This window comes from Ranitomeya variabilis, chromosome 1 (assembly GCF_051348905.1).
Source record: "Ranitomeya variabilis isolate aRanVar5 chromosome 1, aRanVar5.hap1, whole genome shotgun sequence".
Classification (NCBI taxonomy): Eukaryota; Metazoa; Chordata; class Amphibia; order Anura; family Dendrobatidae; genus Ranitomeya; species Ranitomeya variabilis.
In genome coordinates this window covers 204048985-204121073 of record NC_135232.1, presented here as the reverse complement: position 1 = coordinate 204121073, position 72089 = coordinate 204048985, and positions in this window count along the sequence as shown.

Below are 72089 nucleotides of genomic sequence, written 5' to 3'. Positions count from 1 at the left end.
ATTTATCCCTTCAATTAAAGCATGCCTAATTTTAGGATCACTTGAAATAGTCAGTACGCTTTCTGCCAACTTTACTTGTCTGTTGTGATATGTTTAATCCTTGTCAAAATACTACACAAAGCTGAGGTATGATAATATTATAATGAAAAATAAATACATCTTTGCTCATTAAGATGTTTATGTGTGAAAAATATTATTTCCTCACAGTCATTAGGGAGGAAATACATTGGACATAATTATACAGTAAAAATGTATGTAAATTTGTCATAAGTTTTAATCTTCTTATTCCACAGATAGTGAGCTCATGGCTCATGTGCTGAAATTCGCATTTGTAATTATATTCCTTGCACTTCTGGAGACTGGGAGATTTTGAGTGTTATACTCTCCACATCATGGAATAGTGGCTGCACAGCTGAGTAAAATGTAGTTAATTTTTTTTTTTATTTCTCATCTCCGTAGTGGAGATGTTAGCTTGTAAAATTTAGTTTATAATTTGTAGTAAGCCCAACTGGGCTTTAACAGACATTTTACTCTGGGGGGGGGGGGGGAGAGGGGTCTACCTTTTCTTCTTTATTATGTTGACCCATTATAAGCAGTGAGGAACATACAGAGGAAGACAATAGTAGGACAAGTTTTACAGTGACAGACAGACTGCTCTCAGTGTGACTGCTAATACTTTTTCAGCTTTCATCTCACAGCAGCCAGTGTGGTGGGATCAGTAGTATAGCAGAGTTGATGACTACACTGTGAGGAGAGTTGCTAGAATTTTTGGTAAGTAAATAAATCTCAGCTCTGCTGTACTGCCCCTGCACCCCTAAGTGACTACAATGAAAGGTGTATGTAATCACACTCATCACTGGTCTCTTCCCCCCACTTGTATTCACATAAAGCTCTGCAGTGGTACCACTAAGGAGATCAGACTGTCTTACATGTTCTAACCTATTGGGGTGGGAATGTTCTTTTTTCCTCTGTGTGTTGCTTCCTGCTTACGAATTGTCAATCTCATGCAGGGGAAGAAGTACATGCCCTCAGAGTCAAATCACTGGTAACACCCAGTTGAAGTTATCATAAATTATAACCTAAACTTCTACAAGCTAATATCCAACCGCTGCGCTCTGCAAATGACTTTCGACTAACCTCTGCACTAATCCATACCTCCCACTCCCGACTCCAAGACTTCTCACGTGCTGCGCCAATCCTCTGGAATGCTCTACCCCAAGATATTAGGTCCATCCACAACTTGCATAGTTTTAGGCGTTTGCTCAAAACACATTTGTTCAGAGCGGCCTACCACATTAACTAATCAAACTAATCAAAGTCATTTTATGTTTTTGTTTGTAGCCCATTCACTATCTCCATCTACCCCCCACCCCCTGAAGATGGCTGGACCATCATTGTAAATACACACCTGTACTTTGTATCTCCCCCACCTCATTGTAGATTGTAAGCTCTCACAAGCAGGGTCGACTAGTCTAATTTTGCTTTATTATTGTATTGTTAACATTGTTACTTCTGACTGTTGTGTTTGAAGCTGTTAAACTGTAAAGTGCTGCGGAATATGTTGGCGCAATACAAATAAAGATTATTATTATTATCTCTTCAATGGACAGGAGAAATTTAAAAATAAAAGGAACATTTTTTTCAGCTCTGGAGTCACATGATTTAGCCAGTTTACCAGCTCAAACTGGTGAAAGGTCCTCTTCAAGGCTAGGTTCACATTAGCGTTTGTGTCCGCAGCTTATCATGCGCATGTGCAAACGCATGCAAAAACGCATGCAAATGCATTCATATGCAGCATTTTTTATCCACATCATCTTATGCGTTTTTGCATGCATATGCGTTCGATATTTCCAATGTTTTCCAGTAGCTTTTCCCTGACATCAGACACCCAATGGGGGTGCCTCATGGGATTTCTGTATATATAGACACACTGTACTGAGGAAATCCTCATTCTTGGCTGCTGTATCAAGCTGCAAGATGGATCTTGACATGGAGAGCTTCTATGTTAATCTGGATTTACAATTCAAATTGGCTGTTGCCTTTGATTTTGCTTGTCAAGAAGAAAGAAGAAGACAAAGACTGAGAAGACGTCATCGTCGCTACTGGCAACACCCCATCCTTGAACACCGGAGAGCCGTGGAGCCTACCACTCATTAAACACCGAGCAGCGTGCAAGCCCTCAGAAGTTTTTTTACTACAAAATGATGTCTGAATGGAGGTTCGATGACTTGCTGCAACATGTCCGCGGATCCATCACCAGGCATGACATACAACTCCGTAGAGCAATTCCTGCCGAGGGACGTCTGTTGGTGACCCTGAGGTAATTGTGAAAAACAAACACATGTTCATAGTATTATTATTAGAAAACCCATGTATTAATTTTTTTTCCTCTTTCTGTTCGGTACATTCCTGGCTCTTGGAGAGACCTTATCATCTCTCCATTTCCAGTTCCGGATTGGAGTGTCCACCCTTTCTGGGATTGTTGGAGACACTTGCAGGACTTTATGTGACGTTCTGCATCAAGAATTCCTCCCCCAACCCACAACTGAAGTCTGGCTTGAAAATGCTGAAAAATTCAATGAAATTTGTAATTTTCGTAACTGTGTGGGGGCTGTGGACAGCAAACACATTCAGATTATGAAACCTGCTGGAAGTGGAACAGAGTATTTTAATTACAAAAAATACCTTTCTATTGTTCTCATGGCGATTGCAGATTCTGAATGTCGATTTGTCGCTATGGACATTTGGATGAGGAAATGACTTTCAGACTTTGAAAAACTCTGACATGTGCCAACGTTTGTATCATAATAATTATAATATTCCACAGCCACAACCTCTTCCAGGTCGGAACACTGAAAGCCCGCCAATGCTGTTTGTTGTGGTTGGGGATGAGGCCTCTCAAATGTGTGCCAACCTCCTAAAACCTTACTCACGTAGGGACTTGAATCACACCAAATGGATTTTCAACTACCGACTGACAAGGGCACAAAGAACTGTGGCGTGTGCCTTTGGCTTGCTGGTATCTAAATGGCGCATTTTGGGAACAGCCATAAATCTAAAAATTGAGACAATTGATGAGGTTGCAAAAGCATGTGTTGTTATGCACAATTACATTCTGGCAAAAGTGCGACCCAACTTAGAACCTGAGGAACCTGGTACATTGCATGATTACCAAGATCACCCTCTGAGGACTACAGTGGAAGCTATTGCCCGGATGAGGGCTAAGTTTGCTGCATTATTTGTTTCTGATAATGGACGTGTGACATGGGAAAGCTGAATGGTTTAAGCCGCTTAGTTTGTATCTGTATTGTAAAAATGTACCTGTAATGTAAAATGTACCTGTAATGTTTGCTGAATTAAATAATAAAATACCTGTAGTAAAACACCCGTTAGGGTACCGTTACACTAAACGATTTACCAACGATCACGACCAGCGATACGACCTGGCCGTGATCGTTGGTAAGTCGTTGTGTGGTCGCTGGGGAGGTGTCTGTTGTGAAATTGGATTTTGGGCTCCCCCGGTGGCCACTGGTGGAATTGAACTTGTGTGCATCATCCCCTCTGTTCACCTGTTCCCATCAGGATGTGGGTGTCGCTATTTAACCTTGCTCCTCTGTCACTTCCATGCCGGTCAGCATTGTAATCAGAAGCCTTTCTGTGCATGTTCCTGCTACCAGACAACTTCCAGCTAAGTCGGACTTTTGTCCTTGTTTGTTTTTTGCATTTTGTTCCAGTTCACAGCTGCAGTTTCGTTTCTGTGTCTGGAAAGCTCTTGTGATCTGAAATTGCCACTCTGATGTTATGAGTTAATACTAGAGTCTTAAAGTAATTTCAGGATGGTGTATTGATAGGGTTTTCAGCTGACCATGAAAGTACCCTTTCTGTCTTCCTGCTATCTAGTAAGCGGACCTCGATTTTGCTAAACCTATTTTCATACTACGTTTGTCATTTTCATCTTAAATCACCGCCAATATATGTGGGGGCCTCTGTCTGCCTTTCGGGGAAATTTCTCTAGAGGTGAGCCAGGACTATATTTTCCTCTGCCAGGATTAGTTAGTCCTCCGGCCGGCGCTGGGCGTCTAGGGATAAAACGCAGGCTACGCTACCCGGCTACTGTTAGTTGTGCGGCAGGTTTAGTTCATGGTCAGTTTAAGTTTCCATCCTTCCAAGAGCTAGTTCCTATGTATGCTGGGCTATGTTCTCTTGCCATTGAGAACCATAACAGTTTGACCGGCCCACAAAGGGTTAAATTAATTGGCATCCTTCAGTTCTGAGTGTGCTTTCAATTGAATCTCTTGCAAGTCTGCCTATATTGCAGCCTTCCTCTCTCTCTCTCCTTCTAATCCTGGAATGGCTCTGTGTTCACCTGTTTAAAATGGATATTCAGAGTTTAGCTGCAGGTTTGAATAATCTCACCACGAAAGTTCAAAATTTACAAGATTTTGTTGTTCATGTTCCTATATCTGAACCTAGAATTCCTTTGCCTGAATTTTTCTCGGGGAATAGATCTTGCTTTCAAAATTTCAAAAATAATTGCAAGTTGTTTTTGTCCCTGAAATCTCGCTCTGCTGGAGATCCTGCTCAGCAGGTCAGGATTGTGATTTCCTTGCTCCGGGGCGACCCTCAAGATTGGGCTTTTGCATTGGCTCCAGGGGATCCTGCGTTGCTCAATGTGGATGCGTTTTTTCTGGCCTTGGGGTTGCTTTATGAGGAACCTCATTTAGAGCTTCAGGCGGAAAAAGCCTTGATGTCCCTATCTCAGGGGCAAGATGAAGTTGAAATATACTGCCAAAAATTCCGTAAATGGTCTGTGCTTACTCAGTGGAATGAGTGCGCCCTGGCGGCGAATTTCAGAGAGGGTCTCTCTGATGCCGTTAAGGATGTTATGGTGGGGTTCCCTGTGCCTGCGGGTCTGAATGAGTCCATGACAATGGCTATCCAGATCGATAGACGTCTGCGGGAGCGCAAACCTGTGCACCATTTGGCGGTGTCTACTGAGAAGACGCCAGAGAATATGCAATGTGATAGAATTCTGTCCAGAAGCGAACGGCAGAATTTTAGACGAAAAAATGGGTTGTGCTTTTATTGTGGTGATTCAACTCATGTTATATCAGCATGCTCTAAGCGTACTAAGAAGCTTGATAAGTCAGTTTCAATTGGCACTTTTCAGTCTAAGTTTATTCTATCTGTGACCCTGATTTGTACTTTATCATCTATTACCGCGGATGCCTATGTCGACTCTGGCGCCGCTTTGAGTCTTATGGATTGGTCCTTTGCCAAACGCTGTGGGTATGATTTAGAGCCTCTTGAAACTCCTATACCTCTGAAGGGGATTGACTCCACCCCATTGGCTAGTAATAAACCACAATACTGGACACAAGTAACTATGCGAATTAATCCGGATCATCAGGAGATTATTCGCTTTCTTGTGCTGTATAATCTACATGATGTGTTGGTGCTTGGATTGCCATGGCTGCAATCTCATAACCCAGTCCTCGACTGGAACGCTATGTCTGTGTTAAGCTGGGGATGTAAGGGGATGCATGGGGACGTACCTTTGGTTTCCATTTCGTCATCTATTCCCTCTGAGATTCCTGAATTCTTGTCTGACTATCGTGACGTTTTTGAAGAACCTAAGCTTGGTTCATTACCTCTGCACCGGGAGTGCGATTGTGCCATAGATTTGATTCCGGGTAGTAAATACCCTAAGGGTCGTTTATTTAATCTGTCTGTGCCTGAACATGCTGCTATGCGAGAATATATAAAGGAGTCCTTGGAAAAGGGACATATTCGTCCTTCGTCATCTCCCTTAGGAGCCGGTTTTTTCTTTGTGTCTAAGAAAGATGGCTCTTTGAGGCCGTGTATTGATTATCGGCTTTTGAATAAAATCACGGTTAAATATCAATATCCGTTGCCACTGCTGACTGATTTGTTTGCTCGCATAAAGGGGGCCAAGTGGTTCTCTAAGATAGATCTCCGTGGGGCGTATAATTTGGTGCGAATTAAGCAGGGGGATGAGTGGAAAACCGCATTTAATACGCCCGAGGGCCACTTTGAGTATTTGGTGATGCCTTTTGGCCTTTCAAATGCCCCTTCAGTCTTTCAGTCCTTTATGCATGACATTTTCCGTGATTATTTGGATAAATTTATGATCGTGTATCTGGATGATATTCTGATTTTTTCGGATGACTGGGACTCTCATGTCCAGCAGGTCAGGAGGGTTTTTCAGGTTTTGCGGTCTAATTCCTTGTGTGTGAAGGGTTCTAAGTGTGTTTTTGGGGTTCAAAAGATTTCCTTCTTGGGATACATTTTTTCCCCCTCTTCCATCGAGATGGATCCTGTCAAGGTTCGGGCTATTTGTGATTGGACGCAACCCTCTTCTCTTAAGAGTCTTCAGAAATTTTTGGGCTTTGCTAACTTTTATCGTCGATTTATTGCTGGTTTTTCTGATGTTGTTAAACCATTGACTGATTTGACTAAGAAGGGTGCTGATGTTGCTGATTGGTCCCCTGCTGCTGTGGAGGCCTTTCGGGAGCTTAAGCGCCGCTTTTCTTCCGCCCCTGTGTTGCGTCAGCCTGATGTTGCTCTTCCTTTTCAGGTTGAGGTCGACGCTTCTGAAATCGGAGCTGGGGCGGTTTTGTCGCAAAGAAGTTCCGACTGCTCCGTGATGAAACCTTGTGCTTTTTTTTCTCGTAAATTTTCGCCCGCCGAGCGGAATTATGATATTGGGAATCGGGAGCTTTTGGCCATGAAGTGGGCTTTTGAGGAGTGGCGTCATTGGCTTGAGGGGGCTAGACATCAGGTGGTGGTATTGACCGACCACAAAAATTTAATTTATCTTGAGTCCGCCAGACGCCTGAATCCTAGACAGGCGCGCTGGTCGTTGTTTTTCTCTCGGTTTAATTTTGTGGTGTCATACCTACCGGGTTCTAAGAATGTTAAGGCGGATGCCCTTTCTAGGAGTTTTGAGCCTGACTCCCCTGGTAATTCTGAACCTACAGGTATCCTTAAGGATGGAGTGATATTGTCTGCCGTTTCTCCAGACCTGCGGCGGGCCTTGCAGGATTTTCAGGCGGATAGACCTGATCGTTGCCCACCTGGTAGACTGTTTGTTCCTGATGATTGGACCAGTAAAGTCATTTCTGAGGTTCATTCTTCTGCGTTGGCAGGTCATCCTGGAATCTTTGGTACCAGGGATTTGGTGGCAAGGTCCTTCTGGTGGCCTTCCCTGTCACGAGATGTACGAGGCTTTGTGCAGTCTTGTGACGTTTGTGCTCGGGCCAAGCCTTGTTGTTCTCGGGCTAGTGGATTGTTGTTGCCCTTGCCTATCCCGAAGAGGCCTTGGACGCACATCTCGATGGATTTTATTTCGGATCTTCCTGTTTCTCAGAAGATGTCTGTCATCTGGGTGGTGTGTGACCGTTTCTCTAAGATGGTCCATTTGGTTCCCCTGCCTAAGTTGCCTTCTTCTTCCGAGTTGGTTCCTCTGTTTTTTCAAAATGTGGTTCGTTTGCATGGTATTCCGGAGAATATCGTTTCTGACAGAGGAACCCAATTCGTGTCTAGATTTTGGCGGGCATTCTGTGCTAGGATGGGCATAGATTTGTCTTTCTCGTCTGCTTTCCATCCTCAGACTAATGGCCAGACCGAGCGGACGAATCAGACTTTGGAGACATATTTGAGGTGTTTTGTGTCTGCAGATCAGGATGATTGGGTTGCTTTTTTGCCTTTAGCGGAGTTTGCCCTCAATAATCGGGCCAGCTCTGCCACCTTGGTGTCTCCTTTTTTCTGTAATTCGGGGTTTCATCCTCGATTTTCCTCCGGTCAGGTGGAATCTTCGGATTGTCCTGGAGTGGATGCTGTGGTGGAGAGGTTGCATCAGATTTGGGGGCAGGTGGTGGACAATTTGAAGTTGTCCCAGGAGAAGACTCAGCTTTTTGCCAACCGCCGGCGTCGGGTTGGTCCTCGGCTTTGTGTCGGGGACTTGGTGTGGTTGTCTTCTCGTTTTGTCCCTATGAGGGTTTCTTCTCCTAAGTTTAAGCCTCGGTTCATCGGCCCGTACAAGATATTGGAGATTCTTAACCCTGTGTCCTTCCGTTTGGACCTCCCTGCATCTTTTTCTATTCATAATGTTTTTCATCGGTCATTGTTGCGCAGGTATGAGGTACCGGTTGTGCCTTCCGTTGAGCCTCCTGCTCCGGTGTTGGTTGAGGGCGAGTTGGAGTACGTTGTGGAAAAAATCTTGGACTCCCGTGTTTCCAGACGGAAACTCCAGTATCTGGTCAAATGGAAGGGATACGGTCAGGAGGATAATTCTTGGGTGACTGCCTCTGATGTTCATGCCTCCGATCTGGTCCGTGCCTTTCATAGGGCTCATCCTGATCGCCCTGGTGGTTCTGGTGAGGGTTCGGTGCCCCCTCCTTGAGGGGGGGGTACTGTTGTGAAATTGGATTTTGGGCTCCCCCGGTGGCCACTGGTGGAATTGAACTTGTGTGCATCATCCCCTCTGTTCACCTGTTCCCATCAGGATGTGGGTGTCGCTATTTAACCTTGCTCCTCTGTCACTTCCATGCCGGTCAGCATTGTAATCAGAAGCCTTTCTGTGCATGTTCCTGCTACCAGACAACTTCCAGCTAAGTCGGACTTTTGTCCTTGTTTGTTTTTTGCATTTTGTTCCAGTTCACAGCTGCAGTTTCGTTTCTGTGTCTGGAAAGCTCTTGTGATCTGAAATTGCCACTCTGATGTTATGAGTTAATACTAGAGTCTTAAAGTAATTTCAGGATGGTGTATTGATAGGGTTTTCAGCTGACCATGAAAGTACCCTTTCTGTCTTCCTGCTATCTAGTAAGCGGACCTCGATTTTGCTAAACCTATTTTCATACTACGTTTGTCATTTTCATCTTAAATCACCGCCAATATATGTGGGGGCCTCTGTCTGCCTTTCGGGGAAATTTCTCTAGAGGTGAGCCAGGACTATATTTTCCTCTGCCAGGATTAGTTAGTCCTCCGGCCGGCGCTGGGCGTCTAGGGATAAAACGCAGGCTACGCTACCCGGCTACTGTTAGTTGTGCGGCAGGTTTAGTTCATGGTCAGTTTAAGTTTCCATCCTTCCAAGAGCTAGTTCCTATGTATGCTGGGCTATGTTCTCTTGCCATTGAGAACCATAACAGGTGTCACACAGACAGCTCTCCAGCGACCAACGATGCCGAAGTCCCCGGGTAACCAGGGTAAACATCGGGTTACTAAGCGCAGGGCCGCGCTTAGTAACCCGATGTTTACCCTGGTTACCATCGTAAATGTAAAAAAAAAAAACAGTACATACTCACATTCCGGTGTCCGTCAGGTCCCTCGCCGTCTGCTTCCCGCACTGACTGTGAGTGCCAGCCGTAAAGTAAAAGCAGAGCATAGCGGTGACGTCACCGCTGTGCCCTGCTTTCCGGCCGGCACTCACGGTCAGTGCGGGAAGCAGACGGCGAGGGACGTGACACCGGAATGTGAGTATGTACTGGTTTTTTTTTTTTACATTTACGATGGTAACCAGGGTAAACATCGGGTTACTAAGCGCGGCCCTGCGCTTAGTAACCCGATGTTTACCCTGGTTACAAGCGAACGCGTCGCTGGATCGGTGTCACACACACCGATCCAGCGATGACAGCGGGAGATCCAGCAACGAAATAAAGTTCCAAACGATCTGCTACGACGTACGATTCTCAGCGGGGTCCCTGATCGCTGCTGCGTGTCAGACACAGCGATATCGTATGGATATCACTGGAACGTCACGGATCGTACCGTCATAGCGACCAAAGTGCCACTGTGAGACGGTACCCTTACAAGCTCCCTCAACAATACAATACACATGTGTGCATTTGCAGTGGCGCTTAAAGAGACAAAGAAATTGTGCAAAGAAAATAAACATTTATTTAACAAAAAAATAATTGGGTTTAGGATCGGGGTCTATCTGAGGGTGAGATGTGGTGGACCTTGGGGGTGTAGAGCTGTGAGGAGTGGGTGGTAGTTGATGAGGAAGAGGTTACAGGGGAAGGGGCAACAAATTGAAGGATTGGATCATGGATGGGACTGGACACATTGGGACACATTGGGAGTAGACAACACAGTGGAATCATGGGAATGGATAGACAATCTGGAAGGGACAGACACAAGGGAAGGTAGTGACACATTTGACAACAGAGACACATTGGTAGGTGAGGGTGGAGGTGGTGGGTCCAATTTTGGCAGGGTTTTTTGCCTCCTGATCTTCGTTCTGGTGGGAATGTGTTTAGTTTTGGACCTTTGTTTCCTTGGCCAAGTGGGAGTGGTGGCCCCTGTAGCAGTCTTCTGGCATGGTGCTGGACTGGGCAGCGTGATGGATGCTGCTGGCTGCAGGGGTTCTGAACTTGGGAAAGTAGTGGTGGATGCTGCTGGCTGCAGGGGTGCTGAACATGGGAGCGTGGTGGATGCTGCCGGCTGCAGAGGTGCTGAACTTGGGAGCGTGGTGGATGCTGCTGGCTTGCAGGGATGATGAAGTCGACAGCATGGTGGATCTGTGAACTGGAGGCGGTGGTGGTGGAGGATAGTTCGGTGCTGTGGGAGTTTGAAAGTAGATGTTCGGCTGCTGTTAATATCCTCCGGCCTGTGGATTGCTGCAATGCGTGAGTATTCTCTTCACTGTGAAGGGGAAAAAAAGGAAAATATTAATTGTAAAACAATGCACCTACATTTACTGTTTCACTGGTGGGTTACACCACATTATAGTACTTACCAAAATCATTTCTGGTACATGGTGTGGCACGGTCCCAGTCATGCAGCAGCGATCACTGATGTCCCACAACGGTACTCGCTCTTGCACAAGTTTAAATAGTTGCTCGTTTTCAATGTCCTGCTTGGCTTTTCCCATTGTGGGAACATATAGATCCAATAAAACAAAATCATTTTAAGTTAAAATGAAAACAAAATCAATTACAACTCTGATGAAAAGAATACTCACACCACGTCTTTTCTCCTGAGACACATGAGCCCGATGACCCTGGGAAGAATCATTTCCACTCGACTGCTCCTGCTCTTCATTAGTGAAAGGTACCTGTAAAGAAATTACATGATTTGACACAGGTATAGTATTGCCAGTCAATACATATCAATCAGTATAGCAAATGTGATTACATAATCGGTGTCATGTCCACCCTGGGAGGCAGTCAGTTCTTCACTTGAGGACATAGTTGAAGAGCAAGCAGCAGTCAAGTGAAACACTACAGATAAAAAAGCAAAACAAGATTTAAACTTCTTAAGAGCCAAACACAATGTAGCCCCCCCCCCCCCCAGAAAAAAAAATGGACACCAATTTTTACATTACAGGCAGTAGTCCAACAGCAGTAGTCAGCACAGAACAGGGACAGACAGCAGTAACAGGACAGATGTCAGCACCAGGACAGATGCCAGCACCAGGAGAGACGGCAGCATCAGGACAGACGCCAGCACCAGGAGAGACGCCAGGACCAGGAGAGATGACAGCACCAGGAGACAGCCATTCTAAAGGAACTGAAAAAAAAATTAAGGGAGACAGACATTTTCAAAGGTTCTATACTTACATAGCCAGTGTTGTACTCACCAGGAAAGACGCCAGCACCAGGAGAGACAAATAGAATAAATTGGTGTGCACTCAGTCATAGACTAGTGGGGTGCTGGTGTAGTGGACTAGTAAGTCCTTAGCATCAAACATATTGAAATACACCACACTCTCCAAGGGTTAATATGCAAAATAATGTAATTTATTTACAAGAAATTGTGATGGCAGCATAATAAACAAGAAGAGAGCGACCAGAAATAAATATTTGAGGTTTCGACTCTCCCGATTCTTATTGATAAAGTCACTGAAAACCAAATTAAAGAAAATAAACAAATATACGTATGTACAATTTAGTAAGCGAAAAACAAAAATAATTCCATATTATAGTTATAGAATGCATTGCAACAAACAACCAATAAAGTAGGTGTCAATAATTCACCAAGGAGATTGGAGAGAATATATAACTCTGAGTGCATAGAGTATAATGGGCACCAACTGATTCCCCCAAGGGGAAGGGAATAAAATAGAGGTGCAAAGGAGACAAGTGATGCTGGAGTATAATCAGTGAGGAGAACTTGAAGGTACCTTGTTTACAGAGATAATATGCACATTGAGGGATCTCAAAAAAGCAGTATAATTGCTGTTCAAAATAGTAGAGCGTTAATGTCATATAGAAAAAGTAAAAGGAGAAAGGACATCAATATTGGATCAGAATAATACCTGTTCTGTATAGTTTTCTGTATAGAATGAAAAAGTCCAAAAGAATTGATGACCTGTGGTGGATTAGAATCACATATTCATCTACAGGTTAGATGGCTTGTAACAGTCTGTAGAGGTAGGGAGAAATAAATAATTCTGAATAGTGATGACCGAATACAGGGTAGCGCTTTATATAAGGTACTATGTGTTGAGTTCCCACCACTGCACAGTGGGAATCTCGAACCATGTCCTCTGGTTACTGCTGCTATCTAGCATAGGCTCAGCTATTGTAACCAGCATTAATCAGCAGTGAGCAGACGCTCCAGGGACTGAGTCCTGCTTTTTGTCAACTGAGCATGCCCATGGGATGACCTCTCATTGAAGGTCAGGGGACACATGCTCAGGTACTGAAGCAGCCCTGATTGGACCACTGGGAAGGTCCCAGAAGGACACAGCTATAAAAGGCTTGCATGGCCGCTCAGCCATGTGCTAGCATAAATCTAAATTGTGTATGTGTGGATGTAATCAGATGAAAGCTCCTACTTGATCTCCTTCCCTAGCGTTGTTGTCTGAGTGTGGGTGATTGGAGCTAACTAGCACCCGATTGTACCATCTACCACTAGGCACGACAGTACTGCATCTAAAGCAGTGTCTGTAGTTACATAGTGCGGTAACTCTCTTGTTTAGTTTCTCTTTGGCACCGCAGTTGCGGCGCCAAACGCTAGTGAGTCTAGAGGGACTCTAACCTTGTGTCTTTGGGGCAGGGTCCTGTGACCAAAACACTAACGTTCACTCTGTGGTATTGCGGCTCTGTGATGCAACAGGGTTCACCTCCTACATACCGGGTGTTCACGTTATACCACCATATACTGTCCATCATTACTAAGCAGGTTTCATCTCTGCGTGGTGGACTCCAGGCTGCAAACGCACCTTATATCCTCTTTAATATTATTTGGTGCATTCTTCCAGCCCTAACACTATTTAGTATCATCGGTGTATAGTGGCGATAGAATCCAGGGGTAGCATTTTATGTGAGGTACTATGTAGTATCACCGGTGGCCATGGAGATAGAGGGTATTACCTGTAATATGGTTTGTATAGGCGGCGATCCCGCGCCTGCTTTCTGGAGGTGTGCTGTGAGGGTAATGGCATCATCCTTACATCCGGTGACTGCCGGACAGGAAGTACGTCATCCGGCCCAGAAGTCTCATCGCTGGATAGAATGAGTATGACTGTGCATGTGCGGTCATTACTAGAGAAGCTAGCTGATGGTAACCATGCTAGGATACCAGTCTGTGCAGGAGCTGTGCCCAGATGTAAGCTGTGATTGTATAGAGAATGATGTATAGATTAAAGTAAAGTAATGTGGATCTTGTAGTTATAATCCTGGATTCATAGACCCCTTAATAAGATCATAACGACATGATAATGGATGTAAATGGGAAAAAAAGGGAAAAATAAAATTAAAAATAGTAAAGTAATCTGATTATAGTACAAAGAAAAAATAATAATAATAAAAGGAAAAGAAAAGAAAAAAATGAAAAATGTAATAATGATGATAAAAAATAAGAAATAAAAATATATATAGATATGGCAATATGACGAGCCAATGGAGTCAATGGGAATCACCATATACGAGAAGGCTCAGCGAGTCTGGAAGAAAAAATATCAAGTTAATGAAGTAAACAATTATGTATGCCAATCTATCTCTCTATTCAGACCTTTTGGTGAGAGGGTATCTAATGTAAATATCCAGTAAGGTTCTCTTGATTTTAGTAATTTTATATCATTGCCCCCTCTTCTGGGGCGTGTAACCTGCTCGATTACCTGAAATTTGAGTTGTGCCACAGAGTGTTTAAAAGTGGCAAAATGGTCAGGAAGTGGGATCCACATCTTATTGTGGATTTGTGACTTGCTTTATGATCCTTGACATGTTGTGTGGTCACTCCTACATATGGGAGACCACAGGGACACTTGATTATGTAAATGACAAAGTTAGAATCATACGTGTAATAGCCCCGTATGGGGTACGATTTTCCTGTTCTCGGAAGAGTCACGCTATAATAATAATAATAATCTTTATTTTTATATAGCGCTAACATATTCTGCAGCGCTTTACAATTTTGCACACATTATCATCACTGTCCCCGATGGGGCTCACAATCTAAATTCCCTATCAGTATGTCTTTGGAATGTGGGAGGAAACCGGAGTACCCGGAGGAAACCCACGCAAACACGGAGAGAACATACAAACTCTTTGCAGATGTTGTCCTGGGTGGGATTAGAACCCAGGACTCCAGCGCTGCAAGGCTGCTGTGCTAACCACTGCGCCACCGTGCTGCCCGTATCAGATTTGGTGACATTAGAGCATGCAGCGCAGTTTAGACATGGGAAAGTACCATGACATTGGGTGGTGAGAAATCTTTGAGAGAGACCAGGGTGTTGACTGCCAATATCCGCCCGTACCAATTTGTCTTTTATATTTGTGGGCCTCCTTGTACTCATGAGTGCTGGTGCCTGGAAAGACGTGATGTTAGGGTATGCTCTGTCTAAAAGGGGCCAGTGTTTTTTTATTACTGAGTATATCTTGGGCATAAATGGGTGGTGCGTATAAACAAAAGGTATTCTTTCCCCTGAATGTTGCAACAGTGGTGGAAACTGTGGTTTTAAGGATCTTGTCATTTCCTTGTCCAGAAGTTTGGGGGGTACTGTCTGTCTTTAAATTTCTGTGCTGTAGAGTCCAATCTTGTTTGTTGTTTATTGGGATCAGTCACTATCCTGGAGACCCTCTTAAATTGGGATCGGGGCAAAATATCCCTAGTTGTTTTGGGGTGACAGCTAGAATAGTGTAATAAGCTGTTGCAATCAGTTGGTTTTGAGAACAGGTCAGTTGAAAGATGCCCAACACTGTCTTTTAATATCAATGTGTCAAGAAATGGAATTTGGGTAGTGTCATAGTGGATCTTAAATTGGAGTCCAGGATAAATAGAATTGAGGTATGAATGGAATGATTCTAATGAATCTGATGTGCCCGTCCAGAGAAGAAAGATGTCATCTATATAAAGATAGTAATCAATGACATATTGTGAGTAGGGCTCATTGGTATAAATGTATTCGTTTTCAAATAAGTTCATGAAGGCATTTGTGTAGGCCGGAGCTACGTTTGAGCACATTGCTGTCCTATGCGTTTGAACATAGTAGGTGTCCCCATAGAGAATTTTTCTTAATAAAGAATCAGTTTGAGAAGGTCAAGAAACAAGTTGATGGACTTGGATGACTTATTGGATTTTTCAAAGGGAATTTGGTAGCGAGGATACCTTGCTCATGTGTTATGGAGGTATATAAACTGTTTACATCCAATGTAACAAGTAAACTATGTGCAGGTATAGTCTGAAGGTGCTTGATGATTTCAAGGAAATGTCCAGTATCAAGTATAAGGGATCTGGTTCCTTTGATGAGAGGTGTCAAGATTTTTTTCTAGAAAAATGGAAGGGGATGAAAGAATAGAATCTGTGGAGGCCACAATGGGCCTCCCTGGAGGAATATTGAGGGATTTGTGTATTTTGGGCAAAATATAGAAAACAGGTGTCACATTATGAGAATTAAGAGGGAAAGTAGCTGTTTTTTGATCTATGGTATGGTCACTAAGATATAGTTTGATGAGGTCCTGGATCTTTTTACTGATCATAGGGATGAGGTCCCTTGGGATTTCTTTGTAGGTCAGATAACTGTCGATTAATCTCATTGTAGTATAGGCTGCGATCCATAATCACAATGGCACCTCCTTTGTCCGCTAGCTTAATTATGATACTGTCATTTAGTTGGAGCGATTTGAGAGCAAGTTTTTCTTCCAAAGGAAGATTTGTACGTGTTGGGAAAAAAAACCAATCGTTGTTCATGTGACAGTGATTTTATTTCCCGATCGACCAAAGAGATAAAGGTTTCAGTAGCATGATGAGTGTGGGGAGGAGGGAAGAAGCTAGGATTATGGAGACCAAGTGATAGATTAAAGAGTTCCGAAGTAGCCCCATCCCCCATCCGAGAACCCCTATTAGTCGGGGTCTCAGGTAAGGTTCCAAAATGTGTTTTCAGTCTGACAGCTCTATAAAAGTGCTGTAGATCCTTCTCCAACTGGTGGGCATCCCAGTTGGGAGTTGGGCAAAAGGACAGTCCTTTTTGAAGTACAGCAAATTCCGCAAGGGAGAGACAATGGCTTGAAATGTTGAGCGTGTTGTCATTCTTTCTCCGCGATCTTCTGAATAGTCTGTGTTCAAAACTCCCCTGCTGCCCTTAAGTAAAAAACATGATCTGTTTGAGCCCACTGAAGAGTCTCTACCAGAGCTGAATGATCCGAATTTGCATTGGTATGTCCGTCTTTGCCAAGGACCAGGACCAGATGAGTCGCTCCATCGGTTGGAATTTTAGTCTTTTATGCTCTTGGAGGACTTTTTGATGATCTGCGATAATTTTGTCCATTTTAGTTTTAAAGGGTAGTCCAATCAGTAGATGAGAGGGTACTGATCAATTGGGTCTCAATTGCTTGGATATTTTCTTTAATGTTCGTGATCTCCTTCTGAAGATGATATCATCATGAATAATGATATCAAGTGAACATTTGTTCAAGATTCCTTTATCTTTATCGCAAAATTCTTGGTTATCTGAGAATAAGGTGGGTCTTAAATTACTTCTCAGACCTCTTGGAATTTTATATTGACGGTGATATCCGGCTAACGTGGTACAGTGTAGGTCATAGGCACCAATTTTCGTTTAGCCTTTTTGTAATCACGAGTCCTTAAGTCCAATGTTGGTGTCTGAAGGAACTTGGTTGAACTAGTTACTTAGGAAAGGATATTGGTACTAGAATAAAAAAAGATAAAACACACTGGCGCTTCACCTAAATGCGGACAAGTACCTGAGTCAGGAGAGGATAATGGACATACAATACCCCTAGCTGCTGGGATCAAAAACAGGATCTGTGCCTATCCTGTATATAAATCTAGGTAATGTTATACACAAAAAAAGTGATACCGCGCTTGGGGGTAGGATGCTGGATGGTGCTGGACTGAGTGTGATCAGCGACCTAGCACCGCAAGGATGGAATTCCATCCTTGCGGTGCTGGGTCTCTGATCACACTCAGTCCAGCACCATCCAGCATCCTACCCCCAAGCGCGGTATCATTTTTTTTGTGTATAACATTACCTGGATATTGGTACTAGTTGTTGTGTCATAAGCAAAAGTGCCTGTCGACACTAGGGAGACTGGTGCAAACACCAAGAAGTAAGATCAATAAATAGAATAAATTGGTGTGCACTCAGTCATAGACTAGTAGGGTGCTGGTGTAGTGGACTAGTAAGTTCTTAGCATCAAAGATATTGAAATGCACCACACTCTCCAACAGTAAATATGCAAAATAACGTAATTTATTTACAAGAAACTGTGTCAGTATTCCGGGTTTTCTAAGTCACCTTGTGAATGATTTTGCCCTTTGTTAAGATGGAGTTTGCTGTTTTTGTCTGCCCTACTTCCTGTTCGTTTGTTTAAAACCTGGGTCAGGTGTCAGCCTCTTTGCTGGAGTATTCTGATTCTGTTCTTCTTCAGCTCAGCTGCTGGTTCTGAGTGTGTCTCTACCTCTGGCTCTGGACATTCCCTGCATATGTAAGCTACACTCTCTATGTTATCATTAGTCTGCTGACTTGGAACTTAACCCTTGGTTCATTCCTCCTGGTAAGAACTGTGTTTTTGGAACTTTGTTTATGGACTTGTTTCTGGACTGTGAGTTGCTACATAATCCTTCATTTACTCCCCCCGGTGGGAGCTGTTGGAAACAACACCAGTATAATACTTATGTGAACCTGTTTCTGAACTTACCTGTGTTTATGCCAAATTTATAGCCCTGATGAAGAGGGGAGTTACCTCTCGAAACTAGTTGGCAGCTTGTCTCTCTCGCGCACCCGTCCCTGCTTTCTGTGATGTCACACTAGCTCTGCCCCATCTCGGCACCACATCCTCAGCATTGCTTCCGGCCGGGGCACGCAAGGCGCTGGTACCTCCTCACCACTCGCCGGTACGTTCTCGTCCAGGAACCGCGGCCTCTGGCACGCACACCGGACTCTAACCCTCCCAGCTCAGCAGGTTACTTTATCGGCACCGTATCCAGTGGACTACCTTGCCTACCTCACCGCGGGTACCTTCATAAGCAAACATGTGGTGAGTGCCAACTAATTCCTATTTATACCACTGCAATTATTGTGGCCAGTAACTTCCTACTATTCTAGTGTATTGCTTGCAAATCACTTTATTCTCTACTTTGTTTACTCACCAGCATCAGTTTACCACACTGTGGAAAGACAAATACCAAAACCTCACATAAGAACATCCCAAGTGTAAACTGTACAACCTTATATAAGGAGTAAGTGCACCCAGCTAATACCCTTGATACTTTGTGTGTACAATATAAACAATATACCGAGGTTTTACACACTTTGCCTTCAAGTATCGGTTCACTACACTGTGGAAAGAGAAACTATTAACCCCACATTGAAACACCACAGGTGCAACCTATACAGCCTCATAAAAAGGGTAAGTGTTTGTAACCAACACCTTTTTTTTTTTTTTTTTTTGTAAGGTCCAAATCAAATAATATATCACTCTGCTGCACACTTTACCTTTCAGCAAACCACTGTAACCAGGTGTAACCCTTCACTCACAAGGGACCCCAGACAACATAGTAATAGCCATATCAAAAGTAAGTACATTGATATTCCAGTTTCGGTTTAGCGCGGTGGTTAATAGTATTATTAATCAACTGTTTCTGAACTTACCTGTGTTTATGACAAATCTGGGATCAACTTGTGAACTAGTTTCTGGACTTACCCGTGTTTATGCCTCACTAGGGATGAACTTATGGACTTGTTCTGGACTTCCCTGTGTTTACTTCATACCTGGATTTGACTCTTTCTGCACCGACAGTGTTTGGATCTGCACCACGTCACCTGTCACACTCACCTTTTGCTCGCTGAGGACTCTGCCTTAAGAACTCTGCCGATTTACTGTATATACAGTTAGGTCCAGAAATATTTGGACAGAGACAACATTTTTCTCATTTTGGTTATAGACATTACCACAATTTAATTTTAAACAAAACAATTCAGATGCAGTTGAAGTTCAGACTTTCAGCTTTCATTTGAGGGTATCCATATTAAAATTGGATGAAGAGTTTAGGAGTTTCAGCTCCTTAACCTGTGCCACCCTGTTTTTTCAAGGGACCAAAAGTAATTGGACAATTGACTCCAAGGCTATTTCATGGACAGGTGTGGGCAATCCCTTCATTATGTCATTCTCAACTAAGCAGATAAAAGGCCTGGAGTTGATTTGAGGTGTGGTGCTTGCATTTGGAAGGGTTTCCTATGAAGTAAACATGCGGTCAAAAGTGCTCTCCATGAAGGTGAAACAAGCCATTCTTAAGCTGTGAAAACAGAGAAAAAACCCATCCGAGAAATTGCTACAATATTCGGAGTGGCAAAATGTACAGTTTGGTACATCCTGAGAAGGAAAGAAAGCACTGGTGAACTCATGAATGCCAAAAGACCTGGGCGCCCACGGAAGACAACAGTGGTGGGTGATCGCAGAATAACCTCCATGGTGAAGAGAAACCCCTTCACAACAGCCAACCAAGTGAAGAACACTCTCCAGGAGGTAGGCGCATCAATATCCAAATCTACTATAAAGAGAAGACGGCATGAAAGTAAATACAGAGGGTTCACTGCACGGTGCAAGCCACTCATAAGTGTCAAGAATAAAAAGGCTAGACTGGACTTGGCTAAAAAACATCTAAAAAAGCCGGCACAGTTCAGGAAGAACATTCTTTGGACAGATGAAACCAAGATCAACCTCTACCAGAATGATGGAAAGAGAAAAGTATGGCGAAGGCTTGGTACAGCTCATGATCCAAAGCATACCACATCATCTGTAAAACACGGTGGAGGCAGTGTGATGGCTTGGGCGTGCATGGCTGCCAGTAGCACTGGGTGACTAGTGTTTATTGATGATGTGACACAGGACAGAAGCAGCCAAATGAATTCTGAGGTATTCAGAGCCATACTGTGTGCTCAGATCCAGCCAAAAGCAGCCAAACTGATTGGTCATCGTCTCATACTACAGATGGACAATGACCAAAACATGAAGCCAAAGCAACCCAGGAGTCTATTAAAGCAAAGAAGTGGAATATTCTTGAATGGCCAAGTCAGTCACCTGATCTCAACCCAATTGAGCATGCATTTCACTTGTTAAAGACTAAACTTCAGACAGAAAGGCCCACAAACAAACAGCAACTGAAAACCACCGCAGTGAAGGCCTGGCAGAGCATCAAAAAGGAGGAAACACAGCGTCTGGTGATGTCCATGAGTTCAAGACTTCAGGCAGTCATTGCCAACAAAGGGTTTTCAAACAAGTACTAGAAATGAACATTTTATTTAAAATTATTGAATCTGTCCAATTACTTTTGGTCCCTTAAAAAACAGGGTGGCACATGTTAAGGAGCTGAAACTCCTAAACCCTTCATCCAATTTTAATGTGGATACCCTCAAATGAAAGCTGAAAGTCTGAACTTCAACTGCATCTGAATTGTTTTGTTTAAAATTAAATTGTGGTAATGTCTATAACCAAAATGAGAAAAATGTTGTCTCTGTCCAAATATTTCTGGACCTAACTGTATTTCAAGGACTCGTTTCATTCCAGGACACTGTGGGTTATCAGTATATTGTTTTGGATGTTATTGCTGTTGTACAAATACACTATTTGCACTAAAGAAACGTGTCTCTGTCTGTTCATTGCCCCATGCTATCAGAATCCTTGAGTACCTACAATAGTATTACAGGATACTCCAGCCTAAAAAAGGATTCTGCTGGGGCAATGACAGAGACACAGGTAGACAAGATGTTTGCTATGATTAACTCCTTGCAACAGGAGGTGGCAGCTGTACAAAATAAGATTAGAGACATGGACTCCCGGGCTAACCACAATGCGCATGTGTTTGGTCAGGCCCTCCAAGATTTACGTACCTTGGTAGAAGCTCATGTTACACCACCTGCTCAGCATACACCACCTGTTCAGCATACACCACCCACCAGTATGTCTAAATTGCCTCCTTTCCGGTTTAATGGTGACCAAAGTCAATTCCGCGGGTTTGTTTATCAATGCATATTATTTTTTTATGTACATGCCTCCTACAATCAGTCTGATAGATCTAAGGTACTATGTATTATTATGTTGTTGACATCACGGGCACTGGCTTGGGCAAATCCTATGGTTGAAAGTTGTGATGTCCATCTAAATAATTTGGATGATTTTCTGGCAGCTATGGCGCATATGTTTGATGATCCCAACCGCTGTGCCTCCGCTGAAAAATCCTTGCTTTCCTTACGCCAGGGGAAACGTTCAGTCATAGAATATATTACTGAATTTAAGAGGTTAGTAGTGGATACCAACTGGGATAACAATGCTTTATTGCCAATTGCCGGTTATTTTTACAACACTGTGTGTATTGATATCCGCCTAACTGAACGCAGACAAGAGAAATGGGCGGCTTTAAATCGCATCACTAATTTTACTCTTCCGTCTAGGGAAACTACCAGCAAGAACCCGCGGGAAGCTGAGGAGGTGCCTATGCAAGTGGACTCACTACAAAAACGTGAGAGTAACGAACGCCATGAATATCGGTTTCGTGAGCGCTTCTGTTTTTACTGCGGTCAATCAGATCATTTCCTCATTAATTGTCCTAAATGTCCCAGGCGACCTAACAAAGTATTGGCGGCAGTAGGGGATTATGACAATACGGACACTGAGTCAGAAGTTTCGGAGACCAGTTTACATATAGATGCTGTGGTTCCCCTAACAGTGATGCCGACTTCCCCTAAAGATCAAGGGGAGAAATACTCACATTGTTCTCTTCCTATTCAGATTCTGTGGGAGGGACAGTGGATACGAAGTTCTGCTATGATAGACTCTGGAGCAGGTGGAAATTTCATGGATTCTTCTTTTGCCAGGGAACATGGTATTAAGACACAACTAAGAGCCTCACCAGTCACCATGGAAATGGTGGATGGTTCTCCATTAGTTTCCGGACCAGTAGACCAGGAAACAGTGCTTCTGAAGTGTAAGATGGAACTAGACCATCACGAAACACTTTCCTTTATGTTAATATCTTCTCATTTTCCTGTAATTCTAGGAATTCCCTGGTTACGGTCACAGAATCCAAGCATCAATTGGGAAACCAAGGAGATATCCTTCCTTCCGAAGTGTAGCCCTACCATCAGTCCACCGATAATGGCTCCAGTTAAGGCCCCGTCTCACATAGCGAGATCGCTAGCGAGATCGCTGCTGAGTCACAAGTTTTGTGACGCAACAGCGACCTCCATAGCGATCTCGCTATGTGTGACACGTACCAGCGATCAGGCCCCTGCTGCGAGATCGCTGGTCGTGTCGGAATGGCCTGGACCTTTTTTTGGTCGTTGAGGCCCCGCTGACATTGCTGAATCGGTGTGTGTGACACCGATCCAGCGATGTCTTCACTGGTAACCAGGGTAAACATCGGGTTACTAAGCGCAGGGCCGCGCTTAGTAACCCGATGTTTACCCTGGTTACCAAAAAAAACAAACAGTACATACTCGCCTTTCGGTGTCCAGGTCCCTTGCCGTCTGCTTCCTGCTCTCACTGACTCCCGGCCGTACAGTGAGAAGTGAGAGCACAGCAGTGACGTCACCGCTGCGCTCTGCTCTCAGTGTACGGCGGCTCAGTCAGAGCAGGAAGCAGACGGCAAGGGACCTGGACACCGAAAGGCGAGTATGTAGTGTTTGTTTTTTTTGGTAACCAGGGTAAACATCGGGTTACTAAGCGCGGCCCTGCGCTTAGTAACCCGATGTTTACCCTGGTTACCCGGGTGCTGCAGGGGGACTTCGGCATCGTTGAAGACAGTTTCAACGATGCCGAAGTCGTTCCCCTGATCGTTGGTCGCTGGGGAGAGCTGTCTGTGTGACAGCTCCCCAGCGACCACACAGCGACTTACCAACGATCACGGCCAGGTCGTATCGCTGGTCGTGATCGTTGGTAAATCGCTATGTGAGACGGGGCCTTTACCCAGAATTTGGAGGAAACGAAAAAGTATCTACTCTCCCTCTGGTTTACCAGGAATTCTCAGACATTTGTGACAAAAGGAAGGCAGACCAACTCCCTCCACATAGACCTCATGACTGCCCCATAGAGCTGATTCCTTTTGGCCATGTTTACCCGTTGTCAGCTCCAGAATTAAAGACATTGCGAGAATACATAGATGTGAATTTAGCCAAGGGGTTTATCCGACCATCCTCTTCACCAGCGGGAGCCCCCATATTCTTTGTAAAGAAGAAAGATGGCACTCTAAGACCTTGTATTGACTACCGGAACTAAACAAGTTAACCATTCGTAACAGGTACCCGTTGCCGTTAATTCCTGAATTGTTGGAGAGAGTTCACCAAGCTAAAATATTTACCAAATTAGATCTTCGTGGGGCATATAATTTACTCTGCATACGTCCCGGAGACGAATGGAAGACAGCTTTCAGATGTCGGTATGGACATTTTGAATATTTAGTGATGCCATTCGGACTCTTATATAAAGAAGGTAGCGGGCACCACAAAGCATAAGTGAGTCAGGGATCAACCATATGCATATGAGAAAGACTATCAAGAAAAACTAAGAAAAAGGATATGCATAACACTGGGATCGACCATTAAAAGATAACAACTTTATTCAAAAAGGCACATCAAAACGAGACATACATTTAAAAGCATTTAAAAACGGAAAAAACAGCACATAGCTAGTAAGCTACATGCAACCCCCCAGACAGTTGGAGACAAATGTCATTTTAGCACTGAACAATGTGAAAAATATTTAGAGAAGGTGCGTGCATATGAATTAAAACACGTACACTAATATATACTCTTATACCACCAACGTGTACCCTACAGACATCAAGCAGTATTAAGGACAAAGGTATAATATACACACAAATTTAGGCTCAGAGTATGCCCCCTCATGCACCCTAAGAATTCCAATGAAAGCAAAACAATATATAAGATGTTAACCAGAGAACTGGGGGTAAGATAACCACATATTAGATAAAGATATACCACCCAGAGACAATAGCCAAGTTGTAAAGGAATATATCACCTAAAGACCAGGAGCGAGGCAAATAGTAAACTCCAAAGGAGCCTGGAGTGCAAAGATGCCGAGTAGAGATGAGGTAGTTCAAATATAAAGTGCTAATACTGGGGAGAGCTTGAGCCCCACGCGTATCGATGCTACAAGGGCATCTTCCTCAGGGGAAATGTGAGGTAAACAGCCTAGACTCGTTCTAATATAGCCAAATAATGAAGCGAAATAAATATCACCTGTGAGCATTGCTATGACGTGCAGAGATCTGGAGGCATATACTTCCGGGTTACCAGGTTAATCCCACTGCACTTGTGCAGTGGGCAGCTCCTGCTGTGTTGCCGAGGCTGCAGAGTAATACACACAATCCCGGCTAAGAGGTTGCTATGGGGGCAGTGACACCCAGGCACCTGCGCAGTGGAAGCAGGCAGGGAGAGGAGACCATAGAATGACTCACGCGATCCCAGCTAAGTGGTTGCCATAGAAACATTGACGCTGAAGTACCTGCATTATTGAAGCAGGCTAGAAAAGGAGACCGCAGAGTAATACAACAGTCCAGGCTAGATGATTGCCGAAATGACATTAACACTCCATTCGGACTCTGTAACGCTCCTGCTGCTTACCATCACTTAGCCAACGATATCTTCAAGGATTTACTGGATCATTATGTAGTAAATTACCTGGATGACATCTTGATTTTCTCTGATTCATTACAGGAACATCAGGAACATGTCAAGACCATGCTCAGACGTTTGAGAGATAATCATTTGTACATCAAACTCGAAAAGTGTGAATTTCATTGCTCCAAGATTCAATTTTTAGGCTATGTTATTTCTCCCTAGGGATTGAATATGGAGTCCAGCAAGATCCAGGCGATCATAGATTGGCCGGTACCAGGAAACATCAAAGAGGTACAACGATTCATTGGTTTTGCTAACTTTTATAGACGTTTTATCCAGAATTTTTCAGAAATTGTCCGTTCCATCACCCTCCTCACTAAGAAGGGGAAGAAGTTTGTATGGTCTTCGCAAGCCCAGGAAGCCTTTGATCGCCTCAAGGTTTGTTTTACCACGGCTCCGATATTGACGCACCCGGATCCTGCACTGCCTTTTGTCGTGGAGGTGGATGCTTCTGACTGTGCACTGGGAGCAATCCTCTCACAACGAACCAGAGACAAAGGTTTGCTGCACCCATGTGCCTTCTTTTCTCGCAGGTTATCATCTGCTGAACTGAACTATGATATTGCAGATAAGGAACTTTTGGCAATCATTTCCGCCTTTAAGGAATGGAGAAACCATTTGCAGGGAGCAACTCAACAGGTAGTAGTGATCACAGATCACCATAATTTGGAATTCCTTAAGTCCACCAGATGTCTTTATCCTCGACAAGCTAGGTGGAGTTTGTTCTTGAACCAGTTTGATTTTATCATCTCGTACCACCCAGGTTCACGTAATGGGAAAGCCGATGCACTTTCCTGAATCCACACGATGGACTCCATGCCTGGGACCCCGTCTAAGACCATCTTGTCCGATGCCAATTTCATAGGAGTGCTCCAGGACCGGGACTTGTGGGAGGAGATAAAGCTGGCCTATGATGGCGACGTATTTCTTGCTGCCCCACCTGACAATGTGAATCTTGTCTTTCAGAATGGTGTATGGCTTAGAGATCACTGTATTTATGTCCCTGAGGCTGTGAGACTTCGAATTCTCAAATTGGTCCATGACTCCATATTGGCTGGTAATCGGGGGGTAAAGAAGACGCAGGAATTTTTTAAGTAATTTTTTCTGGTGGCCTACCTGCTTGAAGGATGTGAATGACTATGTCCACTCTTGTGAGGTTTGTGCCTGGTACAAAGTTCCTCGTGTTTCACCTACTGGCCTTCTTAAGCCACTACCCATACCATCTCACCCTTGGGGGTCTATTTCGATGGACTTTATTGTGGAGTTACCCACCTCTGGTGGTAAAAATACTATTTTGGTGTTAGTGGATCGTTTAACAAAGGCTGCTCATTCCTTGTATCGGTCTTCCCTCAGCTACAGAGACAGTGGATCTGGTTATCCAGAACGTTTTCCAGCTGCATGGGGTACCAGATGAGATCATCTCTGACCGGAAAATACAATTTACCTCTAGGTTTTGGAAAGGATTTTGTTCTGCGCTCCACATTAATTTTTGCTTGTCTTCTGCATACCACCCTCAGACCAACGGGCAGACTGAACAGACCAATCAAACCTTGGAGCAATATCTACACTGTTACGTCAGTCATTTGCAGGATGATTGGCTGAAGCTACTTCCACTAGCGGAATTTTTGTATAACAACTCACAGAGCAGTTCCACTAAGGTAATGCCTTTTTTCACCAATCTAGGATATCATCCAAATATTTTGTCTAGGTCTCCAGTTGCTACTTCGGTACCGGCAGTTCAAGACAGAGTGGCGGTGTTGCAACATAATCTTGAAGTTTTGAAAGACTCCCTGACCGCAGCACAGGAGCTTTACAAGAAGTCGGTCGATAGATTCCGGAAACCGGCACCCATGTATAAGGTAGGAGACTCGGTTTGGTTGTCCACCAAGAATCTAAGATTGGGTGTTCCTTCGCAGAAACTGGGGCAGAAGTTCATCAGTCCATTCAAGATCACCGGGATTGTGAGCTCTGTTGCTTGTCGGCTGAAGCTGCCACGAACTCTAAAGGTACACCCAGTATTTCATGTTTCTTTATTAAAACCAGTCTCTCTTAACACATTTCAGGGCCATATCGTACCTCCTCCTCCACCAGTGTTGGTTGATGGCGAAGAACAATTTGTGGTATCGATTCATAGGAACCGGCTTCAGTATCTAGTTAGATGGCAGGGTTACTCTCCTGAAAACGATTCTTGGGAACCAGTAAGTAACATCAATGCTCCCCTGAAGGTTGCTCAATTTCATCGTAGATACCCAGACAAGCCTGGTCCAGGTTCATTCTGAGGCCGTTTCTGGGGGGGGAGTAATGTCAGTATTCCGGGTTTTCTAAGTCACCTTGTGAATGATTTTGCCCTTTGTTAAGATGGAGTTTGCTGTTTTTGTCTGCCCTACTTCCTGTTCATTTGTTTAAAACCCGGGTCAGGTGTCAGCCTCTTTGCTGGAGTATTCTGATTCTGTTCTCCTTCAGCTCAGCTGCTGGTTCTGAGTGTGTCTCTACCTCTGGCTCTGGACATTCCCTGCATATGTAAGCTACACTCTATGTTATCATTAGTCTGCTGACTTGGAACTTAACCCTTGGTTCATTCCTCCTGGTAAGAACTGTGTTTTTGGAACTTTGTTTATGGACTTGTTTCTGGACTGTGAGTTGCTACGTAATCCTTCATTTACTCCCCCCGGTGGGAGCTGTTGGAAACAACACCAGTATAATACTTATGTGAACCTGTTTCTGAACTTACCTGTGTTTATGCCAAATCTGGGATCAACTTGTGAACTAGTTTCTGGACTTACCCGTGTTTATGCCACACCGGGGATGAACTTGTGGACTTGTTCTGGACTTCCCTGTGTTTACTTCATACCTGGATTTGACTCTATCTGCACCGACAGTGTTTGGATCTGCACCACATCACCTGTCACACTCACCCTTTGCTCACCTTGCTGAGGACTCTGCCTTAAGAACTCTGCCGATTTACTGTATACTCGTATATTTCAAGGACTCGTTTCATTCCAGGACACTGTGGGTTATCAGTATATTGTTTTGGGTGTTATTGCTGTTGTACAAATACACTATTTGCACTAAAGAAACCTGTCTCTGTCTGTTCATTGCCCCATGCTATCAGAATCCTTGAGTTCCTACAATAGTATTACACTGTGATCATGTGGGAGCATGATAAACAAGAAGAGAGCAACCAGAAATAAATATTTGATGTTTCATCTTTTAAATTCATAAAGTCGCTAAAAACAAAATAAAGAAAATAAACAAATATATATATGTACAATTCAGTAAGCGAAAAACAAAAATAATTCCATATTATAGTTATAGAATGCATTACAACAAACAACCAATAAAGTAGGTGTCAGTAATTCACCAAGGAGATTGGAGATCTATAATATAACGCTGGGAGCGTCACTCTGTCCGAAGCCTCTATAGACTGCGCAAGCGCAAGCGCCGGCGCAGTCTGGACCGCACAGAGCGACGCTCCCAGGAGATCGCGGTATGCGTAAGCGCTGAACGCACACCGCGATCTCCACCGGACAAGCAGGGACGAGCCAGGAGGCGGAGGGTGAGTATACTTACCTGACCCGTTCCACCGACGCGCTTCCGGGCCGTGACTGTCCCCCTGCTCCCGGAATCGGCGCCTGCGCAGTCCGCGCTTTCCGGCGCCATTTTCTTGAAGACACATTGCAGTGTCTTCAAGAAAATGGCGCCGGAAAGCGCGGACTGCGCAGGCGCCGACTCCGGGAGCAGGACCAAGAAAATGGCCGCACCCAGCACAGCCACGCACAGCCGCCCACAGCAACGCACAGCCGCCGCACCCAGCACAGCTGCCCACAGCCACGCACAGCCACCCATAGCCACGCACAGCCGCCGCACCCAGCACAGCTGCCCACAGCCACGCACAGCCGCCGCACCCAGCACAGCCGACCACAGCCACGCACAGCCGCCGCACCCAGCACAGCCGCCCACAGCCACGCACAGCCGCCGCACCCAGCACAGCCGACCACAGCCGCCGCACCCAGCACAGCCGCCCACAGCCACGCACAGCCGCCCACAGCCGCACCCAGCACAGCAGACCACAGCCACGCACAGCCGCCGCACCCAGCACAGCCGCCCACAGCCACGTACAGCCACCCATAGCCACGCACAGCCGCCGCACCCAGCACAGCCGACCACAGCCGCCGCACCCAGCACAGCCGCCCACAGCCACGCACAGCCCACAGCCACGCACAGCCGCCGCACCCAGCACAGCCACCCACAGCCGCCGCACCCAGCACAGCCGCCGCACCCGGCACATCCGCCGCACCCAGCACAGCCATGCACAGCCACGCACAGCCGCCTACAGCCACGCACAGCCTCCCACAGCCACGCACAGCCGCCCACAGCCACGGACAGCCGCCGCACCCAGCACAGCCGCCGCACCCAGCACAGCCGCCCACAGCCACGCACAGCCGCCCACAGCCACGCACAGCCGCCGCACCCAGCACAGCCACGCACAGCCGCCCACAGCCGCCGCACCCAGCACAGCCGCCCACAGCCGCCGCACCCAGCACAGCCGCCCACAGCCACGCACAACCGCTGCACCCAGCACAGCCACCCACAGCCGCCGCACCCAGCACAGCCACCGCACCCAGCACAGCCGCCGCACCCAGCACAGCCACGCACAGCCGCCTACAGCCACGGACAGCCGCCGCACCCAGCACAGCCACGCACAGCCGCCACAGCCATGCACAGCCTCCGCACCCAGCACAGCCACGCACAGCCGCCTACAGCCACGGACAGCCGCCGCACCCAGCACAGCCACCGCACCCAGCACAGCCGCCGCACCCAGCACAGCTGCCCACAGCCACGCACAGCCGCCGCACCCAGCACAGCCTCCCACAGCCGCCTACAGCCACGCACAGCCGCTGCACCCAGCACAGCCACCGCACCCAGCACAGCCGTCCACAGCTGCCGCACCCAGCACAGCCGCCCGCACCCAGCACAGCCACGTCACATACAGCCGCCCGCACTCAGCACAGCCACATACAGCCGCCCGCACTCAGCACAGCCGCCCGCACTCAGCACAGCCGCCCGCACTGATGGGGGCGCAGGATGGAGCAGCACGTGATAGGATGGGGGCGCAGGATGGGAGCACATGACAGGATGGGGATGAGGATGGAGCAGCACATGACACGGTGGAGCAGCACATGACAGGATGGGGATGCAGGATGGAGCAGCACATGACACGGTGGAGCAGCACATGACAGGATGGGGGCACAGGATGGAGCAGCACATGACACGATGGAGCAGCACATGACAGGATGGGGGCGCAGGATAGAGCAGCATATGACAGGATAGGAGCAGCACATACCAGGATGGAGACCATATTCCAATATAAATGCTCGCCACCCGGGCGTAGAACGGGTTCAATAGCTAGTAATATATAACTGTGAGTGCATAGAATATAATGGGCACCAACTGATTCCACCAAGGGGAAGGGAATAAGAGGTGCAAAGAAGAGAAGTGATGCTGGAGTATAATCAGTGAGGAGAACTTGAAGTTACCTTGTTTATAGAGATAATATACGCTTTGAGGAATCTCAAAAAAACTGTATATTTGCTGTTAAAAATAGTAGAGGGTTAATGTCATATAGAAAAAGTAAAAGGAGAAAGGATATCAATATTGAATCAGAATGGTACCTGTTCCATATAGTTTTCAGTATAGAATTAGAAAAGTCCAAAAGAATTGAGGACCTGTGGTGGATTAGAATCACATATTAGTCTATAGGTTAGATGGCTTGCAACAGACCTTTTCAAAGGTTCTATAATTACATAGCCAGTGTTGTTGTCAGATCCAGAGTCTTGAGAGTAATGGACTACCTGTCTGCAGACCTCCTTTTATACATCAGTGATTTTGCAGGTGGTAACATAGTTTCCTGTACATGATTAGTGTGAAGTGCGTATGCGTATCCAACCCATCCGTATGCATGTCCTTGCGTACCAATGCGATCCCATAGCCAGCAATGCGTTTTTTTTACGCAATCATCTGCATGCGGTTGATTGCGCAATATTTGACGCCTCCAAAAATGCAGCATGTTGCGTTCGCCGCGTCCCGCCACGAAACGATGCATGTTTACGCAAAAGCATGCGAACGCATGTCCATGCATACATCATGTTAAATATATGTACGCATGACACATGCGGATCTATGCTGCTCAAACACTGCACACAAAGACACAAATGTGAAACCAGCCTAACCCCTTCCTGCATTAAGCTGTGACATATTATCATGGGATGGGCTCTGCATGTGTGGCGGGGACTGAGCTGAGCTTCACCACATGCAGCTGATGCTGGTTACCTATATATAAAAAAGGCATCGTGATTACTCGCTAATCCCGCCCCCTGCACAGTAGCTCCGCCCCCCCACATCACCACACATAATCCCGCCCCCCAACCCATTACCACACACAATCCCGCCCCCACCACATTACCACACACAATCCAGCCTCCCCACCACATTACCACACACAATCCTGCCCCCCCACCACATTACCACACACAATCCCGCCCCCCCACCACATCACCACACACAACCCCGCCCCCCACATCACCACACATAATCCTGCCCCACCACATCACCACACATAATCCCGCCCCCCCACCACATCACCACACATAATCCCACCCACCCACATCACCACACATAATCCTACCCACCAACACATCACCACACATAATCCCTCCTCCCCAACACATCACCACACATAATCCCGCAACCACCCCATTACCACACATATTCCCGCCCCCCGACACATCATCACACATAATCCCCCCCACCCCATTACCACACACAATCCCGCCCCCACCACATTACCACACACAATCACGCCCCCCACCACATTAACACACACAATCCCGCCCCCCCCACCTCACATAACCTTCCACCCCACCACATTACCACACATAATCCCGCCCCCACCACATCACCACACATAATCCCTCCCCCCCACCACATCACCACACATAATCCCGCCCCCCACCACATCACCACACACAACCCCGCCCCACACCACATCACCACACATAATCCCGCCCCCCACCACATCACCACACACAATCCCGCCCCTCACCACATCACAACACATAATCCCCCCACATCACCACACATAATTCTGCCCCCCAACACATCACCACACATAATCCTGCCTCCCTAACACATCACCACACATAATCCTGCCCCCCACCCATTACCACACATAATCCCGCCCCCCACCACATATAATCCCACCCCCACCACATTACCACACATAATTCCACCCCACCACATTACCACACATAATCCCACCCCCTTGATATTACCACACATAATCCTGCCTGCCACCACATCACCACACATAATACCGCCCCCCCACCACATCACCACACATAATCCTGCCCCCGCCACATCACCACACATAATCCCGCCCCCCACCACATTACCACAGATAATCCCGCCCCCCACCACATTACCACACATAATCCCTCCCCCCCACCACATCACCACACATAATCCCGCCCCCCATCACATCACCACACATAATCCCACCCCCACCACATTACCACACATAATCCCGCTCTCCCACCACATTACCACACATAATCCCACCCCCCACAACATTACCACACATAATCCCGCCCCCCACCACACCCCACCACATCACCACACATAATCCCGCTCCCCCACCACATCACCACACATAATCCCGCCCCCCACCACATCACCACACATAATCCCGCCCCCCCATGACATTACCACACATAATCCCGCCCCCCACCACATCACCACACATAATCACGCCCCCCACCACATCACCACACATAATCCCTCCCCCCACCTCATCACTACACATAATCCCTCCCCCACCACATCACCATACATAATCTCGCCCCCCCACCACATCACCACACATAATCCCACCCCCCATGACATTACCACACATAATCCCGCCCCCCACCACATCACCACACATAATCCCGCCCCCCACCACATCACCACACATAATCCCTCCCCCACCACATCACCACACATAATCCTGCCCTCCACCACATCACACATAATCCTGCCCCCACCACATCACCACACATAATCCTGCCCCCAACACATCACCACACATAATCCTGCCTCCCCAACACATCACCACACATAATCCTGCCCCCACCACATTACCACAGATAATCCCGCCCCACACTACATTACCACACATAATCCCGCCCCCACCACATCACCACACATAATCCTGCCCCCCCATCACATCACCACACATAATCCCACCACATTACCACACATAATCCCGCCCTCCCACCACATTACCACACATAATCCCACCCCCCCGACATTACCACACATAATCCCGCCCCCCACCACATCACCACACATAATCCCGCCCCCCCACCACATCACCACACATAATCCCGCCCCACACCACATCACCACACATAATCCCACCCCCCACCTCATCACTACACATAATCCCTCCCCCCAACACATCACCACACATAATCCCGCAACCACCCCATTACCACACATATTCCCGCCCCCCCGACACATCATCACACATAATCACGCCCCCCCACCCCATTACCACACACAATCCCGCCCCCACCACATTACCACACACAATCCCGCTCTCCCACCACATTACCACACATAATCCCGCCCCCCACCACATCACTACACATAATCCCGCCCCCATCACATCACCACACATAATCCCGCCCTCCCACCACATTACCACACATAATCCCACCCCCCCACAACATTACCACACATAATCCCGCCCACACCACATCACCACACATAATCCCACCCCCACCACATCACCACACATAATCCCAACCCCACCACATCACCACACATAATCCCACCCTCCACATCACCACACATAATCCCACCCTCCCACTGCATCACCACACATAATCCCGCCCTCCCATCGCATCACCACACATAATCCCACCCCCCACCACATCACCACACAGAATCCTGCCCCCATCACATCACCACACACAATCCCGCCCCCACCACATTACCACACATAATCCCGCCCCCCACCACATTACCACACATAATCCCGCCCCCCACCACATTACCACACATAATCCCACCCCCACGACATTACCACGCATAATCCTGCCCCCACCACATCACCACACATAATCCCGCCCTCCCACCCCATCACCACACATAATCCCACCCTCCCACCCCATCACCACACATAATCCCGCCCTCCCACCCCATCACCACACATAATCCCACCCCCCACCACATCACCACACAGAATCCTGCCCCCATCACATCACCACACACAATCCCGCCCTCACCATATTACCACACATAATCCCGCCCCCCACCACATCACCACACATAATCCCGCCCCCTCACCTCCTCCCCACCACATCACCACACATAATTCCGCCCCCCACCACACCACCACACATAATTCCGCCCCCCACCACATTACCACACATAATCCCACCCCCCCACATTACCACATGAGGCTCCATCCCCACACATTACCACACGAGGCTCTGTCCCCACACATTGCCACACAAGGCTCTGCCCCCCATATTACCACATGCAGCACTTCCTTTCTATGTAATTCAACCACTTTAGCCAAGGTAAACGTACATTTAATTGCATCCACATTCTCCCAAACAAAATGAGCCAAGAAGAGTTGCCAGGTCCATCTCACAGGCCACAGGAAAATCCGGACAACGATGCAGTAGCTGATCGACAACAACAATATCGACTAAATCGTAGGATTGGTAATCAACAACGAACACCTGAGCAGATTAATAAGGACAGAGAGAGATATTATTGTTATTAACTTCATTTTAAGTTAATTTACCACCTGCGTAAGCGCTATTGAATGTTGTCATTATTTACTTTAGTTTAATCACCAGCAGCGTTAATTAGATAGCAATGAGCATGACAAGCGTTAGCTGGCTGGAAACAGTTAGCATTACATAGCTGGCATCTGTTTCTAACTGTTCCTAACAGTTTCTAACACAGCTGTCAAAAGCACCGATTGGACCCCTCCAATGTCATTGCTGGGTACTGATGAATCACTATTCTTAGTACTCCTGTGAAGTTCAGCTACTGGCTGAGCTCCATGGCAAACCAAGATTTTTACGATATACTGCAATACTATGGTATGGTAAACAAATTGACAATCACCCAAATGAATGAGCAAACTGTTTGATGACTGCAATGCTTTTTAGCCAGCTTTAAAATCATCGCCTGTGGCAGCACATTGGCCTGAGTAAGCAGATGATGTGGTGCCAAGAATAATGATAACCTATGGGCTCAGATCAATCTCATTGTTCAACACACATAGAATTCTATGTGTAGAAACAAGCCATTAAATGATTTCTGATTAACTTGTATGTAGTTGGTTGGCTGTTGTTTAACAGCTGTGATTGATATATCTATATCCAGCAGAGTGGCATACCAGCAGTATTTGCAGACCATGCGGCCTCTGGCACCGCACCCCCTGCCCGGTATCAAACTTTCAACTGTATCGGCATCCTGAAGGGCCATGTGGGTGCCATCATATTACATGGAAGGCTATGCGGTGGCCCTTATATTATATGGAAGGCTATTTAGGGGCCATTATATTATATGGAAGGCTTTGTAGGGTGCCATTATATTATATGCAAGACTATGTGGGGGCAATTTTACTGTTGGCAGGGCTAAGTGGGGGCCATTATATTGTTTATTGGGCTATGAGAGAGCCATTATAGATAGATTGTAGATTGTGAGCCCTCATGGGCAGGGTCCTCTCTCCTCCTGCACCAGTCAGTGATTCATTTTGTTCAAGATTATTTTATTTGTTTTTGTTATGTATATGCCCTTTCACATGTAAAGTGCCATGGAATAAATGGTGCTATAATAATAAATAATAAATAATAATTAAGCTGTTTGATGGGCTATGTTGGTGCTATTTAACTGTTTGGAGGGCTAGTGGCTACCATTTTACAGGGTGGAGGTTTGTGTGGGGCCCATCATACTGTTTGAGGCCCATCATATGGGGTGGAGGGCTGTGTTAGGGCCATTATAGTGTATGAAGGTCTTTGTCGGGTTCACAGTTGAGGCATCATACTGTGTTTGGGTCACCATACTTTGCCGGTGGTAGAGGAGGATATCTGGAGGGGGGTAGATTAGGGTTATCATACTCTGCACCCAGCGCTGTGTAGTAATTCACTGTGTGGGCATCATACTGTGTTTGGGGTGTACTTTTGCTGGCATCATACTGTATTTTATGGGATCATTGAATGGGAATCTAGGGCTTGAAAATGAGGAAAATTACTCTGAAAGAGATGCAACGTTGTGAGATATGCTCTTCTATGCCCCAAGAAATATCTTTTCTATTTATTTTTGGGTGGGGTGGGAGATTAGAACTTCTCCTATGAGAACCCATGATTTCTATGTATGCCATGATTCAGCATACGTTTTCGTAGCACATTTGTGTTTCTTTTTGTTTATTATTATGATAAATCTTTGTAACAGCAGTTTTATTAGTAACAATTTGAGAGTAGCAGTGAAAGTTGGATGGAAGATTGACTTGGTAAATTGTAGGCTTATGTTCTAAATCTTAAAAGATATTTTTAATTTCATTCTAAATTATTGATTTTCTGGAAAGATTTAAAAAATTGGGATACATTTTCTATTCTCCGTGTTTTCCAGAGATGAGCTAGCAGAAGGTTGTTGGAAATAGATGATGTCCTCAGTTCCCTGCCAATATCCCTGACAAGTGGCACAATAATTGTCCCTCTATTGGAACCATTTCAGTCCAGCAAGGAAAAAGGCATTTCTGCAGGCTATAGTTATAACTAAAGACTGTGATCAGGCATGCCCTTTCCTGTATTGCTCTCAGTAGGCCTGAAGCTCACAACGTTGCTATGGAAACCAATCTTGGCAAAGCGGAAAACTAATACGTTTTAAAGAAGCAGCATAGAAGAATAAAAGTAGGCTATCTCTATAAATAAATGCTATCATTCACACCCTCAAGATTATTTATTTCAGTTATATAGTGTACTGATGTATTTTTCAGTAGTTTGAACATACAAAGTCTATATATTTGTATAGTCTCAGTGGTATATTGTTTAGGTTTATATTCTATATTATTGCCTTATTCTTTTGCACACATTTCTCCTATATGTCTGCAGTGCATTCTCATGTACAATGCTAGTCTCAAGAAGAAAAATAACAGGAAGATAACTTTCCAATTTTAGTGGGTCCAGATGATTTTTGTCTAAGGGTACTTTCACATTACGTTTAGGTGGTCCCATCGCGGCATATATCCGAACTCTCCTCAAAACAGGATTCAGATGTATGCGCCGATGGGGCCATAGACTGTAATGGCGCTGGCAGAGCGAAAATTAGCTCTGACGTGCATCATTTTCGGGAGTGTACACCTACTGGAGGCAGACACTCAGAATCCCATTTTGTGGGGGGAGGGTTCAGGGCTGCTGATCATATACTAATATATAATGTGAAATCACACTAATATGTATGAAGTCCTTTATCCTATGTCTCTAACATCAAGTCCTCCCTCTATCTGAAAATGAACCTGACAAAAACTAAACTCCTTGTGTTTCGTCCCTCTACTAACCTACCTATGCCCAACATTGCCATTTCCGTGTGTGGCTCCACCGTTACACCCCAGCAACATGCCCGCTGTCTTGGGGTCATACTTGATTCCAAGCTTTCATTCACCCCCCACATCCGTTCACTGGCTCACTCTTGTTATCTGCACCTCAAAAACATTTCTAGAATTCAACCTTTTCTTACTTTCGACCCTGCAAAAACTTTTACTGTTTCTCTTATTCATTCTTGTCTGGATTATTGTAATTCTCTACTAATTGGTCTCCCTCTTACCAAACTCTCCCCTCTCCAATCTGTCTTCAATGCTGCAGCCAGGATCATATTCCTCACTAATCGTTATTCTGATGCCTCTACCTTGTGCCAGTCATTACACTGGTTACCCATCCACTTCAGAATCCAGTACAAACTTATTACCCTCACCCATAAAGCACTCCATTGCTAAGCACCACCCTACATCTCCTCCCTCATCTCAGCCTACCACCGTACCAATGCCCTCCGTTCTGCTAATGACCTGAGGTTAACATCCTCAATTATCAGATCCTCCCACTCCAAGACTTTTCATGGGCTGTGCCAGTTCCTTGGAATGCACTACCCAGGTTAATACAATTAATCCCCAATCCACATAGTTTTAAGCATGCCCTAAAAACGCATTTGTTCAGACTGGCCTACCGCCTCAACACATTAACCTAACTATCCCTGTGTGGCCCATTCATAATTTTTACCATAACCAGGTTCCTGGCATCATGTTCTCACATGCTTTATGCATTTAATAGTCCTCTGTGTCTGTACTGTTACATACTTAGGCCAATAACCGGTTCATACACTATGGCTGGTCCGAACAACGAAAGCAATTGTTACCATCCACCTTTCGTGTCTCCCCTTTTTCCTCATAGATTGTAAGCTTGCAAGCAGGGCCCTCATTCCTCTTGGTATCTGTTTTGATCTATGTGTTTATTGTTAAGCTGTAATGTCTATTGTCCCCTCTAAAATGTAAAGTGCTGCAGAATATGTTGGCGCAATAGAAATAAAGTTATTATTATTATTATTATTATTTAACAGGGGAGAGTCGTAAGACCCCCCTACGCATAAGATAGTCTCCCAGTACTGCCTAAATTTGTAGGTTTTGATAATTTTTCTCTAGTTCCATTACCATTTGAATATCAGGTCACTGCCCAAGGGACCATGACTAAAAGATGCCCACAACCCCATAGTGGATTACATTATAGTGTGTTTACTCGGAATAAGGTGTATTATGACTACAATGCTTAGTAAAAGACTCGTAACTTTTTTTAGGGACTAAATTATACTCTTTCTCTTCCATGGCATTTAACTGATGACCTTTGCGAATATCGGCTTTACCTACTATACTAACAGTGGTTATCAAAATACAAATGAAGTCTCAAATATTAAAATGAGAAAATTCAGCCCTGCTACATCTGTATTCAACATCAAAAAATTCAACACCTAAGGTTTACTGTAGCTTACGGGAGGTATAATAAACTTATGTGATATTGCCGAAACATGATTAAAATAGCTTGAATGTAAAATGCTACATTTACCTGTTAAAAGTATTAGTTAGGTGCCCTAACCTGATATAGGTGTAAAGTCTGTTTACTGTAGAGAAAACACTGTGTGCACTGCTATAATAGGTGCAGAGACTAGGTACCCAAATCCTTTTATAGATAGAAAGAAGAAGTCTCGCACTCAACTTAAGTATATTTGCAGATTTTATTAGGTGCTGATGTAGCACTGGGGAAACGTTTCAGCCTCAAATAGGCTTTCGTCAGTCACTATAACATTCAAAAAAACAAAATATAATACAGTGTATAAACAGCCAGGTACATTAAACAAAACAAGGTATATACAATTTATCCAAGGAGCCATTTTAGGATAATGAGAAATCCTATGTCAGAGCATAACCGTATATAATATTCCCGCTCAGAAATAGTGATCAACGGTGGACGAGACATATTTTGGGAGAAACACATACCGTATTGTGTCTTTTTTTGCCGTATAGACACCTATAATTGTATGTATACCGGTCATGCGTGGTGCCTAAATTAACACAACAAAAGAAAGCAAAAGAGAGCAATGGTGCATAACTGTGTGAACCGAAGTGGTATGCAGGGTAATATATCTGGTGGAATAGTGATACTTACACTAAGTCATTGCCTGGTGAGAGCATACAGAGATAATGGAAACAGAACTGCTGAGAAGATTATGTAGCTCTAATGGAGAAGAAAGGGAGGAGGGATATAAATTTATGCCTGTGACTTGGTATGTTATATTCAATGTAAGCATGATAACCCTTACTGGTATTATACCTCTGATAGGCTGGCCCGGGTAGAGGGAGACATGTGCCGGAGGTGACCGGCTGAAGGATCCGTAGGCTGAGGAAAATATAAATGGAACTAAGTATCATGTACGAATACAGGGTGTAGTGTCCCTGGAGCACGTGGTGTTAACATACCTGTGGAGATGCCGTTGTAGAATAGACCTGATCCTAGCAGACGCGGTATCCGCCGCTTGTCTGGGGATCATGCTACACTCGGCGCTATTTTTATCCCCTGTGTGCGTCTGACCGGAAGTGACGTTGTAAGATGGCGGCCAGACCGGAAATGCATAGCCGTGTATGTCAGAGGGGTGTATGCGTTCCACGGTCGCCGTGGAGATGCGTTCCAACCTATCTGGCGGTGTTAACAATGAAAAAACCGCTGATGTTTGTCTGTAATATAAGTATATGGCTTAGAGCCTACTTTATGGGTAATTAACTTATAGTAACGATAATGGATAAGCTATTCAGTAGTGGCGTCGCCAGGTGGGCGGACCTACATGTGTGAGCTATGGGTAACCAGAGGCTATAGGTGTGAGTGTTCTCCAATGGGCTGAATGAGTGAGAGGAGGTAACTGTAAGGAAGGAGGTAAAAAGGGACGGTGGTGAAATGCCCTATAATAAGCTCTTACAATTGGTAAGGTGGGATAACACTGGTGTAGCATGGTGGAATAGTAACCATGCAGATGGTCATGCACTATATGTGGGTAAAAGTCTATAACTGTGAATAACCTATTCGGTACATTGTATGGACCATGGGTGATACATGTTAAACCAACAGGGTGCTTATCAGTGGCACGTACATATACCGAGGTGTCAAATAGATAGGATGGATTTCGACGCGGACCGTGGTGAGAAGTGGCACAGTGAATGGTGCACGATCCAGTGAAGACATGTGCTGTGGCAGTCATCATCAATATAATCGATTCTATAAATGAGAAAAAATATATCAGTATATATCAAGACAGGTCATATAAAAAACAATACAATGATCATCCTAATCTATTGGATATTTCCTTAAATGAATGCCGATATCTCATAGTCCCTGTTGAGTCCTTTTGGAGATAATGTGTCTAAGGAGTGGATCCAGTAGGCCTCACGTTTTTTAAGCATAAGTACTCTGTTACCCCCCCTGCGTTGTATGGGAACATGTTCCAGAACCTGAAACTGTAATTGTGAAATATTGTGTCCCGACGTATGGAAGTGATGAGGTAATGGTAATAAGAGGTTGCTACACCGTATGGTAGATTTGTGTTTGGATATGCGGTCCCTGATGGGTTGCGTTGTTTCCCCTATGTATAGGAGCCCACAGGGGCACTTAATTACATACACTACGTAGGTTGAACTGCATGTGAAGTATCCTCGGATTTTAAACTCTTTACCAGAGTATGGGTGTCTGACTACGTTCCCTTTCAATACATTATTACATTGAACGCAGTTTAAGCACGGGAAGGTGCCTTCCCTTGGAGTGCCAAAGAAACTCTGTCTCTTGGTGATTTTGGTACCAATGTCCGCTTTAACTAGATTATCTCTCAAACTAGGAGCCCTTTTGAAACATGGGAGAAATGGTTGTTGGAACTCTTTTACTTTGGGAAAGGCCTGGGAAAGTATAGACCAATTACTGCGTATTGCTCTATGGAGTTTGTACATATACGGATGAAATGAATGTACGAAGGGAATGCGTAGGGATGTGTCCATCCTGGGTCTGCTCTCCGTAGTTCTGGAAGTCTCTAAGAGAGATGAGGGATAACCCCTGGCCCTAAATTTCTCAGTCATTTCCTGTGTGCGTTGCTCTCTTATATTGCTATTGGAGACTATGCGCTCTACTCTTCGATATTGTGCCTTTGGTATGGATCTTTTGGTGGATGGGGGATGGAGACTTTGGTAGTGTAGGAGACTGTTCCTATCCGTGCTTTTTGTGTATAGATCCGTACTAAGGGAACCATTCAAATCTTTGATTACCATAGTGTCCAAAAAATTCATCTCCCACATGTGACTGTTCATGGTGAAGGTAATACCTGACCATGAGGTGTTTAGGAAGGATAAAAAGGTATGGAGGGTCTCCTCGGAGCCCCGCCATAGACAGAAGACGTCGTCTATGTATCTCTTCCAGATGATGACATTTTCTTTAAATAGGGGGTTAGGGTAAATACAACTCTCCTCAAAGTGGACCATGTACGCGTTTGCGTACGGTGGGGCTGCGTGCGATCCCATCGCGGTCCCCCGTTTTTGCAAGTAAAACGTGTCCTCAAAAAGAAAAAAGTTGGAGGTAAGTATGACCCTTAAGAGGTCGATACATAATGAGGTGTGGTCTATGTCGCTATTGTTGCCTTCTAATAGATGACGAACCGAGTGGATACCTTCTTCATGGGGGATTGAAGTGTACAAATCCCTCACGTCAAGGGTCACTAGGAGGGCATTTACAGGAACTGTATCAATTTCTCGGATCAATTGTAGAAATGATCCTGTGTCCAATAAAAAAGATCTGGACGCCTGAATTAGAGGGGTAAGTATACGTTCAACATACCTGGCCAGGGGGCACAGAATTGAATCCGTGGAGGCCACTATGGGCCTTCCAGGTGGGTTCTCCAGATTTTTGTGAACCTTTGGTAGTGTATAAAACACAGGTATAATCGGGTTAGGGTTCATCAGGAAACTACAAGTTATAACAAGGTATATACAATTTATCCAAGGAGCCCTTAGGGGTGACATTGAGAATGGTAGTCTGTTTTATCCACCAAATTTGACGATAGAGGAGAGGCACTCCTTAAAAAATCTCCAGGGGGATCAGTCTATTATTATGAAACCGGCAGACAAGGGAGGGGCCCTAGTGATCATGGACAAGTCTAAATACCTGGCAGAAATCATGAGACAACTAAGGGACAGCTCTATTTACCAGACATTAGAGAGGGATCCCTCACATGAAATTCGCCACACTATTGAAACTATCCTCCACAGATACACTGATCTAGGGGTCTTGGATGAAAAAACTTGTAGTTTCCTGATGAACCCTAACCCGATTATACCTGTGTTTTATACACTACCAAAGGTTCACAAAAATCTGGAGAACCCACCTGGAAGGCCCATAGTGGCCTCCACGGATTCAATTCTGTCCCCCCTGGCCAGGTATGTTGAACGTATACTTACCCCTCTAATTCAGGCGTCCAGATCTTTTTTATTGGACACAGGATCATTTCTACAATTTATCCGAGAAATTGATACAGTTCCTGTAAATGCCCTCCTAGTGACCCTTGACGTGAGGGATTTGTACACTTCAATCCCCCATGAAGAAGGTATCCACTCGGTTCGTCATCTATTAGAAGGCAACAATAGCGACATAGACCACACCTCATTATGTATCGACCTCTTAAGGGTCATACTTACCTCCAACTTTTTTCTTTTTGAGGACACGTTTTACTTGCAAAAACGGGGGACCGCGATGGGATCGCACGCAGCCCCACCGTACGCAAACGCGTACATGGTCCACTTTGAGGAGAGTTGTATTTACCCTAACCCCCTATTTAAAGAAAATGTCATCATCTGGAAGAGATACATAGACGACGTCTTCTGTCTATGGCGGGGCTCCGAGGAGACCCTCCATACCTTTTTATCCTTCCTAAACACCTCATGGTCAGGTATCACCTTCACCATGAACAGTCACATGTGGGAGATGAATTTTTTGGACACTATGGTAATCAAAGATTTGAATGGTTCCCTTAGTACGGATCTATACACAAAAAGCACGGATAGGAACAGTCTCCTACACTACCAAAGTCTCCATCCCCCATCCACCAAAAGATCCATACCAAAGGCACAATATCGAAGAGTAGAGCGCATAGTCTCCAATAGCAATATAAGAGAGCAACGCACACAGGAAATGACTGAGAAATTTAGGGCCAGGGGTTATCCCTCATCTCTCTTAGAGACTTCCAGAACTATGGAGAGCAGACCCAGGATGGACACATCCCTACGCATTCCCTTCGTACATTCATTTCATCCGTATATGTACAAACTCCATAGAGCAATACGCAGTAATTGGTCTATACTTTCCCAGGCCTTTCCCAAAGTAAAAGAGTTCCAACAACCATTTCTCCCATGTTTCAAAAGGGCTCCTAGTTTGAGAGATAATCTAGTTAAAGCGGACATTGGTACCAAAATCACCAAGAGACAGAGTTTCTTTGGCACTCCAAGGGAAGGCACCTTCCCGTGCTTAAACTGCGTTCAATGTAATAATGTATTGAAAGGGAACGTAGTCAGACACCCATACTCCGGTAAAGAGTTTAAAATCCGAGGATACTTCACATGCAGTTCAACCTACGTAGTGTATGTAATTAAGTGCCCCTGTGGGCTCCTATACATAGGGGAAACAACGCAACCCATCAGGGACCGCATATCCAAACACAAATCTACCATACGGTGTAGCAACCTCTTATTACCATTACCTCATCACTTCCATACGTCGGGACACAATATTTCACAATTACAGTTTCAGGTTCTGGAACATGTTCCCATACAACGCAGGGGGGGTAACAGAGTACTTATGCTTAAAAAACGTGAGGCCTACTGGATCCACTCCTTGGACACATTATCTCCAAAAGGACTCAACAGGGACTATGAGATATCAGCATTCATTTAAGGAAATATCCAATAGATTAGGATGATCATTGTATTGTTTTTTATATGACCTGTCTTGATATATACTGATATATTTTTTCTCATTTATAGAATCGATTATATTGATGATGACTGCCACAGCACATGTCTTCACTGGATCGTGCACCATTCACTGTGCCACTTCTCACCACGGTCCGCGTCGAAATCCATCCTATCTATTTGACACCTCGGTATATGTACGTGCCACTGATAAGCACCCTGTTGGTTTAACATGTATCACCCATGGTCCATACAATGTACCGAATAGGTTATTCACAGTTATAGACTTTTACCCACATATAGTGCATGACCATCTGCATGGTTACTATTCCACCATGCTACACCAGTGTTATCCCACCTTACCAATTGTAAGAGCTTATTATAGGGCATTTCACCACCGTCCCTTTTTACCTCCTTCCTTACAGTTACCTCCTCTCACTCATTCAGCCCATTGGAGAACACTCACACCTATAGCCTCTGGTTACCCATAGCTCACACATGTAGGTCCGCCCACCTGGCGACGCCACTACTGAATAGCTTATCCATTATCGTTACTATAAGTTAATTACCCATAAAGTAGGCTCTAAGCCATATACTTATATTACAGACAAACATCAGCGGTTTTTTCATTGTTAACACCGCCAGATAGGTTGGAACGCATCTCCACGGCGACCGTGGAACGCATACACCCCTCTGGCATACACGGCTATGCATTTCCGGTCTGGCCGCCATCTTACAACGTCACTTCCGGTCAGACGCACACAGGGGATAAAAATAGCGCCGAGTGTAGCATGATCCCCAGACAAGCGGCGGATACCGCGTCTGCTAGGATCAGGTCTATTCTACAACGGCATCTCCACAGGTATGTTAACACCACGTGCTCCAGGGACACTACACCCTGTATTCGTACATGATACTTAGTTCCATTTATATTTTCCTCAGCCTACGGATCCTTCAGCCGGTCACCTCCGGCACATGTCTCCCTCTACCCGGGCCAGCCTATCAGAGGTATAATACCAGTAAGGGTTATCATGCTTACATTGAATATAACATACCAAGTCACAGGCATAAATTTATATCCCTCCTCCCTTTCTTCTCCATTAGAGCTACATAATCTTCTCAGCAGTTCTGTTTCCATTATCTCTGTATGCTCTCACCAGGCAATGACTTAGTGTAAGTATCACTATTCCACCAGATATATTACCCTGCATACCACTTCGGTTCACACAGTTATGCACCATTGCTCTCTTTTGCTTTCTTTTGTTGTGTTAATTTAGGCACCACGCATGACCGGTATACATACAATTATAGGTGTCTATACGGCAAAAAAAGACACAATACGGTATGTGTTTCTCCCAAAATATGTCTCGTCCACCGTTGATCACTATTTCTGAGCGGGAATATTATATACGGTTATGCTCTGACATAGGATTTCTCATTATCCTAAAATGGCTCCTTGGATAAATTGTATATACCTTGTTTTGTTTAATGTACCTGGCTGTTTATACACTGTATTATATTTTGTTTTTTTGAATGTTATAGTGACTGACGAAAGCCTATTTGAGGCTGAAACGTTTCCCCAGTGCTACATCAGCACCTAATAAAATCTGCAAATATACTTAAGTTGAGTGCGAGACTTCTAAAGTCTGTTTACTGGCCTATGATATTGGTAATTTTAAATAACTACTTTATCCCATTTTACTAAGCAAATATAATATCTTCATATCTGCAATTCAATATTTAGCTTGTGTTTTATGCACTATTTCACACCTATTCAAAGATTAACAACATTTTATTAAATCTGGCAACATAATTTAATGCATACAAACATTACACCCATTGCCTGTAATGAGATGTAAATGAAATGCTAATCTATGCAAATCCACTTTACTTATACTCTCTATCTTCCTAATGGTCTTAAACTTGCCGCTTCAGTCATGTAAATTATGTAAGTACAAAAATCCTTGCATAGTATACTTAAAGGTATAAATATATAATAGACAAATATTTATGTATTTGATTACTCTGAGATGACATGCGGAGAAATATGAGCAGAACTATAGCTGTAATGTCAAAGGCATCCACCTTTTCCACAAATTATATTATTCGAGACAAGTGAAACTATCCACTAAAACAGTTACAAATGGTCTATAATAGCTTAGTTAAAGTTTTCATGGATCCACCTAGCTAATTTTACAATCTCAGTTAACAACATGTTCATTTACATTCATGTCTATTACACACTAGTGGATCTCATGCATGGAAACTATTATAACACCTGTGTAATACCCATAGCAGACATTCGGACCAGTTCTTTAGTTTACGATCTGATTAGCTCCTTCTGGCAACACTATAACTTTTTGGCAGAATAGTTTTATGCATGAGGCTCACTGTATATAGTTATCTTCAGAAATAGCCATACTATAAACGTAACTCAAAATATTTTACACAACTAGGACAGCACTATCTTCTGTAATTCTTAAAAACTGATCAGCATTTTGTGCTTACCCCCTTCATGACAGAGCTTTTTTCGGTTTTGCGTTTTTCGCTCCCCTTCCTTCCAGAGCCATAACTTTTTTATTTTTCCATCAATATGGCCATTTGGGGACTTATTTTTTGCAGGATGGGTTGTACTTTTGAACAATACCATTGATTTTACCATGTCGTGTAACAGAAAATGTGAAAAAAATTCCAAGTGCGGTGAAATTGCAAAAAAAGTGCAATCCCACACTTGTTTTTTTTTAACTTCTTGCTAGGTTCACTAAATGCTAAAACTGACCTGCCATTATGATTTTCCAGGTCATTATGAGTTCATATACACCAAACACACCTAGGTTCTTTTTTATCTAAGTGGTGAAAAAAAATTCCAAAGCTTCCTAAAAATACAACAAAATCAGGGACTCCCTGATGAAGCAGTGAGCGAAACGGCGTTGGAGTGGTGTGTGCAGGGCAGTGGTACTCCTAACTGGTCAGTATTCATAATATATTTTGGCACATTTGGCAGCGCTTTTACTGGGTAATATATAATTATTTGTTTTTTGTTTTTGGCTCACAACTTTTGTGGACACACTGGTTGTTTTGTATGCAATTTATTTTTTATTGCACTATTGCACTTTATTATGAATTGATTTATTTTGCTGCACACAATAGGTGTGTGTGTGTATATATGGATATACACACATATTATTCACAAATGTATTTGACTGATTTTTATCACATATTATATTATTAAATTATTATTTGCTGCATTATATATATTTTTATGTTTATTATACTGATCAGTTTGGACTTGCCCTGTCTTGCACATACGGGATTTTTATATATATATTTTTTATCTATCCCTAAGTAAACCTCGATTGGAGGAGATACATATTATCTATAGTTGTATGTTTTATATTCTTAATAAATAAATATCTGTTGTAGATTATACAATTTTAATAATAATAAAAATTTCCATACGTTTTGGTGATTTTTTTGTGATTGCAATTTATTTTTAATAAAAAATATATTTTATTTAATATAATCTGGTCTGAAGGAAATTTTTTAAGGGTTCATTTCTATAGTGTTTTTCCTCAGTTTATAAAAATTATTATCTCTGGTGTTTCTTTCTATATAGGTTGTTGTTTTAAGGCTAAGTTCACACTGGGCGTTTTTGCTGTGTTTTAATACATTTTTTATACTAATTTTCACCTGCGTTTTACAGTACCACCAAAGCCTATGAAATTTCAGAGATCTCATGCACATACATTGGTTTCACAAGCACAAGAAAGAAAAACAACACATGGTCGGCACTGAACGAGCTGTCATAAAAACATGGACCCGTAGAAGCGCCTTTGCGTGAAACGGCCGTCGTCCGTCTTGTCTCTGCACACCCCCTCACTGCTCCCTCTCCATGCCGTAACCTGTATCGTGCCAAGTTTGGTATGTTATGCCACGTTCAATAAAGGACGATTAATAGTTGAAGAAGTCGGGTGAGTGCCGCATTCTTTCTTTATCTTCGTTTACATACATTGGTTTATTTTTTATCAGCATTTTGTGCTTTGTATGGTTTTTGGATCTAGAGCATGTTACTTTTTTCAGCGTTTTTTAGTGTTTTTCACCCATTGAATTGAATAGATAAAAATGCATGAAAAAACGCACCAAAAATGCAGTGGAACCTGCCAAGCACTCAGGGTTTGCTGCAGAAACTGATGTAAAATACTGATAGGCTGTGTGCACACGTTGCGGATTTCCTGCAGATCCGCAGCGTTTTTTCCGTGCCGAACCGCTGCAGAACCGCAAGTGATTTACAATACAATGTAAATCAATGGGAAAATAAAAGTGCTGTGCTAATGGTGCAGAAAATTCCGCACGGAATCCGCAGGGGATTAAAAAAAGGACCACGTCAATTCTTTGTGCATTTCTGCACCCATTCCATTATAGAAATGCGCAGGGCTAAAAACGCATAAAATCCGCAAGCAAAAAAACGCGCAGATTTTGACCTGCGTTTTCTGCCAAGAGATGCAGAATCCACACAGAAAAGCCGAGAGGCTAATCTGCAACATGTGCACATAGCCATAGTGTGACCATAGCGTTAAAGAAATGGATCTATCAAAAACAGACAAAAATGGCGATGGAGAGAACCAATTAAATACAGTAATCAGGTCTTTGTTGTTTCCGTTAGTGTCCATTTTTTTAGCAGAAAAAAAATGTGCAGCATGTTGTACCTGTACTAGTGAATACGATGAAACTTACTACTGAGCCTCCTAACACATACTACAACACAAAGGTGAACCTAGCCTGGGTATTGAAATTAAAGGTACCTTCACACTAAACGACTTTGCAACGAGAACGACAACGATCCGTGACGTTGCAGCGTCCTGGATAGCGATATCGTTGTGTTTGACACGCAGCAGCGATCTGGATCCCGCTGTGATTTCGCTGGTCGTTGCTGAAAGTCCAGAACTTTATTTGGTCGTCAGATCGGCGTGTATCGTTGTGTTTGACAGCAAAAGCAACGATGTCAGCAATGTTAAACATGGAGCTAACGACCTGTAAGAACGATAAGTGAGTCACCGCTACGTCACAGGATCGCTGTCTATATCGCTGCAGCGTCGTTTAGTGTGACGGTACCTTTAGAGTGGGCCCCTGGAGCCAGTTCCACTGGTAGGCCCTAGACACCTTAGTCCGACACTGGCTACATACATACTACATACATACATACTACATACATACAGTACATTCATACATGACATACATGTAGACATACAGTACATTAAACATAGATTACAGACTCACCATTACTTGTCATTTTGATCCCCGAAGCCAGTGTCAACCTGTAAAAAGTATGAAAAAAACAAACAACCAATATACTCCCTGTCCGCAGAAATCCACGAGTGTCCCACGACGATCTCCCTTGTAGAATGGCAGCAACAGCTGTTGCGACCGCTCTTTAGGGGCTCCCAGAAACACAATGACGGGAGGAAGGTATTCCTCCGCCGCTGTAAAAAAAAAGTCCCTAGTCTGACTTAAGACATTGCTGTATGAGAAATTTTCCCAGGCAGCAATTGCCTTAAAGTAAGACTTTGAACTTTAGTAACCTCAGTCAGGGCCGGCGTTAGGGGAAGGCAGACCAGGCAGCTGCCTGGGGCCCCCGCTCCTCCAGGGGCCCCCAGCTAGCGGCATGTCACGCAGCCGCTATGGGGCCCTTGTGAGGCAGGGGGGCCCGCCTGCTGCCAGTGCCGACTCCCCCGCCGCATTGAACTATACTGGCGTCTGCCGGTTCAGTTCAAAGCAATGATGGAGGAGAAAGTGTCACGTGACGCTCCCTCTCCCATCATTCCCCGCTCTGCCTCTGACACAGCATCATCGCGCACTCGCTGTGTGTCAGGCAGTGTGGCGGCAGCCGCCGACACAGGAGCACGGAGCAGCGCGGGCTCGGAGAGAGGTAAGGAGCTTTAGTTTTTTTGTTTTTTTTTACTGGACTGTGCGGCCATTCTCGGGAGGAGAGAGGCAGGGAGGGAAGGGGGGATGTGAGCTGTGCTGTATACTACTGTGGGCTCTGCTGTATACTACTGTGGGCTTTGCTGTATACTACTGTGGGCAGTGCTGTATACTACTGTGGGCTCTGCTGTATACTACTGTGGGCTCTTCTGTATACTACTGTGGGCTCTTCTGTATACTACTGTGGGCAGTGCTGTATACTACTGTGGGCTCTGCTGTATACTACTGTGGGCTCTGTTGTATACTACTGTGGGCTCTGCTGTATACTACTGTGGGCTGTGCTGTATGCTACTGTGGGCAGTGCTGTATACTACTGTGGGTAGTGCTGTATATTACTGTGGGCAGTGCTGTATGATACTGTGGGCAGTGCTGTATACTACTGTGGGCTGTGCTGTATACTTCTGTGGGCAGTGCTGTTTACTACTGTGGGCAGTGCTGTATACTACTGTGGGCAGTGCTGTATACTACTGTGGGCTCTGCTGTATACTACTGTGGGCAGTGCTGTATACTACTGTGGGCTCTGCTGTATACTACTGTGGGCAGTGCTGTATACTACTGTGGGCAGTGCTGTATACTACTGTGGGCTGTGCTGTATACTACTGTGGGCTGTGCTGTATACAACTGTGGGCTCTGCTGTATACTACTGTGGGCTCTGCTGTATACTACTGTGGGCAGTGCTGTATACTACTGTGGGCAGTGCTGTATACTACTGTGTGGGCTGTGCTATATACTACTGTATGGGCTGTGCTATATACTACATGGCTGTGCTATATACTACTATGTGGGCTGTGCTATATACTATGGGGGTATATTATATTCTATGGGGGAGGCTGTGTTATATACCAAGTGGCTGTGTTATATATTTGGGGGGTACATTATACATTATATTCTATGGAGGGGGCTGCATTATATTCTGTGGGGGGCTTTATTAGATTTTATGAGGGATGATTGCATCATACCCTTTGATGGGGCTACATTATATTCTATGGGGGGGCTGTATTATATTTATATTCTATGAGGGGTGATTGCATCATACTCTATGAGGGGGCTACATTATACTATATGGGGGGCTGCATTATATTCTATGGGGAGGTTACATTATACTCTGGGGTGGCTGCATTATACTCTGTGGGGTGGTGGCTGCATTATACTATATGTGGGCTGAATTATACTGTATCGAGGACTATGGGGAATACATTATACTACATGAAGAACTATGGGGTGCATTATACTATGGGAAGTGAATTGTACTACATGGATGACTATGGCGGTGCATTATACTATATGTAGCACTGTGAGGAGTGTACTATGCTACATGAAGGACTGAGGAGTATATTTTAATATATGGAAGACTATGAGGAGTGTATTATACTATATGGAGGACTGTGGGAAGTGTATAAAACTATATGGAGGACTATGAGGAGTGTATTATACTATATGGAGGACTATGGGGCACATTATATTATATGGATGACTATGGGGTGTATTATACTAAACAAGCAAAATGCTGCATATTCATTGGGTGATTGGATTGTTTATGCCGGAATAAAAATCCTTGTTCTCAGCAACACATCGCCGGTATAAACTGTAGATGTGCTGTTGATAACATGATACTGTATGGTGATCTGTTAGTGATCTATTAGTGATCGTTCTGTCCCCTTCATTCTTTCTCAGATGGTGGAAAGAGGCCGGGAAACAAGCGTCCAACGACTTCAGTATTGTTGATCACACTCGTTTAGCGGCCTGAGATCAGCGCATGTAAATACAGCAGAAATGCTTCTGTATGATGTACAATATGTTAGCATTTGGGGCCCCATTTTAAACTTTGCCTAGGGACCCACTTTGCCTAAAACCGGCCCTGAATTCAGTGATACACTGCAGGAGCCATTGTATCCTGTCAGTGTGTCACTGAGGGTCCTATAGAGCAGTGACATCACCCGATGTCACTGTTCTATAGGGGAGATCGTCGTGGGACACTCGTTATTAATTGGACTACGGCGGACAGGTAGTATACGGTTTATTATTTTACGTTTTTTGCAGGCGCTGAAGTATGGTAAGTATGGTGAAATGAAGAATATTAAAATACTTTTTCCTAATGTGTGCGTGTTTTATTAACCCTTTCTTACTTTTGGATTAATAATTGATAGACGTCTTACCGACGCCTCTCCGTTATTAACCTGGCTTACTATCACCTTACAATAGCAAGGTGACATTAACCCCTTATTACTAGTGTTGAGCATTCCGATACCGCAAGTATCGGGTATCGGCCGATACTTAGCGGTATCGGAATTCTGATACCGAGATCCGATACTTGCCGCGTATCGGATACCAGAATCGGAAGTTCCCAGGATTCAAACTGCACAAATTTGCATGAAATCAGCCAATGAGAATGATTCCAAGTGTGGGCACATCCTGTTCAGCATGGAGGGCATGAAACTACTGGCAAGGCTGTGATTGGCTGCTGAAATGATGTCATGATGCAGTTTAAAAGTCGCTGCCGCCATTTTTCGCTCACTCTGCTGTGAATTCAGTTAGTGACAGGACGCTGTTTGCTGACTGAGGGCCAGTTTAGAGATAGCGATTTGCTTCTTTGTGCTTTTCCAAGGCTAATTTAGCAACCGCTGTGTTCACCTACTAATCACCTTGCTTTTGCCTTGCAGCGCTGTTTTCACAGCGATCTGCAAGGTCTGTGTGTGTGTGTGTGTGTGAGTGCAGCCCACTCTCTAGTCTGTGTGCAGCCATAGGCCATCCATAGCTGGTTGTATTCAGTTCAGGGAGGGTGGTTCATTGCCTCATACTGTTCTTTTTTTTTTTTTTTTTTCAAGTAGTGTAGTCTGCTGCTCATTTTTTGTAATAATTCCTATTAGTGACTTTCCACCCGTATCCAGCTAACTTGTGGAAAAACACTACATAGGATAAAGTAGAGGAGGTTTTTTGGGCCTTGCAGCGCCGTTTACGGCTGTCTGCACGGTCTCCGTGTGACTGCAGCTCGCCCTGTAGTCTGTGAGCAGCCATAGCCTGGTTGTATCCAGCTCAGGGTTGTTCACTGCGTCATACCGTAAAATCAATTTTCCTTTTGTTTTAAGTAGTGCAGGCTGCTGCACATTTTTTCAAAAATTTCCTATTAGTGTCTTTCCACCCGTATCCAGCTAACTTGTGGAAAAACACTACATAGGATAAAGTAGAGGAGGTTTTTTGGGCCTTGCAGCGCCATTTACGGCTGTCTGCACGGTCTCCGTGTGACTGCAGCTCGCCCTGTATTCTGTGAGCAGCCATAGCCTGGTTGTATCCAGCTCAGGGTTCTTCACTGCGTCATACCGTAAAATCAATTTTCCTTTTGTTTTAAGTAGTGCAGGCTGCTGCACATTTTTTCAAAAAATTCCTATTAGTGTTGTGACAAAACACTCCGGGATCGCCTTTGCTGGAGTCAAAGGTCACGTGGTTTGTGCATTAAACTCTAAGGCGTACAGCAGGGTTCTGAGTAGACTGACCGTAGGTCAGGTTTATTAACGTGAAAGCAATCATAAAACAAAACATAAACATAAATCCTTGCCTGTCCGGCACTAACTAAACAAACACGTTCCTAACTAACAACTGGGGGGGCTTCTCCCACCCAGCTAACATTACATAGATCATGAGCATAGCTCTCACTCACGTTTGTCTCACACAGACAGGCATTCTGTGTGCCCCAGGCTGACACCTGACACCTCCAGCTGGTCAGCCTTTATTCCTGCACTTATTAACCCCTGAGTATCCTGAAAATACTGAGCGGCCTAATTCACATAGGACAAGTATCTGGGCGAGATATACCTGCCCCCGACTACCAGACCGACATGACTCTTACATATACTCTTACATATCCTCCCCCCCTGCTCAGACCACTCAGGTCGAGCAAGAATACTCTCCAAACAGTGTACTCGGGACAGGGCATCAGCGTTCCCCATCTGCACCCCATCTGCGGTGCTCCACCGTGAAAGAGTAAGCCTGCAGGGCAAGGAACCACCGGGTTACCCAACTATTACGGTCCTTGTGGAGGTGCATCCATTTGAGAGGGGCATGGTCCGTGACCAGCCTAAACTTCCTACCTGCCAGGTAATACTTGAGGGAGTCGAGAGCCCATTTGATGGCTAGGCACTCTTTTTCAACCACGGCATACCTCTGCTCATGTACATTCAGTTTCCGACTGAGGTAGAGGACCGGGTGTTCGACTCCGTCCCTGTCATGATCTCTGCAGGCAGAGATCATAGCAAGCCTATAGAGGGACAAGCTCTCGGAAGATGGAACTATACTGACCATGAACTAAGCCTGCCGCGCAACTAGAAATAGCCAGGTAGCATTTCCTATTTATCGCTAGATGCCCAGCTCTGGCCTAAGACCTAAATAGCTAGCAGAGGGAAATATAAGACCTGGCTCACCTCTAGAGAAATATTCCAAAGAAGACAGTAGCCCCCCACATATAATGACGGTGAGTTCAGATGAAACAACAAACGCAGCAGGAAAATAGTCTTAGCAAATTTGAGGTCCGCTTACTAGATAGCAGAAGACAGATAGTATACTTTCATGGTCAGCAGAAAAACACTAACAAAACACCATCCAGAGATTACCTTAAACTCTGGCATTAACTCATAACGCCAGAGTAGCAATCCCTGATCAACGAGAGCTTTCCAGACACAGTAACAAAACTTCAGCTGTGAACTGGAACAAATAGGCAAAACAAAACATGGACAAAAGTCCAACTTATCTAGAAGTTGTCTAGAAGCAGGAACAAGCACTGAGAGGCATCAGATAACATTGTTGACCGGCAAGAAACCACCAGAGAAATGAGCTTAAATAGCGACACCCACTACTGATGGAAACAGGTGAAACAGGAAAGAGGATGACAAGCCCAATTCCACAAGCGGCCACCGGGGGAGCCCAGAATCCAAATTCACAACAGTACCCCCCCCTCAAGGAGGGGGCACCGAACCCTCACCAGATCCACCAGGGCGACCAGGATGAGCCCTATGGAAGGCACGAACAAGATCAGAAGCATGAACATCAGATGCATTGACCCAAGAATTATCCTCCTGGCCGTAACCCTTCCATTTGACCAGATACTGGAGTTTCCGTCTGGAAACACGAGAGTCCAAAATTTTCTCCACAACGTACTCCAACTCACCCTCAACCAACACCGGAGCAGGAGGCTCAACTGAAGGTACAACAGGTACCTCATACCTGCGCAATAACGACCGATGAAAAACGTTATGAATGGAAAAGGACGCAGGGAGGTCCAAACGGAAAGAAACAGGATTAAGAATCTCCAATATTCTATAAGGGCCGATGAACCGAGGTTTAAACTTAGGAGAAGAGACCCTCATAGGGACAAAACGAGAAGACAACCACACCAAATCTCCAACACAAAGCCGAGAACCAACACGACGATGACGGTTGGCAAAACGCTGAGTCTTCTCCTGGGACAACTTCAAATTGTCCATAACCTGCCCCCAGATGTGATGCAATCTCTCCACCACCGCATCCACTCCAGGACAATCCGAGGATTCCACCTGACCGGAGGAAAATCGAGGGTGAAACCCCGAATTACAGAAAAACGGGGACACCAAGGTGGAAGAACTGGCCCGATTATTGAGGGCGAACTCTGCCAATGGCAAAAAAGCAACCCAATCATCCTGGTCAGCAGAGACAAAACACCTCAGATATGTCTCAAGGGTCTGATTAGTCCGCTCGGTCTGGCCATTAGTCTGAGGGTGAAAAGCAGATGAAAAAGACAAATCTATGCCCATCCTAGCACAGAATGCCCGCCAAAATCTAGACACAAATTGGGTACCTCTGTCAGAAACAATATTCTCAGGAATACCGTGCAATCGGACAACATTCTGAAAAAACAGAGGAACCAACTCAGAAGAAGAAGGCAACTTGGGCAGAGGAACCAAATGGACCATTTTAGAGAAACGGTCACAGACCACCCAGATGACAGACATCTTCTGGGAAACAGGCAGATCTGAAATAAAATCCATCGAGATGTGTGTCCAAGGCCTCTTAGGAATAGGCAAGGGCAACAGCAGTCCGCTAGCCCGAGAACTACAAGACTTGGCCCGAGCACAAACGTCACATGACTGCACAAAGACTCGCACATCTCGTGACAGGGAAGGCCACCAGAAGGATCTTGCCACCAAATCCCTGGTACCAAAAATTCCGGGATGACCTGCCAATGCAGAAGAATGTACCTCAGAGATGACTCTGCTGGTCCAATCATCCGGAACAAACAGTCTATCAGGCGGACAACGATCCGGTCTATCCGCCTGAAACTCTTGCAAGGACCGCCGCAGATCAGGAGAAACGGCCGACAAAATTACTCCCTCCCTAAGGATACCTGTGGGTTCAGAATTACCAGGAGAGTCCGGGTCAAAACTCCTAGAAAGGGCATCTGCCTTAACATTCTTAGAACCCGGTAGGTATGACACCACAAAATTAAAGCGAGAAAAAAATAAAGACCAGCGTGCCTGTCTAGGATTCAGGCGTCTGGCAGTCTCAAGATAAATCAAATTTTTGTGGTCAGTCAATACCACCACCTGATGCCTAGCCCCCTCGAGCCAATGGCGCCACTCCTCAAAAGCCCACTTCATGGCCAAAAGCTCCCGATTCCCAACATCATAATTCCGCTCTGCGGGCGAAAATTTGCGAGAAAAGAAGGCACAAGGCCTAATGACGGAGCAGTCGGAACCTTTCTGCGACAACACTGCCCCAGCTCCGATCTCCGAAGCGTCAACCTCAACCTGAAAAGGCAGATTCACATCAGGCTGACGCAACACAGGGGCAGAGGCAAAACGGCGCTTAAGCTCCTGAAAGGCCTCTACAGCATGAGGGGACCAATTAGCAACATCAGCGCCTTGTCTGGTCAAATCAGTCAGTGGTTTAACGACATCCGAAAAACCAGCAATAAATCGGCGGTAAAAGTTGGCAAAGCCCAAAAATCTCTGAAGACTCTTAAGAGAGGAGGGCTGAGTCCAGTCACAAATAGCTTGCACCTTGACGGGATCCATCTCAATGGAAGAGGGAGAAAAAATATACCCCAAAAAGGAAATTTTCTGGACCCCAAAAACGCACTTAGACCCCTTCACACATAAAGAATTAGACCGCAGAACCTGAAAAACTCTCCTGACCTGCTGGACATGAGAGTCCCAGTCATCAGAAAAAATCAGAATATCATCCAGATATATTATCATAAATTTATCCAGAAAATCGCGGAAAATATCATGCATAAAAGACTGGAAAACTGAAGGGGCATTAGAAAGACCAAAAGGCATGACCAAATACTCAAAGTGGCCCTCGGGCGTATTAAATGCGGTCTTCCACTCATCCCCCTGCCTGATCCGCACCAAATTATACGCCCCACGAAGATCAATTTTAGAGAACCACTTAGCACCCTCTATACGAGCAAACAAATCAGTAAGCAATGGCAATGGGTATTGATACTTAACAGTGATCTTATTCAGAAGCCGATAATCAATACATGGTCTCAAAGAGCCGTCTTTTTTTGAGACAAAGAAAAACCCAGCTCCCAAGGGAGAAGAAGATGGACGAATATGTCCCTTTTCCAAAGACTCCTTTATATATTCCCGCATAGCAGCATGTTCCGGCACAGACAAATTAAACAAACGACCCTTTGGATATTTACAACCCGGTATCAAATCTATGGCACAATCGCACTCACGGTGCGGAGGTAACGACCCAAGCTTGGGTTCGTCAAAGACGTCTTGATAATCAGAGAGGAACTCAGGGACTTCAGAGGGAATGGACGACGAAATAGAAACCAAAGGTACGTCCCCATGAATACCCTTACATCCCCAGCTCAACACAGACATTGCTCTCCAGTCCAAGACTGGGTTGTGAGACTGCAACCATGGCAATCCCAGTACCAAATCGTCATGTAAATTATACAGCACCAGGAAACGAATAATCTCCTGGTGATCCGGATCGATACGCATGGTTACTTGTGTCCAGTATTGTGGTTTATTATTAGCCAATGGGGTGGAGTCAATCCCCTTCAGAGGAATAAGAGTCTCCAAAGGCTCTAAATCAAAACCACAACGATTGGCAAAGGACCAATCCATAAGACTCAGAGCGGCGCCAGAGTCAACATAGGCGTCCGTGGCAATGGATGACAAAGAACAAATCAGGGTTACAGACAAAATAAACTTAGACTGAATGGTGCCAATGGAAACAGACTTATCAAGCTTCTTTGTACGCCTAGAGCATGCTGATATAACATGAGTAGAATCCCCACAATAGAAACACAATCCATTCTTCCGTCTAAAATTCTGTCGCTCGCTCCTGGACAGAATTCTATCACACTGCATACTTTCTGGCGTCTTTTCCATAGACACCGCCAGATGGTGCACCGGTTTGCGCTCCCGCAGACGCCTATCAATCTGAATAGCCATTGTCATGGACTCATTCAGACCTGCAGGCAAAGGGAACCCCACCATAACATCCTTAACGGCATCAGAGAGACCTTCTCTGAAAGTTGCCGCCAAGGCGCACTCATTCCACTGAGTAAGCACAGACCATTTACGGAATTTTTGGCAGAAAACTTCAGCTTCGTCTTGCCCCTGAGATAGTGCCATCAAAGTTTTTTCTGCCTGAAGTTCCAAATGAGGTTCCTCATAAAGCAAGCCCAAGGCCAGAAAAAACGCATCCACATCGCGCAACGCAGGATCCCCTGCTGGCAATGAGAAGGCCCAATCTTGAGGGTCACCCCTGAGCAAGGAAATCACAATCCTAACCTGCTGAGCAGGGTCTCCAGCTGAACGAGACTTCAGGGACAAATAAAGCTTACAATTATTTCGGAAATTCTGGAAGCTAGCTCTATTCCCTGTGAAGAACTCCGGCAAAGGAATTCTCGGCTCAGATACCGGAGCATGTACCACAAAATCTTGTAAATTTTGTACTTTCGTGATGAGATTATTCAAACCCGCAGTTACACTCTGGAGATCCATTATTGTCAGGTGCACACAGAGCATGCAGAGATTAGGAGGAGAGAGAGAAAAAAGACTGCAGCAAGGCAGACTGGAGGAAAAAAAAAAAAAAAAATTCCAGCAGACTTCTTATAACTCTCCTTTCTCAACCTGGGTCTTTAACACTTTATGGGCCGGTCAAACTATCATGATCTCTGCAGGCAGAGATCATAGCAAGCCTATAGAGGGACAAGCTCTCGGAAGATGGAACTATACTGACCATGAACTAAGCCTGCCGCGCAACTAGAAATAGCCAGGTAGCATTTCCTATTTATCGCTAGATGCCCAGCTCTGGCCTAAGACCTAAATAGCTAGCAGAGGGAAATATAAGACCTGGCTCACCTCTAGAGAAATATTCCAAAGAAGACAGTAGCCCCCCACATATAATGACGGTGAGTTCAGATGAAACAACAAACGCAGCAGGAAAATAGTCTTAGCAAATTTGAGGTCCGCTTACTAGATAGCAGAAGACAGATAGTATACTTTCATGGTCAGCAGAAAAACACTAACAAAACACCATCCAGAGATTACCTTAAACTCTGGCATTAACTCATAACGCCAGAGTAGCAATCCCTGATCAACGAGAGCTTTCCAGACACAGTAACAAAACTTCAGCTGTGAACTGGAACAAATAGGCAAAACAAAACATGGACAAAAGTCCAACTTATCTAGAAGTTGTCTAGAAGCAGGAACAAGCACTGAGAGGCATCAGATAACATTGTTGACCGGCAAGAAACCACCAGAGAAATGAGCTTAAATAGCGACACCCACTACTGATGGAAACAGGTGAAACAGGAAAGAGGATGACAAGCCCAATTCCACAAGCGGCCACCGGGGGAGCCCAGAATCCAAATTCACAACACGTCCCTTACCTGGGAAAGTACAGCTCCGACACCAGTATCAGAAGCATCAGTTTGCACCACAAACTCGCTGCTGAAATCAGGAGTCACTAGTACGGGCTGAGAGCACAAAGCCCATTTCAGACTGTGGAAGGCCTCTTCAGCCGCTGAGGACCATTTTACCATGACGGAATCCCTCCCTTTGGTAAGATCCGTCAAGGGGGTAGCCATGGCCGCAAAGTTGGGTATGAACCGGCGATAATAGCCGGCAATGCCCAGGAAAGCTTGAACTTGTTTCTTGTTCACTGGTTGCGGCCAGCCCTGAATTGCCTGTATTTTGTCGATCTGGGGTTTAACCACTCCTCTGCCAATCACGTAGCCCAAGTATCGGGCTTCTTCAAGGCAGATGTGACATTTCTTGGGATTTGCCGTTAAGCCTGCGTCTCGTAGGTCATCAATCACCTCCTGTACCTTCCGGAGGTGAGCTTCCCAGTCCATGCTGTAAATTATGATGTCGTCTAGGTAGGCAGAAGCGTACTGCCTGTGAGGCCTCAAGACTCGATCTATCAATCTCTGGAACGTTGCTGGGGCTCCGTGAAGTCCAAACGGCATGTAGATATACTGGAACAGACCTTCCGGTGTAGCAAATGCCGTCTTCTCTCTGGCCGCCTCGGCCAGAGGGATCTGCCAGTACCCCTTTGTTAGATCCAGGGTCGTAATGTATCGGGCTTTACCAAGCCGGTCGATCAACTCATTGACCCGGGGCATAGGGTACGCATCAAATTTAGAAACCGCATTCAGTTTCCTAAAGTCATTGCAAAACCGTATAGAGCCATCCGGCTTAGGTATCAACACGATTGGACTGTACTAGGCGCTGTGCGACTCTTCAATGACTCCTAAGTCCAACATTGCCTTCACCTCCCGGGAGACGGCTTCACGGCGTGCTTCCGGAATCCGGTATGGCTTTACATGAACTGTGACACCAGGCTCTGTGACAATCTCATGTTTCACTAGCCTAGTCTGGCCAGGTTTTTCCGAGAAAAACTGTTGGTTCTGTAATAAAAACTGCTTAACCTCAGATTTTTGTCGTTCAGAGAGAGTCTCGGCAATCTGCACCTCCGGTACGGTAGGTGAGCAAACCGGACGGGGCAGATCCGCTGTTAGGGCAGCGCGGTCTTTCCAGGGTTTTATCAGATTCACATGATAAATCTGTTCTGGTTTTCTCTTACCAGGCTGGTGCACTTTATAGTTCACTTCACCAACTCTTTCTATGACCTCAAAGGGGCCCTGCCATTTTGCCAGAAATTTACTATCCACTGTAGGGATTAGAACCAACACCCTATCCCCGGGTGCAAACGTACGGACCTTGGTGCCTCTATCATAACTTTGCCTCTGGGCTCCCTGGGCCTGTAACATATGCTCCCTAACAATGGGCATGACAGCAGCAATACGGTCCTGCATTTGTGTTACATCTATCACCGTTTTAAAGGGAGTGACTTGACCTTCCCAGGTTTCTTTTGCGACGTCCAACAGTCCACGGGGACGACGGGCGTATAATAGCTCGAAAGGCGAGAATCCTGTGGAAGTCTGGGGAACTTCCCTAATGGCAAACAGCAAATAGGGTAGCAAGTAATCCCAGTTCTTCCCATCTTTGTCTATCGCCTTCCGGAGCATCTGTTTTAAGGTTTTGTTGAACCGCTCAACCAGGCCATCTGTTTGAGGGTGATAAACAGACGTACACAACTGGTCTATTTGTAAGAGTCTGCAGAGCTCCTTCATCACCCTCGACATAAAGGGAGTCCCTTGGTCGGTGAGTATCTGTTTTGGAATTCCCACCCGACTAAACACTTGTACCAACTCTTTGGCGATCGTTTTGGTAGCAGTGTTACGCAAAGGGATGGCTTCTGGGTAACGAGTGGCATAGTCCATGATGACGAGGATATGTTGGTGCCCACGTGTGGACCGGGGAAGGGGCCCAACCAAATCCATCCCAATTCTCTCAAAAGGGACCCCAATGATAGGGAGGGGTACCAAAGGGCTACAGAACCGAGGTTTAGGTGCCGAGATTTGGCATTCTGGACAGGACTCACAATAGTTACGTACATCATTATGTATTCCGGGCCACACAAAACAATGCGATATCCTTTCTGTGGTTTTCTGTACCCCCAGATGTCCCCCCATTATATGTCCGTGGGCCAGGTCCAGTACCTTCCGCCGATAAGTTTTGGGTACCACTAACCGTTGCACAATATCTTCTCCTTTTTTCTCTACCTGGTAGAGCAAATCATTTTCAAGAACCATGTACGGGTACGCTATCCTAGCGTCAGGTTCTACGGGTACCCCATCTATCATTTTTACATTTTTCCTGGCCAGAGTCAGGGTAGGATCTTTCATTTGCTCGCTGTGAAAGTCATCCACCTGGACTCCCAAATTTGGTAGGCAGGGTGCTGGATGGCTGTCTGCCTCCGCCTCTCGCTGAGTTTCCTCAGTTTCCTCAGTTTCCCCCGCCATAACTGAGAAGGGGAACTGAAGGTGAGATTCAACAACCTCCCCAGCAACGTCTTCCTGTGGGATCTCCTCTAGGAGTTCGGGACCTCCAGATGGCATGGGAAAAGATTCACAGCTACCGTGAAGGAGCAACTGATTCTCCCATAACTGCCAGAAATGGGGGAAATCCCTACCAAGGATTATATCATGTAACAATGCGGGAACGAGTCCCACTTTGTGTTGCACAGACCCATAGGGAGTGGAAATCGGTATGACCGCTGTTAGGTACGAGCAGGTGTCACCATGCACACACGTTACAGAGAATTTGTCAGACGAACCAGACGGAAGTGCCACCAGACTAGCTTTCACCAGAGTCACCACACTTCCAGAGTCTAGTAACGCCACAACACTTTTCCCATCAACAGATAATTCACACAGGTGTTTTGCTATATCATTTTGGCCCGCATTCACATTCACCAGCCGTGTAACCAAAGACATGCGTTTCTTAGAGTCTATAACATCGCACTGCATGGGTTCAGTGGTAACAGGACAGTTCGCAGAAACATGGCCCTTCTCACGGCAACGGAAACACCTAACAGGCCCCTTACTGAGACCACCGTCCCATACTCTCTGTCTCGGAGTGCGAGCAGTCCCGGGTTCCTCCCCCACAGTTTTTGGCGATTTTCCATCACCCGTAGTCGCTGGAACAGTCTTACTGGTTCCACGAGGAGAAGGCACAGACCGGGTGCTAGCGGTTTCATCGGGAAGTCCTTCTGCCACAGAATAACGCTCGACCAACTCCACAAGTTGATCCGCTGTCATGGGATTTCCTTGGCTTACCCACCTTTTCAGCGCTGGAGGTAGCACTCTCAGGTACTTGTCCAGAACAACCCGCTGGATTATTTCTGGGGTTGTCAGTACCTCGGGTTGCAGCCATTTCTTTGTCAAGTAGATCAGATCGAACATCTGAGACCGCGGCGGTTTATCAGGCTGGTATGTCCACTGGTGTACCCTCTGCGCACGGACAGCCGTCGTCACACCTAGCCGGGCCAGGATCTCAACTTTCAGTTTCTCAAAGTCCTGAGCGACTTCCGGGTCCAAGTCATGGTAAGCTTTTTGGGCCTCGCCGGAGAGAAATGGAGCAATCAAATCAGCCCATCGTGCCTTCGGCCACTTCTCCCTCAGCGCCGTCCGCTCAAACGTTGTCAGGTATGCTTCGACGTCATCTTCTGCAGTCAACTTTTGCCAGTACCGACTCACATGGATCCTTCTGGACACTGCTTCCGGGTCTACCTCAGGCATGCTCACCAGGCGCTGCACCACCTGTTGGAGAAGCTGGCGGTCTGCAACCGTCATGTCCATTAACTCCTTCAGCTGTGCGGCCATCAAGCAATTAGCTTCATGCTGTGCAGCAGTGGCCTGCTGCTGTACGGCAGTGGACTGTACTAGGGCTTTCACCACGTCTTCCATACTGTCGCCTGTGCCACGCGATGCCCGCGTTCTCCACCACAATGTGACAAAACACTCCGGGATCGCCTTTGCTGGGGGTCAAAGGTCACGTGGTTTGTGCATTAAACTCTAAGGCGTACAGCAGGGTTCTGAGTAGACTGACCGTAGGTCAGGTTTATTAACGTGAAAGCAATCATAAAACAAAACATAAACATAAATCCTTGCCTGTCCGGCACTAACTAAGCAAAACACGTTCCTAACTAACAACTGGGGGGGGCTTCTCCCACCCAGCTAACATTACATAGATCATGAGCATAGCTCTCACTCACGTTTGTCTCACACAGACAGGCATTCTGTGTGCCCCAGGCTGACACCTGACACCTCCAGCTGGTCAGCCTTTATTCCTGCACTTATTAACCCCTGAGTATCCTGAAAATACTGAGCGGCCTAATTCACATAGGACAAGTATCTGGGCGAGATATACCTGCCCCCGACTACCAGACCGACATGACTCTTACATATACTCTTACAGTGTCTTTCCACCCATATCCAGCTAACTTGTGGAAAAACACTACATAGGATAAAGTAGAGGAGGTTTTTTGGGCCTTGCAGCGCCGTTTACAGCTGTCTGCACGGTCTCTGTGTGACTGCAGCTCTCTCTGTTGTCAGTTCAGCCCCCAAAAAATAAATAAATAATAAAGTTCACCAAACACACCACTTTACATTTGTGTAGGCCACATTAGCTCATATTAAAGTCTAGTCCACACTTTAGAAAATTAGTGTTTCCTATACCTGTTAGGACTCGGAGCTGTTCAGGAATAAGCACACAAAGCCGTTAGTACTTTTCTGCTTATCTTTATCAGTAGTGTTGAGCGATACCGTCCGATACTTGAAAGTATCGGTATCGGAAAGTATCGGCCGATACCGGCAAAGTATCGGATCCAATCCGATACCGATACCCGATACCAATACAAGTCAATGGGACTCAAGTATCGGACGGTATTCCTGATGGTTCCCAGGGTCTGAAGGAGAGGAAACTCTCCTTCAGACCCTGGGATCCATATAAATGTGTAAAATAAAGAATTAAAATAAAAAATATTGCTATACTCACCTGTCCGACGCAGCCTGGACCTCAGCGAGGGAACCGGCAGCGTTGTTTGTTTAAAATTCGCGCTTTTACTTGGTTACGTGAAGTCCCGGCTTGTGATTGGTCAGGGCGGCCATGTTGCCGGGACGCGGACCAATCACAGCAAGCCGTGACGAAATTACGTCACGGCTTGCTGTGATTGGTCCGCGTCCCGGCAACATGGCCGCCATTAACCAATCACAAGCCGTGACGTCACGGGAGGCTGGACACGCGCGCTTTTTAAAATACGCGCATGTCCAGCCTCCCATGACGTCACGGCTTGTGATTGGTTAATGGCGGCCATGTTGCCGGGACGCGGACCAATCACAGCAAGCCGTGACGTAATTTCGTCACGGCTTGCTGTGATTGGTCCGCGTCCCGGCAACATGGCGCCGTGACCAATCATAAGCCGGGACGTCACTGGAGGCTGGACACGCGCGCTTTTTAAAATACGCGCATGTCCAGCCTCCCGTGACGTCACGGCTTGTGATTGGTTAATGGCGGCCATGTTGCCGGGACGCGGACCAATCACAGCAAGCCGTGACGTAATTTCGTCACGGCTTGCTGTGATTGGTCCGCGTCCCGGCAACATGGCGCCGTGACCAATCATAAGCCGGGACGTCACTGGAGGCTGGACACGTGCGCTTTTTAAAATACGCGCATGTCCAGCCTCCCGTGACGTCACGGCTTGTGATTGGTTAATGGCGGCCATGTTGCCGGGACGCGGACCAATCACAGCAAGCCGTGACGTAATTTCGTCACGGCTTGCTGTGATTGGTCCGCGTCCCGGCAACATGGCGCCGTGACCAATCATAAGCCGGGACGTCACTGGAGGCTGGGCACGCGCGCTTTTTAAAATACGTGCATGTCCAGCCTCCCGTGACGTCACGGCTTGTGATTGGTTAATGGCGGCCATGTTGCCGGGACGCGGACCAATCACAGCAAGCCGTGACGTAATTTCGTCACGGCTTGCTGTGATTGGTCCGCGTCCCGGCAACATGGCCGCCCTGACCAATCACAAGCCGGGACTTCACGTAACCAAGTAAAAGCGCGAAATTTAAACAAACAACGCTGCCGGTTCCCTCGCTTAGGTCCAGGCTGCGTCGGAGAGGTGAGTATAGCAATATTTTTTATTTTAATTCTCTCTTTTACACATTATTACATTAATGTTGTTGCGATACCCGATACCCGATACCACAAAAGTATCGGATCTCGGTATCGGAAATTCCGATACAGCAAATATCGGCCGATACCCGATACTTGCAGTATCGGAATGCTCAACACTATTTATCAGTCAACCAAGATGAAGAAGGCAGGGAGTAAGGCATGTGGGCGTGGGCGCGGAGCAGGGAAAGGACATGGGGATTCTGGGCCTGCTGCGGGCACCGGTGACTCCTCAGCACCCAGTTTCACCAGGGAACAGTCCTTCATGCGCAGCTTTGTCGCAGAGCGCCGTACACCGCTGCTGCGTGAAGACCAAATTGAAGCCGTTGTCGGATGGGTGGCAGCTAACGCATTGACTTCAATTAGTGCCACATCCTCTCAGACACAGAGCACTGGAGAGCAGCCATCTGTCTCTTCACCACCTGCCAAATTGGCCAGGCAGACAGAGAGCCCAGGACAGGAGCCGTCTCTACTTCTGTTCTCTGAATCTCTTGGCTTGGAAACGGTGGGCCAGCCAAGCAGCATTGGAGAAATGGAAGAAGAGGCAGGGTGCAGTGATGCCCAACAGCTTTTTCTCTCTGAGTCTGAAGAGGCGGGTGGGCCAGTGCCTCCAGTCACCACATCGCAGGCCGCATCCGCTGATGATGACACTCAGGTGCCACTTTCTGGTGCATGCTCTGCTGCTGAGACTACCCAGGAGGAGCAGTTGGTGGCAGAGGGTAGTGTAGATGATGAGGTCCTTGACCCATCGTGGCGTGAGGGACAGGAAGGTGGTGGGAGCAGCTCCGAGGAAGAGATTCCTAGAACGGGCCAAAGAGGTAGAGGGAGGGGGAAGACTGCGCAGCCTGTAGCCTCCACTTTGGCACCCGTTAGGAGCATGTCTGTTCCAAAAGCGAAAAAGGGCGCTCCCAAGACTTGCAGTGTCTGGCCCTTTTTTGACACAGTTGCAGATGACATTTGCTATGTCAAATGCAAGGTGTGTCATCACAAAGTCAAAAGAGGTCGAAATGTCAGCAACCTCAATACCTCCAACATGTGGAAACATGTGCGCAACAGGCACGCGGCGGAGTTAGAAAAACACACTGAAGAACTAGGCCAACCAACAGCGGCAGCTACCACCACTTCAGCTCGTGTTGCCTCTTCCTCCAGCTCACACGCAGCTGGTCCGGCTTCCTCCCAGGATCGCCGTGGAAGAACCTCTGGCCCTGTTGTCCAGAGACCCACTGTAATTCCACCCGCAGCACAACTTTCCCAGTCATCCACACACTCCCAGCCCAGTCTACAGCCATCGGTAGTACAGGCATGGGAGAAAAGGCGGCCTTTCTCGTCAAACCACCCATGAGCACAGGCTCTGACTGCAGGCATTGCCAAACTTCTGTCACTGGAAATGCTGTCATTCAGGCTGGTGGAGACTGACAGCTTCCGTGACTTGATGTCATTGGCAGTCCCACAGTACAATGTGCCCAGCCGCTTTTACTTCAGCAGGCAAGCTGTCCCTGCCCTGCACAAGCATGTGGAGGGACACATAAAACACGCGCTACTGAATGCCGTCAGTAGCAAGGTCCACCTCACCACCGATGCGTGGACCAGTCAACATGGACAGGGGCGATACCTTTCCCTCACTGCCCATTGGGTTAATGTCATTGAGCTGGGTACAGATCGTGCGAGTGGCGCAGGACGTGTCCTGCCCACTCCAAGGATTGCAGGAATCCATTCTGTACGCATTGACTCCTCCTCTTACACCAGTTCCTCAGAATCATCGCTGCAGGAGCCGTCACAGTCCACCTCCACATGGACCCGTGATGAACGTTTACCTGTTACGACCGACATGAGCACAGCCGTGGCCAAACGTCAACAGGCCATCTTGAAATTAATTTCTTTGGGGAATCGAAGCCACACAGCGCAGGAGCTCTGGAATGCCATCAAGCAGGAGAGCGATGTGTGGTTTGTGGCAGCGAATCTCCAGCCAGGCATGGTAGTGTGTGATAATGGCCGAAATCTGGTGGCAGCTCTGGGCCTCGGCAACCTCACTCACATCCCATGTCTGGCACATGTGCTCAATTTGGTCGTGCAGAGTTTTTTGAGGGACTATCCGGATCTTGATGCACTGCTGCACAAGGTCCGCCTAGAGTGTGCTCACTTGCGGCGTTCCAGCACGGCAAAATCGCGCATTGCGGCTCTGCAGCGCCGACACCGCCTGCCGGAACATCACATCATATGTGACCTACCTACCAGGTGGAATTCCACGTTACATATGTTGGAGCGGTTGTGTGAGCAGCAGCAAGCTGTAATGGAGTAGCAGCTGCATCAGGCGCAAAGAAGTCGCACTCCGCGCCGTTCAGACTTCACAACCACAGAGTGGGCCACTATGAAGGACGTCTGCCAGGTTTTGCATCCCTTCGATTATTCCACGCGGATGGCGAGTGCAGATGATGCACTAGTCAGCATGACTGTCCCCCTTATCTGCCTGCTTGAAAAATCACTGCAAGCGCTAAGGGATGATGTTGTGGAAGAGGTGGAGGATGAGGATTCACCATTTCCATCATCTTCTGGACAGTCAGCGCCACGTGGTTCCTCACAAACGTGTAGGCAGGGGACACCTTGTGAGGAGGATGAGGAGGAGTCAATGGAGGAGGAAGACATCCGTCCAGAGGAGGAAGTTACACAATTGTCCAGTACTCAGTGTGTACAGCGAGGGTGGGGTGATGACGAGCGGGCAGAGATCACGCCTCCAGCAGGGGACAGCGTTTCTTGGGCAGTTGGCAGTCTGCAGCACATGGTGGATTACATGCTGCAGTGCCTGAGAAACGACCGCCGCATCGCCCACATTCTCAACATGTCTGATTATTGGGTGTTCACCCTCCTCGATCCTCGCTACCGGGACAACGTAGAAAGCCTCATCACACCGTTGAACCGGGAGCGAAAAATGCGGGAGTACCAAGAGACACTGGTGAATTCCATCATCTTCTCCATTCCAACTGAGAGAAGTGCTGCTAGTGCATTACAAAGCAGCTCAGTGCATCCAGGCAGTGGAGGAGGCTCTGCACAAAGAGGGAGCAGAAGCAGTGCCTCTGCCCAAGGCAAGACCATTATGGCCCAACTGTGGCACAGTTTTGTGTGCCCACCACAAAAGTCTACACCATCACAGACGGCTCCAGTTAGCAGGAGGCAACGGTTCCGTCAGATGGTGACAGACTACATGTCTTGCCCTCTTACTGTACTCCGAGACGGCTCTTCCCCTTTCAAGTTTTGGGTCTCAAAGCTGGATACATGGCCAGAGCTAAGCCAGTATGCATTGGAGGTGCTGGCTTGCCCTGCGGCTAGTGTATTATCGGAACGCGTCTTTAGTGCTGCAGGTGGTGTACTAACTGACCGTCGCATGCGACTATCCTCCGATAACGTTGACCGGCTTACTTTCCTGAAAATGAACAAGGCCTGGATCTCGCAGGAATTTGCCACTCCTCTTCCTGATTAAATAATTAGGTGACTGTCTACAGTATCCAGGTCTCCTGTTGTGTTCATCTTTCTACCACCTGAACTTTAATTCCTGGGCTCCAACACCGCCAGTTGAGGCTCAGAAGTGCCGTCTGCACAGTCAAAACATACGACCCAGTGTTCTTGGGTTTCAGTAACGTCAGCTGATCCCCAGCTGTGTAGCCGGCAATGTATCCTGCGACCGCCACGCTGACACAACAACTGAAATGTAAGGGAACCTGTCCCCCCCCCAAGGCGTTTGTTACTGAAAGAGCCATCTTGTGCAGCAGTAATGCTGCACAAGGAAAAGGTAGCTATTTTTGTTTAGCTCCTTGCACACGCAGAACTTAACACTTATAAAATGTGTCCACTGATACCGTAAAACCGTCCCGGAGGTGGGACTTTCCTTCGTAATATGACGCAGCACAGCTGTCATTCCTACCCCCTTGGCGCCGTGCCCCGGCTCCTCAGCGTTGTTTGATTCCGTCCCGGAGCCTGCGCTGTTATGTTATCCCTTGGCCAGGCACACTTAGCGCTGCCCCTCTTCTGACATCTTTGGTGTCAGGCTGACTGCGCCTGTGCGGCCGCGCTGGCCGAGAGCCCGCCTCGCAGTGTCTTCTGATTTAATCCCACTGGGGGCCTGAGATCCATGGACATGCGCAGTGCATATCTGAACCTCCGCCTCACACTCATCTCCCTTCGCCTTCTTCAGACTGTGCGCCGTCAGCTGATCCCTAATAGCATGCCACGGCCGTGACGCCGCACAGTCTGAAGAAGCCGTAGGGAGGGGAGTGAGAGGCGAGGATATGCACTGCGCATGGCCACGGATCCCAGGCCCGTGGTGGGATTACATTAGACGACACTGCGAGGCGGGCTCTCGGCCAGTGCGGCCGCACAGGCGCAGCCAGCCTGACACCAAATGATGTCAGAAGATGGTCAGCGCTAAGTGTGCCTGGCCAAGGGATAACATAACAGCGCAGGCTCCGGGACGGAATCAAACAACGCTGAGGAGCCGGGGCACGGCGCCAAGGGGGTAGGAATGACAGCTGTGCTGCGTCATATTACGAAGGAAAGTCCCACCTCCGGGACGGTCTCACGGTATCAAGGGACACATTTTATAAGTGTTTAGTTCTGTGTTTGCAAGGAGCATAATGAAAAGAGCCACCTTTTCCTTTTGCATCCTTTGTGCTGCACAAGCTGGCTCTTTCAGCTACAAACGCCTTGGGGGGGGTTAAAGGTTCCCTTTCAACTTTCTCCAATCAGGCTTCGGCCTACACTGTGTTCCTCTGCTCCTCCTGCTGTCCCTGGGCTCCAACACCGCTAGTTGTTGCCTGGTAGTGCTGTACGCACAGTCAACAGTCGCTCCTCTGTTATTGGGGTTCAGTAACGTCAGCTGTTCCCCAGCTGTGTGTGTGGCAATCCCTCCTCTCTCCTCCACCTCCTCCTCCTCCTTCTGTCCCTGGGCTCCAACACCGCTAGTTGTTGCCTGGTAGTGCTGTCCGCACAGTCAACAGTCGCTCCTCTGTTTTTGGGGTTCAGTAACGTCAGCTGTTCCCCAGCTGTGTGTGTGGCAATCCCTCCTCTCTCCACCTCCTCCTCCTTCTGCCCCTGGGCTCCAACACCGCTAGTTGTTGCCTGGTAGTGCTGTCCGCACAGTCAACAGTCGCTCCTCTGTTATTGGGGTTCAGTAACGTCAGCTGTTCCCCAGCTGTGTGTGTGGCAATCCCTCCTCTCTCCTCCACCTCCTCCTCCTCCTTCTGTCCCTGGGCTCCAACACCGCTAGTTGTTGCCTGGTAGTGCTGTCCGCACAGTCAACAGTCGCTCCTCT